This window comes from Onychomys torridus, chromosome 17, assembly GCF_903995425.1.
Source record: "Onychomys torridus chromosome 17, mOncTor1.1, whole genome shotgun sequence".
Classification (NCBI taxonomy): Eukaryota; Metazoa; Chordata; class Mammalia; order Rodentia; family Cricetidae; genus Onychomys; species Onychomys torridus.
The window spans coordinates 3,383,801-3,455,889 of record NC_050459.1 but is presented as its reverse complement, the minus strand read 5'-3'; positions in this window follow the sequence as shown (position 1 = coordinate 3,455,889).

Here is a 72,089-nt window from a genome sequence, read left to right as displayed (position 1 = left end):
ATCTTGTTTCTGATGGATACTCTCTTATCCTGCTTATCATGATTATTCTTTGCTACATTTTATAAATAAAACTAAATACAAGCAATATAATAAAAATGGCAATCACAGATGGTAGTATGCAAACACAAGGTAGGCAGAGATAGGAAACAGACCTTACTCCGGTGCCAGATGTTCTAGACTTTCTGTCTTCACCATGCAGCTCTGATAAATTCAAAATGTTTAAGGAATAAATACTAAAACAATTCAGTGTTTCTCAAAAAATTATTACATTAAGAATGCAATATTCCAAAATGTATTTGGCATTTAAAACTATAATTCAATTCACAACAACAATATGCTACAGCCTAAACACTTGACATTTCAGGAAATTATTGTCAATTTATCACCAAGCCTTGCAGCAAAATAATCTTCCACTTTCACTACTATGTCACTGGCCAAGAAAATGGTTCTATATTGTTACTCAAAAATAGCCAATGTGTTTTAGCTAGCAAGAAAACACAAAGTAATGTTAAAAGAAAACAACAAACATAATTTATAATAGCAGACTTTAGAAACCTCTTTTTGTCTCTGTAATTCCTTTTTACTGTAATGGGAGTAAAATGGTGTGGTAATAACATGCATTCAAAAAAAAAAATACTCAGTAATCTAAATTGTGCCAGATATGAAGAAACTCAATGTTAGTGGCAAAGGCAGACATTTAATCAGTACTCAATATGCAAAAGGAGACACTGCCTGAAGAGACTAGGTAGCTGGTAATTTCAGAAGCAGGGATATTAGAAAAAAAGTTTAAAATCAGAGTAATATAAATTATCTAAGAATTATGGGAGAAACTAATAGGTTGGTGGCCTATCACATAGATATACTAAATTGTGTTTTCAAAGAACTTTTACCTTTTAGTGAAATCATGATTAAATGTACTGTATCTCAGGAAAGGCAGGTTCCTGATACATGGAGACTTGTGTAGCAAAGTAAAATATTCCATAATGGTGTGGTAGGCAAACAGTGTTTCAAGGGTTTTAAATAGGTTCATAGTAATTTTAAGGGAAATTTGTGCAGAAGAACTTAGACACTGAAAACTGAAGCAAGACATTGGAGGGAAGTGTGGTATATTTCACACATTCTTGAATGCAGTGGAAACTGATGGACACTCAGATGAAGAACTAGGCAGATACCAGTGTTGAGATTGCTTAAGACTTTGGTGACCTTTAAGTTGGCCTAAAAACATTTTGCAAAATGATGTGGCCATGAGCTTATGGGGACCAAAGGAAGAATGTGGTTTGAATAAGCAGTGTTCCCCCATTACTGTGGATATCACTATGTATAAACACTGATTGGCCAGTAGCCCAGCAGGAAGTATAGGCAGGACTAACAGAGAGAATTGAGAAAACAGGAAGAGAGAAGGGGACACTGCCAGTGGCTGCCAGGACAAGGAAGATGTAAGATTCAAGTAAGCCACGAGCCACTTGGCAAAGAATAGATTAATAGAAATGGGCTGAATATAAGAGTAACAGCTAGACAATGGTAGGCCTGAGCTAATGGCCAAGTAGTTTAAATAATATAAGCATCTGTGTGTTTATTTTATAAGTGGACTGTCGACTAACAGGGCTTGGCGGGGGCTAGAGAGAAGGTCTCCAACTACAAATGGTGCCCAACGGCTCGAGTTTCCACCTTAAACCTGAAAATATTTAAAAACCAATTTAAAACAGAGCTAAAAACAGCTTCCTAGTTGTCTCTCTCAAGTTGGCGAGTTCCTGGCCTGTGTGTTTGACCACCAGTATGGCGGGAATGAGGTGTCTGCAAGTGAAGACACTCTGTCTAGAATTTATCTTCACCAGGTCATCTCAGATCATGTCTCAGCTGCAGTTCCTAAGGCCCTTCGGCAGACCTAGGTTGGCTCTCAGGAAGTATCTTATTTCTGATTTGGGCCAGCTGGCCCTCAAGCCTGTTAGGGTTGAGTCATTCAACAGGTCATACGTGTTCTAACATACTCAATGGGTTAATTTTATGATGAATTTCTCATGAGTGCTCATGGGAATGTTGTAAATGGCAAGAAGTAGGCTGTAATCAGAGGAAGTAGATCAGTGTGATCAGTGTAGATACATCATAGGAGCTCTCTCCTGACTTGGCACCTCTCTGTATTCTGTTCTCCTCTGTCTGCCATAATGTGAGCAAGTTACCATCTTTGTTTCAGTATGATTTTTATAAACATAGCAGAATAATATTAATGTCTTAGAAAACGCACACTAGAGTCAACCTTTTCACATTTCTCCTACCTAGAAGGTTCCATGTAGAAAACAGAGTCATGAAAATAGCCACAGAATCTTGAACTAAGAATAGCCATTGGAGACACAAGATGATCATACACTCTGTAGGGAAAAGAGTCTGGCTAAAGGAACCCATCCTGACCCTGGAACCCATAATTAGGGAAGGATGGCTCAGATAAGGCAAGTGAGAGAAACACAGTTTAGCTCAGATCTGAGCCATCTCTGCCCCTGTAAAATCAACCAATCACAGAGCAGGACAACAGAATCCTGGCCCAGGGAAAGAAACACAGTCTTTGTTTGGGACCTGAGCCAGAGAAATGAACACTTTATCCCCAAACCCAGAACCCAGAAAATATACCCTGACTCTGAAACTAGTACCAAAATAACAACACTCTTGGCCCCTAGAATCAGAGTCAGTGAAAGACATGTGCTCTGGTCTTAGAGGTAGTATCAAAAAGCCAAGAAAGGCCAGTGAAAGAAACACAGTTTGGCCCTGAAATCAGGGCCATCTCTGCCCCTTGCTCACAAAACTGGTCAAAACTGGTCAATCCCTTGGCAGAAAATAAACTAACCAATCACAGTTGACTCTGTCCCTTAGACATCCTATATAAACCACCCTGCCCGTCAGTTGTGAGCTGTTCTCTCCACCCTGGTAGAGGCAGCTACTCTCCTGGACTCCTCCTTCTCAAATAAACCTCTTTCTCAAAAGAGTTTTGGGTGAAGACCCTCATTCACTGGTGCACAGAAGAACCTTGCTGGGATGTCCCATAGTAGACTGAGCAAGAGAGAGCTGGTAACACTGAGCCAGATATTGTAGCTTTCCAGGAGAGGAGCAGGATTGCTGTGTCCTGCAGGGAGACCATCCCCCATCATGCCAGGTATATCCTGACTTTCCTGAAGAGTGAGGATACCCTTCCTTGCTGAAGCAATTCCAGGCCTGACTCTCCCGAAAAGTCAGAGAAATTCCTTTCCAAGTTTGGGCTGTTTCTTTGCAGTCCCAGCAATCATAGCTATGCTAAACAGCTTCAGGTGTCTGGGACACAATCAGGGCAGAGCTCTTGTTCTGCATAGCTCCAGGTGTCTGGGATACATAGCCCTCTAGGACTGAACTGTCTCCTTGCAGTTTCAGCCATCAATTTACTAACATTTTGGTGCTGAAACCTGGGACACAAAACCCAGAGTTTTTGCAGTTTACTTACACACTCCAATTTGTGCTCTACCCCCATAATAATTGAATTAATCAGTGGTTTAGTTCAGAACAAGATGGCTAGACGTTATTTAGTAAAAAAAATCTCATAAATCTGAAATTAAAAGACATTTTTTTCCCACTTAAGTACCATATAACACAAACATGTCATAGGAGCCCACACAACTTTAGGGAACATGTGTGGCTAGTAGTAAGTAACATAAGTCACAGACCCAAATGTCTACACATGAGACAGGACTAAGCAGAGGGATTGGGCTGTGGACTGCCATGGCTGTGTATTGAGATGAGTCCTGGGCTTACTCAGATGAATAGAAATGCTTTTTGTTTTTCTCAATTAAGGCAATAATAGGTTCTGGAAAGAGCTTTGAAATACATCAAGGCCTTGTCAACCTATTAAGATAAGGACTGGCTTTGTTTCCTGCATTCACAGACAATTCAAATAAGTAAAGAAATACGTGAATCTGGCAACACAATTTATTTTCTTGGCAAATATAAGCAGCTTATTTGCCCTCCTATTTTTTAAACCAATAAATTTTGTAATCAGGAATTAATACATCAATTCACTTAATCTTATCTCATTAAAAGATTTTAATAGTACTATTTTTTACTCTAAATTGCTGTTGACATTTTACACTTGGCATTTAAAAATCCAAAAATAATATTTTAACCAGGTGTGAAAACAACTTGAAGTCTACATAGTTAAAGCTATCTGGAAACATGGAATTCACTGGCCCCATGTTACACTTTCCCTTATAACTGCAGCATATAATCTTGCCACTAAATGCTAGGCATCTTTTTCATTCTCATATTAAAGCTTTTGCAATGTTTCTGTGCAATACATTCTCATATTATAAAATCTAACTGTCTTAAAATATAAATACCAAAATGTTCCTTGCATAAATATTAGTTTGTTAATGATATTTAGTACAGACTACCAATTTGGCAGGATATAGAAATGCCCAAGGTAAATAAATTTCTGGGCACACCTGTTGGGGATTAACTTATTAGTTCAGTTTCTGGACATAGATTGGAAGGATTTTCTTGCTTTGCCTATTTGAAGCAAAGAGATTCATCTTAAATTCCATGGGTTTGGATCTTAGTTAGATAATATAAAAAGGGGGACTAGCTGAGCAGAAGTTTCTTGCTTCTTGCTTCTTTACAAATAATACAATGTGACCAAGATAAAGTTCCTGCTGCAATTAATTACCCACCTCTGTGTGTGACTTTACATCTTTGCATCTCTTAGACAAATCCTTTTGGAATCTATGCACTGGTTTCAGAACACAACAAACTACAGACAGATATAGTATCTGAGGCTTGTAGCACACATATCCCTGCTTTGCTGTAACCCACTAACCTAATGTTTCACACACACACACACACACACACACACACACACACACACACACACACATATATGAAGTTTTTAAAATTTTATTTTTTTATTTCACACCTCTGCCTCAGTTTCCCCTCCCTCCTCTCCTCCCAGTCCCTCTCCCCTTACCTCCTCTGTTCCAACCCCCCTGCAATCCATTATCCCTGTTTTAAGAAATATAGATAAATTTCTAAACAGTCTTATTAAATAAGAAACACAGAGTCAAATACAGAGTTAAAGCCAAAGAGATCAGAGCAAGCGCCGCCACCTAGCTTACCACCAGCAGTAGCTTTCCCTGAGAAAGACCCTCTAATGTCTAACATGTTTTTATTTCTTTCCTGTTCTGCTTCTCATTGGCTCTAAGCCCGGCCACATGACTTCCTCATCACCACCTGTCTATGCAGACCTCCTGGTCTCTATGGTTGGTACTAGGAATAAAGGTTTGTGTCATCATGCTTGGCTGTGTCCTTGACCACACAGAGACTCTGCCTACCATGTGTTCAGAATAAGGGCATGGACTACCACCGCCTGACTGCTGTCCCTGGCTCTATATGACCACTGATCTCCAGGAAAACTTTATTTATTAACATACAAACAAAATCACATTTCAGCACAATTAAAATATCACCACAAAGAAATGGCAGGTCTCCTATGAGTATCAACAAAACACGGCATATCAAGTTGCAGTATGAATAAGCACCTCCCTATGTATTAAGGCTGGACCCTGTATGAAGTATAGGGTCCCAAAAGCAAATAAGAGTCAGAGACAGCCTCTGTTCCCACTGGTAGGAGTCCTACAAGAAGACCAAGCAATACAACCTTAACAATATGCAAAGTGCCTAGGTGAGTCCCATGCAGGCTCCCTGGTTGGTAATTCAGTCTCTGTGAGCCCCAGTGAGCCCCGGCTAGTTGATTCTGTGAATAGTCATGTGGTGTTATTGACACCTTTGGCTCTTATAGCCCCTTCTCCCACTGGGCTGCAAGGTTTCCCAAGTACTGCCTAATGTTTGCCTCTGGGTCTGCATCTGCTTCTATTCCTGGCTGGATGAAGCCTTTCAAATGGCAACTGGGCTAGGCATCTATGTGTATAGCAGAATATCATTAGGTATTTGAAGTGTTTTGATTTATGACTTTCTTCCTTAACTATTATAAAAGTTTCATGAAACTAATACCACATTAGAAGATAGAATTTGAGAAAACTTGAATCTGTGTTTCCCAGCTATAGTCACTATATTTGGCTCCAGAATACATTTTATTTTATTTTTTTAATTTGCTTTCAGGAAAGAATTGTATTTTGCCTTTAACATTACAAGGAGTATATATGTACTCATTTTTCCTTGAGCATTCTAATAACCATATCTGATAATATATTTTAAGTAATAAATATCTGATACACAAAAAATTCTAAAGCTAAAATCAGGGTGTCTATAAGCTTTTATATATGTTTAAAACACACATGTTACAGTGCAGATTGAAAATACAACATTAAAGACATTTTGTCAAATTTTAGCAGAAATTCCATTCTACACATGTCAGAATAAACGATGACCTAATTTTATAAGGGCTGTCTGTCTGTATTATATGGATATTGATAGGCAAGTATGTAGCACGAATCTTAAATGGTCTTATTAATAAAATCAAACCTGAGGCCAGTTATTGGATGAATGCTGGAAGATCAGCAAAGCAGAACAAGCCACAGCTTCCTCACCTCTCCAATTCCTCAGCTGATCCTGTTTCTTCAGACTGGAAGCCTCTGAGTCCTCATCCAAATGGATCTCAGCTGAACTGCTGCTCAAAAGCCTGAGTACTTAACCAGCCAAATGCTTCTAGTTTCTGGTCTTCATGCCCTATATACCTTTTGGCTTTCTGCCCTCACTTTCTGGGATTAAAGGCTCACTTCTTGGGATTAATTAAAGGCATGTATCACCATGCCTGGCTATTTCCAATGTAGCCTTGAACTCACAGAGATCCAGACAGATTTCTGCCTCTAGAATGCTAGGATTAAAGGTGTGAGTGCCACCATTCTCTAGCCTCTGTATCTAGTGGCTGTTCTGTTCTCTGTCCCCAGATAAGTTTATTAGGGTGCAAAATATTTTGGGGAACATAATACCACCACACAAGTATTGTTGAAGACAAGTAACTAGATGAGAGGTCCACATGTGTATGTATCTAGATGACCTGTGATTTGAGGAGTGAATAAGTATTTTATAGATTCTCTGAATAATTGTCTACCTGGGTCTCTTTGTCTGATGCTAATTTTTCCACACCCCTCCCAGATTCTCTTCCTTAGGCTTTTCTCTTACATTTCTTCTGAATTCCTACATTCTTTGTTTAGATATGTTAATATATTTAATCCTGAAGAGTCAAATCTTGTTGACCCTCTAGGCATTTAATCTCTTTAAATTCAATTTGCTTCTTTACATGTTGATTTTACAGTTTAATCTTCTAGGGCAATTTCATTTCCCCTTTTCACTGATGCTTGGTGGATTCCTTGTGTCTAACTCTTGTGCCAACTGGAGCATGGAGGCATAAGAATGCATTGTGCTTTGAGCAATGGAGAAGAGCGAAGAGCCTCCTGAAATTACAAGACAGAGTGACACTGGGAAACAAGGCAGGATTTTAATGAGAAAGCAAGGACTGGTTCAGCCAACCAGTAGTGATCATTTGTAGTGAATACTTGGCATGAATAGATTCAGGCCTTGTCACTGCATGGCTCAGTTGTACTCATCAGTAAGAGCAGTGACCTTTTCTATTGTCAAGTGCCAACTTGCTCACAAATCCAGTTGCTTTGCTCTGACATTTATAAAGAGTCATGCAGAAGTGTATTGTTTGCTAAGTGTATTGTTGAGATTAGCTAAAAGTTGTCACATCATTGTAGAACTTGTTTCAAGACTGATCATGTATATGCATCTTTCTCTCCAGTCTTTACTTTTTTGTTCCGTAGAGATTTTCAACATTTCCCAATGACATTCCCTTGGAGACTCAGCTCTATGAGATTAAATCCCTTTATAGGAATAAAAGGATGTTCCACATGTTGACTTCTAGAATATAACTCACACTATGACCCAATGGATAGTTTTTAAATATGTTTCTACCAATCTATAAATGAAAAACCAAAGTAGCTCTGAAAAGCTAATGTTTCCTTAAAAATCAAGGTTGACTTTTTTATAGAGCATAACATGGGCATATGTTTGTTGGTAAAGAAAAGTTATCCTAGATAATTTTTCATGAATAAAAGGGTTGATATTAATTTTTTTCTGAACATTTGAACTTAAGTGTGTATAAAAAGAAAAAAAAAACTGCTTAAAGAGTATACAATAGACTGTTTTTGGATAAACTTTTTTTACACTGTACAGATGTGTCTTTGCCTAAGGTGCCTACTGATTGGATTAATAAAAAGCTGAACAGCCAATAGCTAGGCAGGAGAGGATTGGTTGGACTTCCAGGTAGAGAGAGGGAATGAGAGGAGGAATCTAGGTGAGGATTTCACCAGCAGACTCAGAGCAAGTTGGAATGCTGTACTGAATAAAGGTAAAGAGCCACATGGCAGAATGTAGATTTAAAATTATGGATTAATTAAGTTATAAGAGCTAGTTGGAAACAAGCCTAAGCTACAGGCCAAGATTTCATAATTAATAACAAGTCTCCATGTCATTATTTGTGAGCTGGCAGTCCGAACAAGAATACTACTACTACAATAGACAAAGTAAATTCATAGGTATTTCCAGTATGTAAGAAAAACATTATTATAACTGCTGAGTAAATGCCCTATATTTTTATTAATATTAACAACCTGCCAAGAAAATGTGAAAAAAATGATAAGTAACCAAAATAACATTGCTAAATTTATTTGCAAAAATCTACAAAGGATGGATGTGGAATGCAGACATCTCTGACTTTGAAAAAATAAAGAGTTTGGTGCTGGCACAGGTATATGCTATTAGTATTCAGCACATGCACCACACCAAAATTTGAAGGGAAACTCAGCAGGACATAAAGAATATCAGTATAAAATGAGAAAAAAAGGTGCTGTGAGGAACAGAAAGGCACTTTGAGGAAAAAGTGATTGTGAGGGTCTGTATTTATTCTTTCTCAATGATTTTTACAGAAATCTTTTACATTTATATAGGACAGGGTGTTTCCAATAGCAACTAACATTAGCACTGCCTTCTAGGACCTCAAGACTCAAGTTGTTTTTCTTGCCTCTCACATGAAGCCTGGTGATAAAGATCATAAGAAATGCTATATTGATGGTTTAGCTCACTATTGCAAGGAACTGTAGTATTCAACTCACTCCCTATAACTGTGTTGACTATTTAGTTCTAGCGACAGCAGAAACAAGTTGTCCCTGTGCAGAGCAAACAGACATGGTTTAAAATAACACCAATAGCTGATATATGAGAACAAAAGTACCAATTCCATATAATAACTTTTGCTCATAAAACTGTGCTTTAAGTCCATCTGACAAATTACATTTCTTGGTAATACAGAGCATCACTGAGCTCTAGTGAGCAGAATGAAAATAAAACTTCTGCCAAAGTACGTAGTTTGAAACTCGATTTCTCTGTGTTTTAAATGACTCAATGGATTAAAATGTAGTGACTTGAAAGCGGGAGAATGGGGAGCAAAAGAAGATATAGTTCTTCATAAGAAATAGCAAAAAATATTTTCTTAATAGCATCGTAGTGTCATCATTCATTTCATATTTTAATTACAAAATTTAGAATAAAAATAGGTATGTAGTGAGTATTAAGTGTACAAAGCATAAAAAGAAATTTAACCTTATTGCCAAAGTAAATGGGATGGGTTTCACAATCTCATTGAAGAACATTTTGACATAAAAAGGTATGAATTAATAAAATAGTTATTTTTGAAAAGCCATGAAAGTCATTGTACTTTGATTTATTATTTATTTTTAGAAACCCCTAATTTAAATCTATTTACTAAATGGACACACATAAAAGAGTAAACTATATAAATATCCCATTATAGAGTATATCTTAACTCATTATTAACCTATATGATTTTTGAATTTTATTTTTCATTCTTTGATTAGGTAATTTCTTTAGAGAACTGGGCATGTTTCTTTTATGCACTTTATTATATAAGTAATGACCTGTCTGAGTGAATTCAATATTATTTTCTAAGTCATAGTAACTTTAGGTATCAATCATGCTTAGATCTTAGCATAACACACAAGTATTACACCGACAGCTCCCTTTTGGACAACCAATAGTCCACTTCATAATTTTCACTATGTTTTCTTTTATTTTAATGAGATTTTCTAAACTAATGATTGCCATTATCTTCCAACCAGGGTGGATAGGGGCTCAGTGATTAAGCAATATTTAGGGAGCCTGTATGGGTTTGGCCTAGCACCTCTAAATATGTGTCATGAATGTGAAGGTTGGTGTTCTTGTGGGACTCCTAACGGTGCAAGCAGAGGCTGTCTCTTGACTCTTCTGCCTGCTGTGGGACCTTTATCCTCCTACTGAGTTGCCTCATCCAGACTTGATATAAGGGTGTGTGCCTGGTCTTACTGTAACTTAGTATGCCATGCTTGGTTGATATCCCCGGGAGCCCTGCTCTTTTCTGAAGGAAGGAGAAATGGATCTGGTGGTAGGGTGGAGGGAGTTGGATGAGAGTATAAGACAAAGCACTAAATGGTCTTACTAATAAAAAACCTGGAGCCAGATATTGGGGTGAAAACTGAGAGATCCGAGAAACAGAAAGTAGCCAGCCACATTCTTACCACTAGGAAATCCTCAGCCAAAGAGAGAGCTACTTCCTGTATATCCACGCCTATGTCCTTTCTGTCCCTGCCCTCTTACTTCCTCTCCCTGTCCAGCTACATCACTTTCCTCTTTCCACCCAGCTCTATCAATTCCTGCCTGTCTGTACAGACCTCCAGATCTCTGTGGTTAACAAGCACTGGGGTTAAAGGTGTGTGCCACCACACCTGGCTCTGTTCCCAGTGTGGCCCTGAACTCACCAAGATCCAAATGAATCTCTGCCTCTAAAATGCTAGGATTAAAGACACATGCTATTTTTTTTTTTCATTTTTTTTCCTGTAATATCATGAATTTTATTCAAAATCAGCTTATTTGCATTCAATTAAAATATTACTATGCAAATGCTGGGCATGTGGTTCATTCACTTGGAAGTGATTGAATGGCAGACACAAAGCCCCTGATTTGATTCCCAGTACCACATAAAAGTGGGGATGGTGGTGCAAAATTGTAATCTTAGTACTGTGGATTTTAGTCAGATAGATTATGAGTTAAGGCCACCAGAACGATTTCAAGACCAGCATAGAGTTCGTGAGATACTACCTCAAACACACACACACACACACACACACACACACACACACACACACACACACATACACACACACACACACACACACCTTGCTTTCTGTTTCATCACTCAGTCTTTAGCATATGCTTAACCTTTGTGTATAATCTTCAAGCTCTATCTCTGCCCATGATGTTTTCCTCTTAAGGAATTTAACCTAAAATAGAATCAGAAAAAGGGATTCAAGAACATAGTCTCTTGAGAGTTGAATGTTGTTTCAATCAAAAGAATATGGATTCATCTGTATTTGTAGGATCAGCTCAGTCTCTCTCTTATTGGGTCCTGAGTTACCAATATGTTTGTCAGTTCATGCAGCTCAGTCTGTCAGTATGAGAACATAGAATCTCTTCACTTTCAGCTGTTTGGTGCTTCTGAAGGTTATGCTCATATTGGTCTTCATTTTTATTCTTTAATATCAAGTGACAAGATAGCCACTCTCCAAAAGTTCTCATTCTTTGATATCATTAAATAATTTATACCAAATTTCACAAGGAAGATTTTATTGAGCTTGAATTCTCTTCTTTTAAAATGTCTAGAGCTATCCACATAGTTGCCCCTTATTAACACTGGAAAAGTTTCTTTCTATTCTCTCTTTTATATATTATTCTCTTATACTTGTTATTATTTACCTTACTAATATCCCCTGAAATGTTTCATCATATACATTTCATACACATGCAAGCTTTCTTAGTATACTATTTTAGTCCATGGGTAGCTTTCCTAAAATGAAATAATTTCAACAATTTATTGAATAAAATCTTATTTATTCAGGACTATGTTACCTACAAAAGAACAGCATTACATTCAAGGTTGTACTCTCACTTATATGTACTTATACGCAGGTATAGATACCCATTTATGTGTGTGCATGTATGAATACAGTGATGTCTGAATGTACAGTTTTAACTTTTCAAAATGAGTACCAAGATAACACAATGATATTTACAAAGATATTCAGTGAAATTTTAAAAAGTTTTAAGTTATAAGAAATTTGATTTAAGAAAATATATTTAGTAGACTTTATAAAAGGCCTGAAATGAAGTAAAATGGCAAATATTAGCAAATACATTTTAGATTAAGATGTGAAAAAACTAAAATAAATACTGATAGGAAATGGGAAAAGTTAGGTAGAGGACAAATATTATTAGAAAATATAGCTGGTTTACCCAATTTAAAATTTCAATTTTATAGAAGTTCCCTGCTCTGTGTAAATAAAGTTCTGATTGGCCAGTGGCCAGGCAGGAAGTATAGGCGGGACAAGAGAGAAGAGAATTCTGGGAAGTAGAAGGTTGGAGAGAGACACCACCAGCTGCCGCCATGAAAAGCAACATGGAAAGACACTGGTAAGCCACAAGCCATGTGGCAAAGTATAGACTAACAGAAATGGGTTAATTTAAGATAGAAGTAGATAACAAGAAGCCTGCCACAGCCATACTGTTTTGTAAGCAATATAAGTTTCTGTGTGTTTACTTGGTTGGGTCTGAGCGACTGTGAGACTGGTGGGTAAGAGAGATTTGTCCTGACTGGGCCAGGCAGGAAAACTCCAACTACAGTTCCCCCCTGCAAACCAGCCTGTAAGTGAATGTTTACATTGGTACAGAAAATCCCAAAGTCATCAATATCTAGGTTAAGTCTTGAGAAACATTTTGTACCTTGAGGACCATTTAACAAAAAGTTAAATGCGCAAAGTATTATTCATAAACTGACCAGTTTAAATTAATATTTCTAGAAAATGTAACAAATGGGTAATTGATTGTCTGATTGGGAATAGAGGATACATAGATATTTGACTGTAGTTTATTAGCTGAATATTTAAGAGTGTTTTGTTAATAGTTAATGACTCTCAGAAAATTCATCACCTTTAAATCTGTTAAAATTTCTTTAATATATGATAACATCTTCATGCACAGGTATAAACTGCTTAACAATCCTTTGTTATTTTAACTCACAAGGAACAAAGCCTATTGAGTGTGCTCACTGAATGAAACAAATGTAATCCATCAAAAGACACACATAGCATCTGCAAACATAGGGGAATACAAAGGATACAAGAACAAGTATCTCAAGGGCTCTGCTTGTTTAGGCTTGGCCTCTCTAAGATCTAGCCAGAGCCAGAGCCCTTGTCGGAGAGGTTTAGCTTAATGCACTGCCTAATGGCTTGGCTCTTCAAACCCGACACACTCCATTACAGCACATATGTTATACTGCCTGGGTACAGGCTATGAGACAGAACTGCATCAACAGTCACATCCTCAACCCAAACAAGCTGAAAAATTAATGCTGCAAGGGGAAGAGCTGTATTCTGAATCCACACAAACTACTTATTATCTGTTCCAAATAAAGGGTTATCAAAGGGTCAATGAGGAAGCATAGATGAGAAAAGATAAAAGCTTTTTTGGAATGGAATATAGCAATATAAGTTGTATGTTTTCTACCCTAAATGTGATTTTTCAGTAAGGTATGGGAAATCAGTTTTTTGTGTCCTCTATCACTCATTGACCACTTTTCCTGTTAGTGACCTTTACAAAATTGAAAGAAATTCTAGTCATAGTGAAATAGAAGCAGAGGGTAGGAAATAGTCCTTCGTGTCTGTTAATATGGAAGCTCATAAGGGAATCAGAACATGTCCTTACTATTAATAATGCAATATGAAACTCATTATGTAGGATTTCCTTAGAATAGAATCAATGTGCTATTTGAGCTTAGAGATGGGAAAACAGGGAACAAATCCAATTGTTCTCTCTGCTAACCTGGTAATGTCATATTGCACTCTACAACTTGGCTGTCAGCCCTCTGAGAGCTAAATTTATTCATACAGTGAATCTTATAGGGTAAATTGAGATGGTCAGGAGACATGCAACAGAAATGCCTCTAATAATAATTATGTGCTTGTTCCTTCTAAGAGTACACACTTTAGCCAGTAATTCTAATTACATGGTAGTGGAGGGAAAGTGCTGTTAATTGCAGCAGAAGACTTACTGTATTCCTGCCACTCATGAGGTTCTCAGTGAGAAAGCAGCCACCATAGGAGGAAGTGGTTGATACCAGGAACTAGTATCTGCAGAAGTGAGGCCTTCAGAATTTCCATAGGTTTTCCAGGCCTAATTGTTTAAGCACACTGCATCACCAATGCATAAACCATGTAATGCTAGCAGATCTGTGTGATTATATATAATCCTATACTGTTTAAGATACAGGAAAAAATATTCTCCTTAGTTTTAAATGAATTATCTTTGTGAGCTTTCTACTGGTAAGTAACCTTCCTCAGTGGAAGGCTCCATACCTATAAGTATGGTGGAAAGTACAAACTAGATTCAGATAAAAAAAAATAGAGAGATTATAAATTTGTGAGTTTGATGTATTAAAAGGGCCTGGGAGGGTTTGAGGAGCAGTAAGGTGTGTATATGCCCAAGATGCAATGTATACATGTTCGAAATTTAAAAAAAAAATAAGTTAAAATATTGCTCAAAGATCTAAATAAATATGTTTAAAAGGGACTTCATAAAATGTATTTTTCAACAATCCAGTTGATACTTAAAACCAGTTCAAGTCTATGTGCTCTTCAGTTCTTGTTATAGCCTGATAGGTATCATTGTATAGTAAAGATTACTAACTGATATTAAAGGAAGCTTATTGTTCATTACTGTGACAAATGAATTTCAGGAACTTCTCAACAGTATCTTCTCCTTTCATTTCAAAATATGAACTTTACCACACAGAAAGTGTGGCAATCTTATCATGATGCTTACACAAATAACTTTATTATTACATGTGGGAAATTCAGTATTCACATGGCAGTCCTCACAATTTATGCTCTCACAGTTATTTTAATTTGAGGCGAAACATGAAGTGGCATAAACAATTAAAGTCAGCTAATACACTTTTACTGAAGTTTAGGAAGCAGAAAACTCAGAGGGCAAAAGGCAGATTCCACTTATTGCATGTAATTAACCCAAGATTAAGAGAATTATTTTTCCTTTTGCACTGTGAAAGCTTAGTGATGCTTTAATTAATTCAGAGGCATGAGCTTAGAGAAAATTATAGGCTTTCAGGAAAACTAACTCTGTGAGACAATTTCATTAGTATAGATTTTCAGACACTAAACCTGAGACATAAAAACAAAATTGTATGGCCTGTAGTATGAATCTCTGCAGCTGAGAATTTCTATGCTATGTGTGAGTCCCTGCATACAAACTTCCATACCTCCAAAATACAGAAAATGAAAATAATATGATCATAAAACACAGGTAATTTTATCATCACTTTGCTATGGATTGCCACAGGACATAGATACTATTCCTTGCACGTTTATCTCATTTAAACAGTCAACAAACATTTCAGTATATTTACTCTTCACATTTGAAGGAGCTTTCTATAACCCAGTTTTTCAGAAGACTTAACAGAATGTTATGGAAAGAATATCACAGATGATGTTAATGAGGTGTAACAACCTAGGACAATGGAATCAATAAACTTATTTTAACATTTATACACAAATCAAAACAAGTAATTAAAAAATAAAGGTTAGCTGGTTGGTGGTGGTGAACACCTTTAATCCCAGCACTGGGGAGGCAGAGGCAGGTGGATCTCTGTGAATTTGAGCCAGCCTGGGCTACAGAGTTAGTTCTAGGAAAGGCACAAAGCTACACAGACAAACCCTGTCTCGAAAAACCAAAATAATAATAATAATAATAATAATAATAATAATAATGATGATAATAATAATATAAAAATAAAGATTATAGAAGATGACTGATCAGATAAATACATAAACACACCAATGCAAAGCATATGCAAATAAAATTGGAGGTAATGGAAAAACTTAAAAAATTTGTAATTTATCAGAAACATTGAAGACAAGAGACTGATACCAACCACAAGAGGAGGATAAAGTATATGGATTGACACTTGTCACTCCCCAATATCCACAAGTGAAAGATGAACTCACTAAAAAAAAGAAAAGAAAAAAGAATGAACTATCCTCTGTATGCTTTCTTCCTCAGGAGAGCATCTTTATGGATGAAAGACAGTTCATGAAACCCTGCTTAACCCTAATGTTGGTGAGCATCATTTGAATAAGCTGGGTAGCACCACACTTTCCTCCTCCAGAGTGAGGTAAATTTCTACTCAAAGGGCAGTGTTATGCAAGCTTTAGTGTAAATATTTTGAATAATTTGGATATTTACACTCCACAGTTCAGTATTAGAATTTGAGTTTTGAGTACATAAGTTATTTGTATTATGTCACTAACAACTTACCTTACACTATACCCATGTGTCACCTGAAGAGTTCCCTGAAAATATGGACTTCTCAGTCCTGATTTCTTGATTCAGTAAACAATGGTACTGTTCAGGAAAAATCATGTTCAGAGATTACAAGATCAATCACTAGAACAATAAAATGCATGTCTTAAATCTCATTCTCTAAATATGAAGCCAATACCTGCTAACCTCTGCAAAGAAGCAAGTAGTACTGGTACTGCATGGACTTTTCTCCTCCTGCAGCTGTTGTATCTTTTTGATGTTGTACCCACTAACCAAATTGAAACAAAATTCTGAAACATTGGTCTCTCTGGGTGTTTTGATTTTGTTTCTTCTACTCATTGTGATTAATTTGAGTGTGATCTGAAGTTTCATCACACCACTGAAGCAATCTCTGTTCAAGATTACTGCTGGCAGCTTCCCATAACATTGAAGGTATGTGATACCACTTTATACAACCTCTGTCAAGACTTTTGATACCTTTGACTCACCCTTCCAGAAATACATTTCCCTGTTTATTTTCAGTTTCCCTTCAATTTCCTCCCCTTAGGTTATTTCTTTCTCATCTCATTTTCCTGGTCCATTTCACTTTATCTACAAATGCTCCTGTCCTTTAGCTTTCTGTAATTTATGTTGTGACATTTACCTAGCTGAACTACAAGGTAAAGACAAAATCAATTCTATAGTGTGTAGCATAGAATCCAGAAATTCATTCAGTTGGCTTCTTACTAAGTGTAGTATTGGAAAGCTTAGGTGTGTTAATACTTTGAGTTCTATGATTTCAGTGTGTTTTCTTAAAAACTGGTAAATGGGATGGCTGCACTTGCAAAGGGGCTGATGGAGGGAGAATGCTGTCCTTTGACCTTCTGCTATTGTGAGGACACAATAGAAAGTTTTCTCAGCCCCCAAACCATGAGAAGTCAGTTCTTCTCTATTATAAATTTATTATCCTTTTTCACAAGTTCTGTGGCACAGCACAAATAAGACAACATCATCTCTTGAGAGATTTGGAGGGCTGCATATCTCTGTGATTCTTTATGTAAACACCAATTCTGGTGCAGAAGACATTGCTCAGTAGGTAAAGTATATTCATTCCAAGCATGAGGCCACAAGTGTGATTCTTAGAACCCAAGTAAAGAGAGCATTGCATGGCGACTTTTGCTTGTACTCTCAGTGCTGTGGTAAGGAGACAGGCATGTACAGGGGCCTCATTTAACTAGCTAGGGTCGCCACCTTGACAAGCTCCAGGCTAGTGAAAGAGTCTGTCACAAAACACATGAAGGTATAGGTTAATCAAATGTTGTGCTTTTGCCAGGGGAAGACTATTTCTCCCACTGTCAGCATTCCTCAGTGGCCAGAAGTTCTTTGTTTAAGGTTGAGCTCACCTGGGCTTTTCCAGAGTCTGCGTTCGCATGTCTTTTGCTGTTGTCCTTGTTTAGCTCATGCTTGGGCACTTAAGTTGGCTATAAAATTCCTAGGAGACACAAGCTCATAGCCAACTCCCTGATCCTTTGACTATATATATATGTGTATATATATATATAAGTATATGTGTGTGTGTATTATAATTAATTTCACATATCAGCCACAGATTCCCCCATCCTCCCTCCTCCCACCCCCCAGTGCTCCCCCCTAGTCCGCCCCCCCATTCCCATCTCCTCCAAGGCAAGGTCTCCCCTGGGCAGTCAGCCCAGCCTGGTAGACTCAGCTGAGGCAGGTCCAGTCCCCTCCTCCCCCAGTCTTCTGCAATAGTCCTTGAGCCTTAAGTGCTAAAGTTATTTTGCAGTTGTACCCCTTAGGACTGGACTTCCTGAAAATATACATACAAGTAACATTAAACAGACTTTGCAGATTGTATTTCTGTAATTAGGAATATACATATAAACCATATATATATATATACATCATACCCAACATATATTTAACAACAATTAATGAAAAAAAGAGACCATGAATTTGAAAGAGAACAAGGAAGGGTATATGGGAGAGTTTGGTGGGAGGAAAGAAAAGAAGAAATTGATATATTACAATCTCAAAAGGAAAATAATTAATAAAAATAAAAATAAGGATATAAAAAACAACTTCTGAGGTTATTTGACCTCCTAATGTGTGTAAATGTATGTATGTATGACCCTCAATATACATGAATAGACATAAAGAATAAATCAATAGACAAATCTGAATTCTTTTCATCTTTTAGACACTATGATATAATTGCTTGATGAGTTGTTATCTTCCTGAACATTCTAGAGAGAGTTCATGATGGATGAGATCTTCTGAATGAAGAAACTTTTGTAATGGAGAAAATGCTATTATTTATTCCAAGATACTGGATTTTATTAACACTTTCTCAATAGTCCATGTTACATAAATATAGAGTATTGTGACCTCTTTGAATTTCACTCTCATTATTTGAAATATGATGAACATTATAATAATTACTAAAATTTTGCAAAGAATTTAAATATCCAAGGAGCAAAAAAAAACCTACTATAACCCATGAATATAAAGATCTAACAAAAGAAATATTAATTAGTGACCATTATCCTCAGGTAGACCATGTGTCTTCTGAGGATAATAAAGAGTTTATTTCTACAGATCTGAGTAAAGAAGGAAATTAACAGTGATGAGTTCTTTCCATGATGTTTTGGACATGCCAGAGTCTGCTTTACTTTCACAAGGTGTTAATAGTCATGGGTTGGGGGTGTGAAAGAAATACTTAGATTTTTGGGTCAGTTATTATAAAACATTTCTCATTTGTTCTATGGTCTTAGACAAGATAATATATCTCTGTGCCTGAGTTTCTTTCTATAGGGATCACAGGCAGTAGTCATGATTTGCCAAAGACTAAAGTATTTAAATCATGCAAAGTGATTAATGTAGTGTCTGGTATTTGTGCAGCAAATGTGGGTAGTGTTATTTCTTCTCTTACAACTGTGTCAAGCCTGCCTGCTGTCTTCCTATCTAGACTGTCATTAATCCTTAATAAAGGTTGTTTATGGGAAAATAATATTTCCTACTTCAAGATGAGAAGAGTGAGAGATGACAGGGATGCCTGTATTTCTCAGGTACTTGAAGCAAGCAAATAACAGAGCTGGGATTTGTACTAAAGTTGCCATTATTCTATTCATGTGCTTCTAATAGCTCAAAGTAATTTGTTGTTTTATCAATCTCACTATCCACAGGCTTGAATAGGAACATTTTATTTTATAATCTTTGCAAATGTGTAATATTTTTGGCATTTACAAATATGTGTAACTACTCCTGAGGCTTGGAAAATACCACTGCAGCAGAGTTGTCTTTTGCTCTTCACAAATATAATACACCATAGTTCATGAAGTTAGTGTGGTGATTCTACTTCACAAGAAAGCAGACATTTCCATAATCAGAAAGTAGTAGTCAACTGAAAAATACAATGTTGATTGATGATCACAGTTTATTGCCATATTGTTGAGCATATTATAAATTCCCCTCCATTTCATACATAACAGAGGATGGGACCTGTGATACTGTGTTGTTGCTCACAATAACAGACCATATATGTGACAGAATCAAGACTGAGAGGTGAGTTTGCCAAATGTCAATGCCCCTGTTTTGGGTTTCTGATCCTGGTTCCTACTAAAGGCAATGAGTGAGTTCTCAGCTGAGAACTGAATAGTTCTGTAAACTGCCCCATAGACATAAAGTCTTACAGACAGGAATCAAATCATAACTTCTGGAGTCATAAAATTACTTCAGTGTGATCTCTGTACAACATCTGACTTAGACCACTGTTCTGTGTTAATGGACCTTCTAAGAAGAGCCACTTGTCTATGGCCTGCCAAGGCCTTAAATGAATTAACTTTCTGGGTGAAGGAGGAAATGGGGTGGAAAATGGTAATACTTAACCCTTGAACAGTAGCTGTCACGGTGATAGGATGCTCTCTTCCACAGCACTGTTTACAACATTTAGGTCTCAAAGATCAAGGAAAATAGTGCCACTTACTATTCCTTCAAAAGGAAAACAAAGGAGACAATTACGTTCGTGACTAAGGGAGAGAAAACAAACAGAAAAAAAGGGGAAAAAGAAAAATATTAAGCATACCAGAATAAATATTGGTTGAGAAGAGATTGTTCAAATTTAAGAAGGCTGGCATAGAAAACATGACTGTAATTTCAAGAGACTTTATCATAAATTTGATATTTCATCTTTTCTAATTGACTTTCTCATTCTTTAAAATTGATTTGATCTCATAAATTAACCAGCAACAAAAACCCATTGATGAGATTTTATTAGTTAAATGCTTTTGGTGTCTTAATTTACGGATTTTTTTATATAGACTAAAGTGAATGGGTTGTTCAAACAAACATCAAATGGAAAGTCTAGACCCCTTTTCAGAAAGCTTTTCCCTGATCGCTGTGTATCTCTTGCCTCTATATCTATTCAATCAAGTCTACTTCTAAAGTTGGTGCTTGCTAAAAGCACTCTGGGCAAGATCAACTTGTAAAATGAATAAAATTACTCATTACATTCAAGTGTAAGTACAAAGAGTATTGAAAGAATGTTCTAAATAAAGAGTGGAAAGTCAACATACACACAGCTAAGAGCATATCTTAACCTTAACTACAAAACCTTTATCTTCTTTGGAGATTGGGGCCAGAAGGGGACTATGTGTTTCTTCTCCATGCATAAAAACTGCACATGCATCCAACTTGACTTTAAATAAGTACAAGCCAATCTTGGATAATTCATCCTGAAGTGTTCTGCACAAACATATACACATTACATTGCTGTAAGTAAACAAACTCAAAGGCCAAAATGTTAAATGACAAAAGTAGAATTCAAAACTCAGGGAAGTGGCTTGTATGATATACATTCATTTCACTCTTCTATTTACTCTATAGAGATTGCCTGTCAAAACTAATTCTGAGCAATTACTTGGTTGGACTGGTAAGGCAGGACATTTGAATTAAGAACTTACAAACATATTATTGTGATCAAATTCTTTAAAAGAAGGCAAGAAATATCCTCCGTTGATTTCTCCCTTCTTAAGTTTTTATTCCATAGGTGCCTGGAGGATTCAGTGCCCCAAATGTGTCACCATTGTTTTCTGGGTTACAAAGATGTCATTGTTCTTGTATATGGAATTTTTTCTTTTTCATTCTTTTGGATGTGTATGGTGATAGAATACAGCATATACATGTGTTGTAAGAACTTGTTTGTTCAAGTGCACATAGTCAGAAATGCAGAAACCAGAGCAGGATGTAATGTATTCTACTCTGTCAATCTTCACCTTACTCAATTGAAAGAAGTCTCTTTTTGATCATGGAGTTATTCTAATGTCCAGGACATCCTGGTGTACTCCCATCTCCATCACTACAGCACCATTGTTACAGGTTTGCATGTGGCCATGTTTGACCAAGCTAAATTATAAAATGACTCTAAGACCATCTTTGGTATCCCTTAAGAAAATAAGGAAGAAAATTTATGTTCCAAAATGATTAGACGTTATCTGGGATGAGCCAAAACCTATATCTTCCATGCCTTTAGAACTGGAACTTTTATAGTGATATTTTATTTGTATTGAAATGTGATTTTATTTGTATGTCAATAAAGTTGCCTTGAGGTCAGAGCAAGCCAGAGCAGAAGCCGAGTAATAGTGGGGCACGCCTTTAATCCCAGCACTTGGGAGGCAGAGCTAGGCGGATCTCTGTGTGTTCAAGGACACAGCCAGCAGGGCAGACACACGCCTTTAATCTCAATACCAACCATAGACGACCTGGAGGTCTGTACAAACAGGCAGTGACAAGGAGGTGATGTGGCTGGGTTTACAACCAATGAGAAAACAGAACAGAAAGTCTTTAAATAGACAGGACGCACAGAAGTAGGTCTCTTGCGGAGAGGAAGAACCGCAGAAGCAGTGAAGGGTAAGGTTTTCCGCTTTTGCTCTGACCTCTTGGTTTTTAACTCTGCAATCGGTTCTGTGTTTCTTATTTAACAAGCCGGATACATCTACAATTGGTGCCCAACGTGGGACGAATTCATTAAAAAACCGCTTGCCTTGGCAGTGGGTCCGGCTTCCCGCCGGGGCGGCTCGGCTCCTTAGCTCAGGCTTAGCTCTGGCCTAACACTCGCCTAGCTAGCTTAGGACTCAGGCCCAACCTGCCTTAGCTACGAGCGGTTACAGCCGCAGCTGGAGTTACTTACTTAAAAAGCCGGTGCTACGAACCACTCAGGCCTGCAGGAGCTACCGCTAATTGCAGTAGCTACACGCAACTGCAGATAGGCTGCTTTTGGCTGAAACGCCAGTGCACGCGGTTGGTCCGAGCTTAAGGAAACCAGAGCCCAGGCTCGACTCGGCTCAGACCGTAACATTGAAGCGGTTGGATTCAAGCTTTTAGCCAGAACGTGGCTACGCTTTCTCTCTCTCTCTCTCTTTCTCTCCTTTTTTAAGATTTATTTATTATGTACACAGAAGAGAGTGCCAGATCTCATGCTGTGGTTATCGCTCTGTGTAAATAAAATTCTGATTGGCCAGTGGCCAGGCAGGAAGTATAGGCGAGACAAGAGAGAAGAGAATTCTGGGAAGTAGAAGGCTGGAGAGACACCGCCAGCCGCTGCCATGAGAAGCAACATGTAAAGACACTGGTAAGCCATAAGCCATGTGGCAAAGTATAGATAAGCAGAAATGGGTTAATTTAAGATAGAAAAAGTAGATAACAAGAAGCCTGCCACAGCCATACAGTTTGTAAACAATGTAAGTTTCTGTGTGCTTTCTTGGTTGGGTCTGAGCGACTGTGGGACTGGCGGGTAAGAGAGATTTGTCCTGACTGTGGGCCAGGCAGGAAAACTCTAACTACAAACTTTACATATCAAGTAGTTATTATTTTGTCATGCTTAATATTTAAACTCAGATTCTTTTGTTTGTACAGAAGTACTTTTAACCATTGGGCTTTCTTACTAGCCCCATATGTAAGAAAGGCTACATGCTAGATGTCAGGGCACACTTGTAATCTTTCTCAGATTGTCATCATTTCTACAAAGTTGGTGCCTTTATGGAAATAGTCTTAAATATATTAAAATTATTTAAAATACAATTTTTAGTTTATTAGTTAAGGAACTATTTATTGACACATAAAATGTTTGACTTATTCTTTTTACTTGGTCACTGGAATTTTGAACCACAATTCAGGTTAATAATATTATCTAAATCCTTGGCCTACAGATAAGAAGTTCAACTTCAAACATTAGTTGTGGTTACTGTGTGAATAACAGAGAAATCCTAGTGTCAGGATATCTAGTGTGGAATACATTCCATTTAAACATAGGGACAAGGTTTGGGTTCTCCATAAAATAGGCACACAAATGGAGAAATGTGTTCCTTCTAATCTGTGTCACTCTCCCACATCACAGCCAATACTACCTGGGTTTAATACAAAGTTAGCAAGTGTTTACATTCCCTTTCCTAAGCTGGGGTAAACTATAGTATCAATACTGGTGAGTAGGACACACAGTTCCCTCTATACATCACATTTGTTCCTCTCCAGTCTATCCATTATACAGAAATAGCATAAAGCTGGTTCTTAAACATCTTCCAACAAGATGGGCAGATTGTGCTACTACAAAGCCCACACATGAGAGGCAGAGGTCTGAGGCAGCCAACATTAGACAAAGATTTAAGGCAGCAAAAATATGTATTTTTGTTTACTGGTTGTACTGCTTAGCTTCAACTGTCAACCTGACTCACAGAATCCTCAGTTGAAGAGTCATCTAGATCTGATTAACCTAAGGGAATGTCTATAGAGCATTGCTTTTATTGTTAGTTGACTCAGTCCGTCCATTGAATACTGCGGTATTTCATGGGCTGGGCCCTGAACTGTGTGAATATAAAGAATGATAGCTGAGAAAGGTAGGCAAGCAAGGATGCATTTATTTTCTTTCTGCTTCTGACTGCAGATGAGATCTGACTGTTTTAAGTTCCTTTCTTTATGTTCCTTCAATCATGTAACCTGAATATGGAATCTAAAGTAAGATTATTCTCCCTTAGTTATTTTTGTCAAGGTATTTTATCACAACAGCAGGAATGGAACTAGAACACTGGTGGATATGTTCAATTTCATCATGATTAGATTTTTTTAAAAAAGAAATCTATGAGACTATTATTCTGATATGTACCAGCTGCTCAGTCTACAGTGTTTCATAGTCATGCAGGCACAGAGGGCATAGGGAATGGCAGTTTGCACAGAACATGGGGTCAATTTGGAAGGTCATTTCCCTTCCAGAGCTCCTTCACAGGCACACCCAAGATGGTCTGTGATACTGCTTTATAGCCTGGGGTCAATCCTGTGTCCATCCCTGCTAAAGCTGATCTCTGCAGTGAAAACATTTAATATAATCTTCATATCATACGTGTATGCTGTTATAACAGAATATTAGTGACTATATCCTTAAACAGCTGATTTTCCCAGAGATGCAAAGGAGTCCTAGGTCAAGGTGCTGGCTAATATCTAGTACACCTTCTAGTTGGTAAATAATCTTATTTTGTCCTTGCATGGTGTGGGATAATCATGTTTGAGCTGTGTATTCTTATAAGAAAGACATTCTACACAGGAGGCTCTGTCCTCTGATAAAATAGTCTCAAAGGTTTCTATTGGATTGTATTTGATGTACTGAATGCCAGGTAGAATTGTTGATGAACAAAAATACAGAAGAAATATCTAATCTGGATAAATGTCAGATAAACTATGAAGAAAGTACAGGAAAGAAATATATTTTTATGGAGAAAGTAAAATATAAATTTTTATATTATTTATATGTCACAGTGTTGTTCTCTTTCACCTTTCAGTTAGCTTTGACAAAAACAAAACAAAACAAAACAAAAAAACAAAAATGAAGTAAAGGTGATTCCATTATTTACAACTTTGTAATTAACTGTTTATCAACATAGATTTTTATAGTATTTAAATGTTATTTCAGAAATTTTGGATTGTATGTATTTATTTTTAAATATTATTTTTGTTATTTTATTTTATGAATATGAGTGTCTGTCTATCTGTTTGTGTAGGTGATTTGGGCAGATTGGTGTAAGTAATCATAGAGGCTACAATAGGATATTGCTTTCTCTGGAACTGGAGTTACAGTAGATTGTGAGCTGCCTTATGTAGGAACAGAACAGAGGTCCTTTTTGAGAGAAGTGCATGTTCTTAACTGATGAGCTATCTCTCCAGCCTAGTTTTGATATTCGATGATAATGAGAGCATCTACATGTCATCTCAATTCTTGAATGAAGTTTGGCAAATATATATATATTTACAGGTAAAATATATGTATTTTAAGTTACAAGGTAGCTCTGCTTATATTCACTGAATGATTTATTAGCTGGGCAGTTATCTTCATTTAAACCAAGGAGCTTGTTAGGCACAACCCTTGGAGAAGGGAAGATGCTGGTTAATAATTTTACTTTACATGTTGAGGAAGGAGAATAGGTGAAGAGTTCCCAAGGAGAGCCTTACACAAAATCTTCAAATTTAACAACTTAGAGAAACCAGTTGACAGAGAGAAAGGCAGGAAAACATCTCATCATTCCAAGTAAATCCAACAACTAGTAAACTTCAGGATATCTCATAACTTGTTATAATCCTAAAACACACACCCACAGATAAAGATTTAAAGTGCTAATGAAATACAATGCATGAATGTGTGTGCAAAACTAACTATATAGAGAAGACTGGATTTTTCATGGTTAATATTGTTTGCCAATTTAAAGGGACCTGAAACCACCAAAGAGATAAGTCACTGGGCACACTGTGTTGAATTGCCTTGGTGAAGGTAACTGAGATGGGAAGACCTGTAAGTGTATGTAGCACCGTTCTCTAGCCTAGGGTTCTGGACTGCATAACTTGAGAGCACCAACTGGACAGCACCATTCTTTGCTGTCTCCTGACTGGTGACTGCTGACCTCATACAGCATGTGCTTACAATGTGATCACACTCTCAAGCATCTACAGCTTTGACTTCCCTGCCATATTCTACCAAACCCTTGAACTTTGAGTCAAAATAAACACCTCCTTCCTGAAGTTACCTTCTCTAGGTATTTTGTTAAAGCAAGGTGAAAAGTAATACAGAGTATATGGGGTACAGCATGTTATGTGCAGTCACCAAGAAAACTGCCTTGTGTCATAAAAGTCCCCATCCTTTGTTCAGCTTAGACACTTAAGTTACTGAACTTTCTCTTTGCTCTGTTCTCCTTCCTTCCTTCCAAGTCTTTCTTTTACTAATAAACCGCCCCTGAGTTTGCTGTAGTTGTTGGTCTCTGTCAATTCTGTGCTCTGGAACACATGAACTAAGAAATGCTATTCTTGAGTTGCTGCTGTATCCATATCACTAATATCATTGTGTTGTTACATAAACCTTAACTTCACTACAAGGATTCTTATACAACAAGCGGTTCTTAAAAAGTTTGTATTGCCCTCTACTAACAAGATATAGGGTTAAATTTTGTCCTAGTACACATTCAAAGATTACCATTTCCAAATAAGATTTTATATGTTTTCAAGACATTAAACATTGTAATAATTTCTACTCAATGATCTCACGTTGTCTCCTTACTCAATTCTGATTTTATTTTGAAAGATTTAGAGGTTAAATCCTAGACTTTGGTAGCTTTAACTGGCTACTCTCTTCTACCCTCCATAATATATCAACTAAGGGGACACATGATTTATTCAGTGTTGCCATTGGGAGGAAGAAAAATAATGAAGCACACTGATACCCAAGTTCATCTTCATGGGTGTTTGCAGGGTGTTGGTGTTTGGGCTTAAATAGATGCAAGAAGTATAGGAAGGTAAGGGGGCCTAATGAAGGTGTAGTTCCACCCTCTCCAGTCTGTGCTTCTAGGAAGGCTGTCAAATTGTCAACATGATGTGAGATTTCTTCTTGGGAGCAAGTGCTGTCTCTGCTGGCACCAGAACTGCAGGTTTTCCTTTCCCCAGATGAGATTGCTGGAGGAATTCCAAATCTTTGAATATTGTTTCAGTAGGCTCACACTCAAAAGGACAGGCATAAGTGTCTCCATTGAAAGGTCACAATTCTTAAATAAAACAGCTTGGCTCAAATACCTTCAGAACAAACACCAGACAACTAGTTAGATAAACCATGTCCACTCTCCAGAAAAACTGAACTCATTCACTTCTGATTAAATAACTAGAACATAGAGATAAATGTAGACTGATCCATAAATTATTTTTGTATAAAATACACACACAAGACTTTCCAGAACTAACTTCCTAAAAACACTTTAAAAGCCTGATAATAGCATGGTTCCTAACTATTTCTTGTATTACATAAAATAGACTCAATTTTCTGTTTTTAGAGATACCTTCTGTATTTTGACCCTTCCATGCTTGCACAGAAATTTAAAATATATACAAAACCCAGTGAAATGTTTTCTTATGTTCAAAGGGCCTCAATATTAACTGTTAAAAGTTTATGTCAGAGAGTCTCTGAGATAGAGGGCCCTTCTCAGTACATTTATTTGATTTTTTGTCTTGTGAACCCACCAAATAATAGTGCTAACTTATGGCACAGCAAGGAAGTAGAATAGTGCTTTACACCTCAAAACATACTCATACAAGTTTAAGAGGTCTTTTTTTCTGTTATTTAGTAACTTGAGAGTCTAAGAGTTCAAGTATTCCTGAGTATACACTGTTCATTATAGTCCTACTTCCTCTTTCTGGAAGAGTTTTGGTAAATATTCAAACACATTTTAAGATATGATTCAGGAGTAACAACTTATGTTTGCCCTAACATTCATTGTTTATATATCCTGAGAAATGCTTACAATAGAGTTTATTACTTATGAAATTTAATATTGAATGCATATTTTATGAAATTTATATTATCATGAAATGCATATTTTTAGGATTTTATGTTATCAAATGATTTTGTATTAGAAAATGACCATGAAAAACTATTGAACACAACTCCAAAATTTTACTCTTTTGGAAAATTATATCTTTTTTTTTTTTGTGTATGAATGTTTTGCCTGATTGCTATGAGTTTGTGCCATATATGTGCTTGGTCCTTCTGGAGATCAAAAGAGGTTGCTTGTTTCTCTAGTTGAGGAGTTTCTGGCTACTGTGAACCACTCTGTGGGTGCTGGGAATTGAACCTGGGTCTTCTCTAAGAATTGCCAGTGCTCTGATGACCCACCTTTCTAGCACACAGATTCCAAATTTTACTTTTTAGAGTTGAAGTGAATTTAATTCTTCAGTCTAGCTAGTGAAAGACTTTATATAACAGGAAATAACATATAACAGGACAGATATTTAAAACTATGGCATGAATGAATGAAGGACCTTCATGTTCCTGACAATAGTACAATAGTTCTCCATATGCACCCATATCTCTCTCTCTCTCTCTCTCTCTCTCTCTCTCTCTCTCTCTCTATATATATATATATATATATATATATATATATATATGTGTGTGTGTGTGTGTGTGTGTGTGTGTCTGTCTGTCTGTCTGTCTGTCTGTCTGTCTGTCTGTGTCTGTGTGTGTATTATAGCATGTATAGATATGAATGACTGTTTCATGTTTCAGTCCATATGAACATCAGAAACCCATTGGTACCTGTAACAGTGGTTTCAGAACAGCCCTTATCAGCGACAGAATCTCAGAATGTTCAAGCCCCTCCTGATGAAACTTCAATGTCTGCATATAATCATTATACAATTTAATTAATCTCTTGGTTACTTACAATATATCTTACAGTATAAACACTTATTATACTGTGTTTTCTCCAATATAGTGATAAGAAATGGTCTTTTAAACACACTTTTCTTTTTCTGAATATTTTACATCTATGGTTGGTTGAATTCATAAAAATAAAACAGAGAGATATATTCAGAGCATATTTCCATTGCATACTTCATTCTACTTTAAAAATAATTTACTGTATTTTTACTTTGTGTGTGTTTGTGTTTATAAATCTGAGTGAATATACATGCAAAGGCCACAACATGGTGTTGGATTCCATATAGAATCATTTATAGTGGTTTTAAGCCACCAGATAAGATACTGGAAATTGAATTCCAAGCAACAAATTTTTGTAACTGCTCTGCTATCTATCTAGACCCTGAAAAACATCATTAGCAGAATTAACATTAAAATGTAAATTTTTTATATTTAAGTAACAGTACTAATTCATTATAATTGTAAGGATTCTTTTAAAATATATTATATTTTTTAATAAAAACTTGTTAGAATGCATTAGAAAAGTTAACGCTTGTAGTAGGTGCCTTACTTATTGGTGATCAATGTGGAAACTTTTATTTAAAGTTATTTCTTAAAATACTTTAGCTTTTAGTTGTGTTAAAGTTATAACAAGGGGTTATTTTTAAATCATATATGTGTTTTAAATTGTGTACCAATTATTTGCATATTTGATGATTTTTGACATTAAGAGTGCATTGAAAAAAGGAAAAATGATGTATTTTGGAAGAATATGAACTTACACAGTAAATTGTTGAATGGTCCATCATTTACATTATTCATTATTTTAAAGGGTTTTTTTTTTTTTGACAATGAAAGATCAGAGAAAAGCTGTCAAACATGACTTTTCTAACACAGTCACTACTGCTACGATTGGTATCCTGATTATAACATCATACTTGAAATCTTTCTAAGCAATGTTTTAATATCATAGTATACTGCTTAACATATAATAATTAATTCAATCATCACAAATGTTTTTTTCTCACATAAACACAAGCAAGTTTGATGTTAAGAGTTGAGAAATGTGACAGAAATGTTGTCTGAAGGGAGGACTGACAAGGAGCACTATGCTGATATCAAACAAGAATCCACATGTGCTCAAGGGACCTCGACATTCACTACTCAGGGCTGCCTCAGTTCTCTGCATTTCTCAAAGTCATACATGCTTTCCTTAGATATACTCATGGGTCTCCATGTAACAGAAATGCCATTCAGCAATTTGGAAATCTCAAAGGATGCCTTAGAGAACTGTTAAGGGGGTATTTCAGAGTTCTTACTAGGACAATATTCTGTGAAGCCATGGGGATATACAACACCCCAAGAGCACAGGCAATCAAGTCACAATTATGTGATTCTAGCCTAGGAGACAATAGGCAATAGACATAGGACCCAGGCACACAACCACTGAAGAATCACCACCTTTGCCAAAAAACAACAACAAAAATGCCTCAGGTTAAAGCCTCATAAAGCCAAAAAGGTAGTGTAACCATCCTACTGAACTGCTCCATGTCAGTCCAGAGGTCCAGAGCTGTGATCTCCACCCCAGCGAGTCTAGACAAGCTGCCTTATGCACCTACAGCATGCTTTCCTGGGCAAAATAGACTACATCCCTTAAAACGGTAAACTACAATGAACCTTTCCTCCCCTAAGTTCCTTTTTATCTGATATCTGAGCACAGAAATAAGAAAGGTAACTAATATCAACCTTGTTTCTCATCCATATGTCATTTTGATTATACTTAGATGAAATTTTATACTTTACACTCTTAAATTTATGCTTAATGAGGTAAGAATTTTTGGAGTATAAGTACAAAATGAATGAATTCTGCAAGTGAGTAGGTTATGATGATTGGGATGAGAAACATTGGAATGCTATGACCTGAACATTTTTACCCCAAATTCATACATTGCAATCCTGACCCTCTAGTGGATTTAATGTCCTTACAGAAGAGATATCAAATAGTTGCCTTATACCTTCTATATGACATCAGATTTTAATGTCCTCATCTATAACCAGGAAATGAGCCTTTTACAGTCTGTTGGCACAAGGATTTTCAACTTTCTAGTTTCTGGATATGTGAGAAAGAAATCATTATTACATATAAACCTCTCAGTTTATGCCCTGAAAGACTCCAAATGGACTAAGAATCCACACATACATATGTGTGAGCCTTGATTTTCTACATAGGTTTTATTGGTAACTAACATTATTTATTTATCTCATCTCATAGACAGTACAGTTGTATAGTCTGAAAATATCAGTACTGGTGTGATAGGGACAGGGGTCAAGATTTAGAGACCAACCTGGATTATAGGTGAAACCCAGTCTTAAATAATGAATCAAATAAGCAAACAAAATGAGCAAAAAAAAAATAATTCCTTTAATGTAAATTCTTTCTCTATGAAAAAAAGATAGCTTATGTTCTATTCAAAGTTCTGTTTGACTATCCAGGTAGTTTTCAGCAATAATTATTTATGTGCATATTTGTATAATAGTAAACAATATAAAAAGAACACTAATAAATTTGTCTTTTGGCTTTTTAAGCAGAAATCAATCCACAAATTGGATTTCTCAAATTTATGTGGTGTCATTTTTTCATCTGCCTTGCGAAATCACTCTGGATATGGAATGTATAGGCTAATTACTTAATTATTTCATAAATATCAATAAAAATACATAACATTTCTTTATATTTTTGTTCCATATTCATTATTGTTTTAGAGAAAATTTCTTTCACTAACTCTTGCTGTAAAAAAAAAAAAAAAAAAAAAAACAACAATTTACATATCACCTTCCTACTTTTAAAACTATTGACATGTGCTTTTGAAAGTTTCCCGTAAATCCTAATTGTGTAAATACATTCAGTTTCTCTAATTCACTTCTTGAAACTCCAGCTTTGGTGTAATCCATATCCTACTTGATGAGCTCACCACATGCAGATAGTAGAGTTAAACCTCACAGTTGCTTAAATATGGAGTTCTGAATACTGATTTTAGTTGACATAAGAGTTAGATCTTTAGTTACTTTGACCTTCCTGATAGCTACTCTTGGAGCACAGAGATCCATAAAGATCATTTCAGCCCAGTATCCAGTTATGTTTCTGTCTTCTGATCATAAGGACATAAATATCTGGAAATCATTTCCTCTGCATTGCAACAGCATCTATATTTCTTGGCTTTGAAGAACCACTCAATGTTAATTTGCTTAGTTAAACCTTAACCGGATTGTTGAAGTGGAGAAGGATAATTGGGCTGATGGCAAATCTAATAGACTCACATAACTTCTAAACCTGCTGAACTTCTGAACATATGAATATACTTCCAACTAAGTTTCATGTATTAATTAAATTTAACAATGATGATTTATTGTTTCTTTAATATCTATGGGATTATTTGTTTTATAAAAATGTATTTTCCAGATATTACATGTACATTTAATAAGGGAAAACTATATATATTCTGTACATGTGTGTGAACAAAATTTGGGATATGTTTATCCATCCCCCAATACAAACTTAATGGGACAAAGTGTTCTATAAAACAAAGGTAATGTTTCTCTCAAGCATGTTGTTACTTTAAAATCTAACCATGTTTAAAAACACAAGAATTAATATATTTATTTACATAAGAAAAGCAAATATTTCCAAATATTATATGTTAATCTTTAATTTGTATCAGCTCTGTAATATATCCAATCAGGTTGCTAATCTATTAAGTGAATTAGAAGCAAAGAAAATGTATTATATTTATATATTTCATAGATGTAAATGCATGTGGAGTTACTTCCTTTACATTGGGCTCTAAATATTTCTTTATGATACTTCAAAATAAATATTTCAAGGTAAATCTTTCAGGGGCTGAAGAGATGACACAGTAGTTAAGAATGTATACTGTCAACTGAACGTCTTTAATCCCAGCACTTAAAGCAGAGGCAGGCTGGTCTCTGAGTTTAAGGCAAGCCTGGCAGAGCTAGTTTTAGGGCTACACAGAGAAACCTTGTCACAAAAAATCAGAAGAGAGATGAATACATAGATGATAGATAGATAGATAGATAGATAGATAGATAGATAGATAGATAAAAAAAACAGCTACAAGAGGAATCCCCTTCTGTCTTCTGGCTTCCATGGTCACCTACACTAATACACACACACACACACACACACACACACACCACTAAAACTGAAATGTAAAGAAACAGGAAACATTTCTGTGCTTTAAACATTTTAATTTATTCTCAGGTAGAAGTTTTCAATTCATCTAATATAAAAGTGCTTTGCAGATAATAGTACCCACCATGTTTTCTGTTTATTGCAACACAAATACCTAGAGTACCTACAAATACTGAGAATGCTTTGCTGCTGCTTTTCTAGCTAAGCAAAATGCAAAACAGTGAGTAGACTGCTCACCAAAATAACTCTAAGCCTGATGCCAGCTGACATCATGGAAATTCATTCTATCTATGTACTTGCTATTTCCAGTTTCTAGCCTCCATTGATTTTATAGCTGCCATAGAAGAATAACAAGGCCACAGTTTTTGGACTCAATATTAGCATTATATTCCCTCAATCCAGTAGAAGTCAAAAGTAATGATTCCTGCTCAGATGCAAAGAAATAGAAGCCTTGATATGCAGAGAATGGCCACAGAGTATTAGATCCTTTTGCCAACTCTGGAGAGAAAAATCAAATCAGAATTTGGACAGTCTTGCCTGGTATTTTCCCAGGAACCTAATAAATTATGATAGAGAATGGTGCAGGCCTATGGTGTACATGACTGAATCAGTTTCACTTAAGCCAGTGCATTAATGCACCCCTTTCTCCTTAACTGAATGAGTCTTCCAGCATAATGGCCAAAGCAGGATTCTCACGGCAACCCTGTGTGCATTTTAGATGCCATCTGCAGGGCAGCTGAGAAGTGGCTGAGCTCCTTTGTTCTCACTTTATGATGTTACCCCTTAGTTAATAACTGAGAATTCAGGTTAAAAGGAAGGATGAATCCCTCTGATGTCCTGTTCCTCATTGTGCCTCAGACAGTGAGTTCCACCCCCTACCAGGCTTTCCTGGCCCGACCTGTGTTTACCTTCTGTCTCTGCCACTTCCCACTGGGTTATTGATGCACTTCTCTGCCCAGGAAACCCAACCTCTGTGCAAAGTGTTAAACTGACACCACCAGCACACATTGGCTTTTGTTGTACTGTATGCAGAGAAGAATATCCATAGATGGGTCACTGGCTATCTTGGTCAAACTGAAGCTGAAGAAAGAGGCAAACATTACATATTCTTTTCATGCACAGGCTACCTGAAAGCTTTTTCTGTTCCCAGGAAGGACAAAGGTTGCGCTGATCCACAGTCTTATTTGCATAATCTGAGAGGAGGGCCCTGAGGACTAATGGTACAAACTAGCTGACAGGATTATGCTTTCTGGAATCCTGAATCTTGGGTGTTTTCTGTTGCACACACACACACACACACACACACACACACACACACACACACACACAGATATCTTTTATATCTGTTGATATTTAAATGGTTTTTATCCAGTTTGCATAAACCACTGACCATCTTTTGTTGCTTCTTATAGGGAGAGAGAAAAAGGGTAAATAGTGTAGAAATGACGACGTAGCCTAGTAAAGTAGCATTATTATCTGGCTGCATGAAAATGTTTTGCTCTGAAATATGAGCACTTCTTTTTGTAACTTTCATTATTTTCCAATCCTACCACAAAAAGACTTGGAAATTATGACAGAATATATGTAAAATGAAGTACCCAAGTTATTCTAAAAATTTCATCAAAAATTCATTTTGTACTATTTTAAGATTTGAGGAGATTTATTAATGATATGTGTCACAATGTGAAATTAAAATAGAGCATAAAAGATCATAAAATTTGCAATTACACATCATATAGAAGAATTACCAATATTTGTAAATGTTTGATTATGAGACTAAGTTCTGTAACCACTAACAATTATGTAACCATTAACCTTCCAAAGTTCAAATTCCTGGACTTTTAAATAATTGCATTTAACTATAACAATTCTAATACTTTCTGGGTTCTAAACTATGTAAGTACAAGAAAGAGAGTATTTATAATTCAAGAAAGAATGAATTAAAGCTTTTATTAAATATTTGGTCAAAGTTAATCTTTTCTTTTGTAAGCGCTTCATTCTTTACATGCCCTGTTCTGGATAAACCATAATCTCCTTACTTGGAGTCGCACAGTACAGGATTTCACATGAAAGAGTTAATGTCCACATAGTTTCTGGGCTTTATTGAAAATACTTTGAAATATCTTCAGGAGTGGGCAGATTGAATTCTGAAGCTTGTGTTTGTATGTCAGTGTTTAGCTAAAGGGCTACAAATGCTAAGTTGAGACTAGAGTTCCTCCCTTTTTGTAATTCTCCTGCCTCCTTTTTTTATCACATGCTACTAGCGTGAGCCGCTGGATCCTCCTTTGTATAAAATGATTTAGTCATGGAATTCACAGTCCTATCAGAAACTGTGATTCACCAGTTCCTGCTCATTTCAATCTCTAAGTGCTAACAAGCAGGGAAGAATACTTCTCAATTAAATAGTGTAGGGTTCAGTGGAAGATTTTGCTGAATGAAAATTTGGAAAACACTGAGGGAAGATCACATAGTATTGTTTAATTCCTAAAGAGTTGTAACAAGATTGTTGCTGATAGTAGTTATATGCTGAAAATATTCCATAATTTTATAATGTATATACTTAGATGAAAATTAGGAGAGTATCATTGGTAAAAGCAATAACTTTAATGATATAGTTTATATTAAAAATCATACCAATATTATTTTTTGGTTTCAAAACAGAAACAATGATTATTGGTACAGTGAAGAATATTTAACCCAAAGTATTTTATTAAATACATATAGAATATTTATTAATTATATTGAAACATTAATTGAAAGTGAAGCTACATATTTGGGGGTGGATATTACCAGTGTAGACTATAGATAGAATTTGTAGTCTTTGAAATATGAACTTTAAGATTTACCACTATTAAAGGTAAATTTTCTCTCCATTTGAACTTTTGGAAAAAGTTTGATATTGTACTGATCATCAGGCTTGATATACAAATCTGTTTGAATGTAAATAGCTCATCCATATGGTTCATTTCTATCTTTATACTTTTCACTGAGAAACTTCACTGTAAAATTGTCTCTATTATCTTGGAGCTTGATGTCAATTATTAAGCTAGTATTCTGAATTTTTGTCTCAGAAAACTTTTACCACTTTGTCAAAACTTTGTTGTGTCTAATGTAGAATTTTCTCAGAAAACCGAAAGTAAGAAATGGATAATATCAAATTGAGACTTCAGGTAAAGCAGTTTTTCAAACTATAGGCACAAACATCAATTGTCCACATTAGTTGGGAGAAATAAATTCTTTCCTTTAATATATCTAAATCCACTTTCTGGCTTCTCTAATTTTTGTGAACGATGACTCTGGCTAGATGGGATTGGGAGTTTTTTTCTCTAGTGAATTTAGGGAGTTGTTACATGTATCACCCTGAAACTGTTGAAATCTGCTTTGTCACTGGCAAATTATTGCTAAGATTAAAAATATTAAACAAGAAATATACACTTGGTAACGTGATCAAAACTGGCCTATTTGTCAGTATTTTGTACCTAATTTTGATTCATGGTATTATTTATAAATAATATATTCTAATTCAATGCATTATATCCATTTAGAAAATTTAATTAGAGGAATAAACATATTAATATATTGTTCCTCTCAAATATTTTCTATTCTAAAACTACATTATCTAATTTTCATCATGATCATTTTTCTAAAGGAACAAAAAATTAAACTTATAATATAATTAAATATCAATAAATTATACAATCTCAAAAATTTTTTTAAAATTTTTTCAAGCATGGTGCACCTATAATACTGAACATTGAAAATATTTATATATGCAGATGTCAATACCTCATGACATATCTGTATGTCATAGTATGTATGTTAAATTTATTTATAGGACTACTTTGCTAGTTATGCTACAGCACAGTATACATTTGTGAAACTACAGTAAAACTACAGCAAAGTAATTTTTTTCCTGAAAAATAATTTGACCTATGGAATAATAAGAAAAATTGTTCCTTGAAGATATTTTCTAAAAGAGGAAAAATAAAATCCATGTCTTTCCTTTCCAAAAGGGCGCAATCCATTTGTAAATGCAGTGATTCAGATAGCATTTCCGACAGACTTCAAATTCCTATAGCCGTGACCTATTGATAATCATCTCATTATCTTTCAGCCTATATGAACATTCACCTATGTAGAATCAAAAAGGCTCAAATATACCACAACTTACAGAGAAATTTCTGAAGCATGAGCATGATGGATGGTAAGACTAATTTACAGCATTTCCATTTGAAAGAAAATGACTAATAATTGATTGGCCTGGATCCAAAGTCACAGTGGGGTACAGAAAGCTGGGAAGTGCCCTCATAAAAATAGAAGCTGTATCAACCAATTGAATTTAATTATATATGAAGGTGATGATGGAACTAAACTGCCTGTAATTGGACTCCAATTATTCAGCTGGTCTTCCATCAAATTAATTCATCTGAAAGTTTGCCATTGTCCTGTGCTCCATGCCTGATGCTGGCTTAATTACTTAACACTGAGGGAATCTTGAAACAGTAAATTATTTTGTCTTTATTGCCAATTATTGGTTAAGGAAAATAGTATATAAAATATTAACATCTGCTTCAGGGACACTTAGGAAAGGGCAGAATGAAAATATCCTTTTTTCCCCCACTGCACTTAGAGAGACACCTAATGAGAGGAGAGAGATTCTTCCTTTGTGTAATTTATAGAAGCAGTGTTGGAACTGATAAGCTGCCGGATGTGCTGCCAGGGCCTATGATTTTCCACAACCAATGTCTTTACAAAGAGGCAGCTGAGGGTTCTTATGATATGTTTGTGTGGGTAAAACACTAAGTTCAACAAAAAAGAAAAAAATCCATATGTAGGACAGTCCTAAAGAAATTCCTACTCAACCTTTAACGACTCTGAATATCATTTAGGACCATTTTAAAATGATAGTTGCTGACGCCTGAGGCTTGTGAAATAACCTACATTGGTTTTCTCAATTATGTGAGCTGTACAATATAGGTCAGTCACTGAAGAATTCAAGCATCTGTAAAAATAAGATCTAAAAGCTCAAATATCCAAGCATAATTATCATTTGTTTTAATATAATAAAAGGGAGTATATTACCAGTGCTACTGAAATTGCTGATACCATTTCAAACCATCTCTTATCAATGTCGTGTGGAGATGGCTCATTTCTCTTTAATTGGCTTCATCATATTGCACTTTAATTTAAAAAGAATTGCCACTCACAAATTTTATTCTTTGATTCCATGCTCAGTAAACACTTCAACATGAAACATCAGTGGCACGATTTAAAAACAAAATGTTAACTGCAAGCAGTTTATTCATTTATGAGAATAATTACTATTATTTGATGAAAAATAAAATAATTTCTAAGAGTCATAGTGGAGTAAATATTACAGTAATCTTCAAAATATTACTACATACATATGCAAAATTACACTGCATGAATTTTTAGTTATAGATTCATATATTGGAGACTATGTGAGTAAATCTTTAGATATTCAAAACTTGTGTCTTGCAAAGCATATAGAAGCATTAATGCAAGATAAGATTGTTATTAACTATAACATTATCATTTTGAGTAATAAGGGAAATGTGAACAATGTTTCTATGGCTTGTTTCAGTAGATGTGTCTCTTCAGATTTTTAACAATAGCAACAAATAAATCTCTCCCCATAGAGAACAATTAATGTGAAGATTAACATTATATTTGCTATAATTCTTTCAAAAACAGCACTCCAAGAACCAAGTTCCACTTAAAATCTTGTATGCAGTCCAATGTGTCAAGATAAAACCTTACTTCTGCAGGAACACTGAAGTGAAAAACTTTTCAGAGAAATGTTCTCTGACTCAGAAGAAGCACTACACAAAATGACCTAGAAAATATTGTATCCTACAACATCCCCCCCAAACTTTTAAAATACATGTTTTGCTTAACATATGAACAATTAGAAGCTAGGTTAGCTAGGTCTGATCAGCTTGATAGACTGTTGGAAATTTTTACATTTTCTTCTTATTTAATTCTATGCTATTTCAATTTACGTAGTGGTTTGTGACACGACAGCCTCCTGATTTGTAAGAAACTATTAATTTGGTTAACAAATCTGAGCACACTTGCAAATGTTTTGAGATCATGTATCAGAGAATATCATTTATAAGCTGTTGAACAAATAGGCTCCCCAAAACAAAGATGACAGAGATTATTTCAATGAAACTACAAAGTGCTCGATATTATTAAAATATTTGTTTTAAAACATCTCCAAATAAAGGAAGGTTGAAAAGAATCTTAATTTTTTTATTTTTGTTGCCTCAATAATTTCAGGAAGATCTTTACACTATGTGGCAGCATCACCAAATGGGAGAAAACAATAAAACAATATCAAAGCTTCCCTGTTGGGCACAGTGGTGGGGCGCTGGGGGTTGGTGCGGAGATGCTGGCTTTTTAGTTAGGATGATAAGTGATCTCAATTAGACAAAAGAACCTACTCCATGCAAAATGTGTAGATTTTCCCAGTTTACAAAATTAGTATGTTGAATGAGAAATAACCCATTCTTTCTCATTCTGCCTAACAACACTAATGGACTAATACTTTGCAGCTTTTCTCAATGCCAGGCTATTTTACTATTCACTTCAAACAAATGTAAAAGATTTTTATTTATTTACTTATCTTATTAAACAATTATCAAAAAAGAAATTGCCTCCATGCTTCAAGGAAGGACCTATTATCCATGGTTCTAAATAATGATTTACTTTACATCCCACATAGTTAAACTCTAAACAAGGAATAATATTTCTGTTAGTCACACATATTTCTTTGGCACATAAGCATTTACTGACATACAAAGGAAAAAGAAAAATCCAACCATAAGAGAAAGTTTGTCTTAACCAGTTTTTCTCCAGCTGAGAACTCTCATCTTATTGTCTTTATTTTTAGTCCCCTGAGTCCCCTGGACCTACAAAATTAGGATTACCTTGAGACACCGGAACATATGTTCATTTTCTTTAATTCCAGCACTTGGAACATAGGGGTAAATGCATCATGATCTCAAAGTCATCCTTGGTTGCAGAGAAATTGTGAGACCAGCCTAGGATGGGATTCTTAAGGCTATATCTCAAAAAATTAAATTAAATTAAAAACAAAATGATCAAAGTGATAGATAGGAAACCTGCCTACGATAAAAGTGGTAGCTGTTAATAATAAAGTAGACTTTGCCTTCATCTACCACCTGAGCAATCCTCGGGATCTAAGAATGAAAAGTCAGGAAGCTGATCTGTTTGCTCAAAGGCCTCAACACTCTTGGTGCACCATACAGCCCATGTCTCCTGACCTTACATTCAGAGTCAGTTCTTGAAATATGCTGACTCGCTCCTGTGTCAACCACTGCTGAGGCCTGTCCACCTCCTTCAGTCTTGTTTATCATGTTGGCTTGTGTAGGTTTAAAGTTCTTGTTGGCCAACTTAGTAATGCTAAAATTCAAGAGCACAGCAGCACACCCTTCGCTGTGATAACAGAACATCTGAGCATAATAGCATCAGCTCAGAGATACCTCAACCATTAAGGTGAAAATGTGAATCCTTCATAAGCTTAAGTGTTAGCTTAAAAATAAAAGAAGTCCTGCATCTGGACTGCATTCCTGGCTGGTGGTACTCTTGTTAGTCAGTGACTATAAAATGTAACTTTGATCAAGAGAATAAGGTAACAGCAGTATATTTTCTACCCAATAATATTGGGGATACCAAAAAACCCTAGAAAATTCTGAGTGCTTTGATAAAGGACAAAAGGAACATAGTCAATTCTTTTTGCCATAGTTCTAAATCATATTGCAAAATAAAATGGGGGAAATGTAGGCTCTGTTCTGACAGGCCCTCAATACTGAACAGTGGGATTCTTTTTCACATCACATCCAAAGTAGCATAAGACATGACCATGCTGTGTACCAAATTGGAAGAATCTTGACTATAGAAAGCACAAGCTGGAAACTGAATCATCGACATAGCAGTGGCCAGTTTCTGGGCTCTTGAAATAAATTTTCTTGGTCCTGCAGGAATGTCTCAGCAAATTGTTTTATTATTGTTGGTGACGGTTTGCAGCAAAAGTCATATTCATCCTCCCCTCTTACAGCTCAGAGCATGCTATTTTCTGATACTATTACAGAGATGATTTATTCCTAATGAAAATATACAAACAGAATCTCTGAAATGCTCACTTGCAAAGAAAGTTTACTATATGAAAGTTTAAGTTACTTAAACAGAGCCCATTTTTCCCAGTGGTCAGCTTGCCCAGGAACTAGGCAATGATCAAGAAACTGACTTATGAATGGCATTAATATCTAAAATTATAAGCATTACCAACAAATAAAAGTGGCTGGTTTCCCTAAGTCATTCATTCTTTAATACTATGATTTTTTATTTTATTTGACAGCAGTTTATTGAGCACCCACTGGGTGGCTCATGAGACAGTTAGCAGTTAGTTAGAGAGTATTATGAAGAAATTATATGTAATGTGTGAGTACCTAGACTCCAAAACACATTCCATAAATACTAATGACCTGTTACACTGATGACATTTTTGTGTCTTGTAATACAATACTCTACAACACAAAACAATCCTTTATAGAGTTTATGTTTATCTATAGTTGATAAGTATCTAATTAATCTAATAAATAAATCTATTACATGCTTCATAAAAATGATTATTGTCAAGAAATAAGAAAATAAAATGAAGCAGTTTGATTCTGGGATGAGTTAGTACAATATAAATAGTTTGGCTAAGGTAAACCTGTTAGAAGAAAAAAATATGACCATTTCTTTTTATTTTTGATATTGTAATTTTAATTATGATGTTGTGCCTTCCATTTCCTCCCATAAACCTCACCTTACTCTCTTTCACACTCGTGGCCAGGAGTATCTCTTTCTCACAACCTCTAATAGCTACATTAATTGGAAATTTAAAACTAGCAATTAGTGGGTTAAAATTCACCTTCAAATCTATCAAAAATATACATATATGATATATGTATATTTTTTTCATTATTATTATATTTGTGTTTTAATTTTACACATCAGCCATGGGTTCCCCTGTCCTCCCCCCTCCCATTCCCACCCCCATCTTCTCCCCATCCCCTCCCCTCTATTCCCATCTCCTCCAGGGCCAAGACACCCCTGGGGATTCATTTAAACCTGGTAGATTCAGTAAAGGCAGGTCCAGTCCCCTTCTTCCAGGCTGAGCAAAGTTTTTAAAGACATAAAATGAGCATTACTAGTAGCTTTTCTGTTGCTATGATTAAATGATTCACAGTACAGCTGTTCATTAAGAGTAACTGTTTATTCTAAGTTCTGGAGGTCGGGCGATCACAGTCAAGGGAGCCTGTCTGGCAACAGCTTTCTTGCTGGTGGGATCAACAGAGTGTGAAGGAGCCATAGGACATCACACAATAAGGGAGGCTCAAGCAGGCGTGAATCAGAAGCTTACTTATGCTCCATGCCCAGTGTCCACATGGCCTAGAGTTCATGTATCCATGATGCTATGCATGGATTAACCCATTTACAGGGCAAATTTTTTGAGGCTTACATCTCTTTAAGGTCCCCCCAAGTCTCACCCCTCATAGTTCACAATGATGATAACACTCCAACATGAGCTTTGGTGTAGATGTCTAAAGCCTCAGAATTTTCATTTTCATGTGCTAGACACAGAAAACACTGAGAAGTGATGACAGTGTGAACATTGTTGGCAAACAATGATCACCACTCTAACACACACACATGTACACATGCATACATGCACACACACTCACACTGTAGCTAAAGCCAGAACAAGAACATGAGCAAACTTAAGAGATCAGGAGAGGGAGATACAGAGACAGAGACAGAAGTAGAGAGACACACATACAGAGAGAGAGAGAGAGAGAGAGAGAGAACTGTTATTATTTTAGTATATGAAAGGAGAGATCTGGAAGGAGACGTTATGGTAAGCATATTTTAGTAACTTCAAAAGGACCCGTGATATGTCAATCTAATACTTGTTCCTCGTAGTGACAGTGCTATAGAAACTGCACTGATAGTGAATACCGCTAGTGCACAGACACTGTGTAAAGGTTCCCCAAATTACTTGAGGATGTCAAAGAGGGCCATAATGCTCCTGTTTGGATCTGACCCATGCAGAAGCACACACTGAGGTCAGGGCACCTTAGTGTGCAAGGCTTCTAATATCAGCTGAATTTAGAAAAGGAAAACCATGGGTCGGGGATTTAGCTCAGTGGTAGAGCACTCGCCTTGCAAGCACAAGGCCCTGGGCTCAATCCTCAGCTCAAAAAAAAAAAAAAGGAAAACCAGAAGACCGTGTTAGAAGCAAAGGAATAAGAAGATATGTAATGATTACTACAGTATATACTGCTAAATATCTGTGACATTGGATAATCATAAAATATAATAGCATAAGAAAAATGTCAATTGCCTTAGAATTTGAAGATATATAAAGATTAGTAATAATAAAGAATTCAAAATTTAATCAATATGAACTTGTTTTAATGAAGAAGCATGTTAAGTTAGTTTTTATAGTCATTGTTTCTCTATCTGCAAATTTCCAACACTGACTATGAACTACTTTAACTGTTAATAAATATATTCAGAAATGTATTGTTTGAATAATGCTACAACACATAATTTGTTAACAAATGTTATTCTTAATTTGATGGTTAACTGTTCACACAACTGACAATTAAAAACTTGCATCTATCCTGAAAGAAGCAGATTTTAACTTATTTTCTATAAACAAGCCCCCATGGATGTATTAGTTAAGGCAGAAAGATTCTACTCACATAGCATTCAATTCTGCATTTTACTTAGTTGAATAGTGAACAACAGATAATATAGTTAAATTAGAAGAATCTAAGAAAAGGAAAGAATAACAGAGACTCAATTCTTGGCCTCGTCATAGACAAGCTATCCACTGACCACAGCAACTCTTCTGCTCTGTACTCGGGCTTCTCCAGAAATACGTCCCCAAATACAATTTCTTATTATGGGAGTGCTTACATTCCCCTTTGCAATCTGGCCCTCATCTATGTGGTTTAAGTCATCAGTCAGCTGATTGTAACTTTGATGACACTTCTTTACCTTTGCTGACTGCTGTTTCCCAATGGGCAGCTTGTTCCCCTTCCCTCAAGATGCCACAACTATCCATTGAGTATTTTTCGATGTGGTTTACAAAATAAAGTAATGTAATGCCATGGTGCTGCACTGGTCAAGGTGAACTGAATACATCTGTTATATAATATTTGACCTGGCATAATTTAATACCAATGGAGAACTGCTGTGTTTTACCCTGTCAATGAAATAGCGAATTCTAAAGGGAGTATTGGGATGTATTACCCACTAGTACTCCATATGACAGACCCATGCTGGTGTGTATTAGTGATTCCTATCTCATCGAGTCCTGAGCACTGCTTAATCCCTCCCTCTCAATGTCAGGCAAACTGAAATTTGTTTCCAAAGGAATCTGATGTTGCTGGTGCGTGTACCTCTCCCAATCAAATGAAAGTGTTGAAGAGTTGTCCTTCTGAGGAGACCTTGTATTACATAAAACAGTTAAGACCATAAAGAAAGACTTTCTTACTGGCCTCTACATTGCCACCTGTCATAACCCAAAGTGTCCATGTAGAGTATCACATGGCAGGACACCACAAGAACACAGTCTCTAAGAGCTGAGGGCTTCAGTCCCATTATTGCATCAAAGAACTGTAAAGCAACTACGGTTTGAAAGAAAACCTCAAGGGTCTCATAAAAGCAATATATGCTCAGCACCAGGACCAATGGCTTTTGAGTAGAGCATGCATGTAAGCTGTATGTATACACACTTATCATCACAAAAAAACTGAGGCCAGAAAAGTACATACTTCCAAGCAACAACAATTTAAGAAAACTCACAGAAATAAGAAATCAGAGATCTCATCATTACTACTTTGTTGATTTGTTTTATAATACAAAGAACAACTTCAGCTACTGGGCTCCTGAGCTGTCTGTCTGGGTTCTCATGGCAGCCCTACTGATATGAAGTCACAACATGCCCACACGGTTGTGCTTGCCCGGCAGACCACCTAGTTATTTCCAGTTCAATATAGCCATTACCGGGCCAGAACATCTCATGTGACTAGGACTTTTCCTTTGCATGGTTGTGTAAAGTGCATGCAGCCATGTAATCTACGTGCATACGTGGAGTAGCCACACAAGTTCCTGTACACATGCTCGGCCCACCCTTTATAAAGCCGGCACCATCTTGCATGAGTCTCTCTTGTCCTCTTAATCATGTGTGTTTCACACAGGCCTGTCACATCTTCTATCCTCTTTCAATAAAAACTCTTCTGTGGTCTTGTCGTGTTCAGGACGTTTTCTCGCAGGGTAAGAGAGCCAAATAACTAATACCTACCACAGATGCCCCTTTCCTTCCTGAAGTCCTCTTCAATCCACTTGCTCTTTTCTATGGATGCTTTGTTTTGTATAATATTTAAGGGTCCAGCCTTAAATTTATACAAATCCAGGGACCCAGGAGAGACACTACCAACGGCATGGGTGTGTCGTGGATATCACTCTGTATAAATAAAGTGCTGATTGGCTAGTAGCCAGGCAGAAAGGATAGGTTAGGCAGGACAAGGAAGAGGAGAAGGCTGGGAACAGGAATGCTGGGAGGAAACACTGCCAGCCGCTGCCATGAGAAGCAACATGTAAAGACACCGGTAAGCCACAAGCCATGTGTCAAAGTATAGACTAACAGAAATGGGTTAAATATAAGAGTAAGAGCTAGACAGTGGTAGGCCTGAGCTAATGGCCAACCAGTTTAAATAATATGTGTCTATATGATTATTTTATACGTGGGTTGTGGGACCGTGGGGGCTTGGTGAAACCTGGAGAGAAGCTCTCCAACTACATGGGTGGGAATGAATCCAGTTCCATGGAGGTCTTCAGTTCAAGTGCTTATTCTTCAGTCACCATCATTCAGTCACCAGTTCAACTCTCTCAGATCTCTTTATTTCCTTAGTTCCCTTCTTCTTATTCCCTCAATTCTAATTCCCTCTAATCTTCAATTCCTCAGTTCCCCAATCCTCCAATCTTCAACTCCTAGTTCCCTCAATTCTTCAATCCTTCCATTACTTATTCCTTCAGTTCATTCCCTCAATTCTCTGTTCCCCCCAATCCTAGTTCTCTCCCATCTTCAATCCCTCAATCCTCCATCCTTCAGTCCTTTCTCCCCATCCTTCAGTCCTTCTCTGTCTCCCTTCTCCAGGGACTGGTCTATATCCTACCCCAAACAATAACACCTTATGTTTTGTTTATGGGACAAGATTGTAGGGGTCCCTGCTAGAGTCTTCCTGGCAATTTTATTTGCAACCCAAAAGGGGAGAGATGCTGTGGATATCACTCTGAGTAAATAAAGTTCTGATTGGCCAGTGGCCAGGCAGGAAGTATAGGTGGGACAAGAGAGTAGAGAATGCTAGGAAATAGAAGACTGGAGGGAGACACCGCCAGCCGCCGCCATGAAAAGCAACATGTAAAGACACTGGTAAGCCACAAGCCATGTGGCAAAGTATAGACTAACAGAAATGGGTTAATTTAAGATAGAAGAAGTAGATAACAAGAAGCCTCCGCCATACAGTTTCTAAACAATGTAAGTTTCTGTGTGCTTTCATGGTTGGGTCTGAGCGACTGTGGGACTGGCTGGTAAGAGAGATTTGTCCTGACTGGGCCAGGCAGGAAAACTCTAACTGCAGAGAGATGAGAGTGGAGTCAGTTAGCAGATGGGATAAATCAGAAAAGGAATTTATGTGCTAGAAATATATCCTTATTATGGTTAGATGAAGGCATTACGAGTCTATCAACTATTGACTTGCAGGTGATAGGGTAAGAAAAGTCTGCAGGTCACTAAAAGTTAAAACTGTCACTTCATTCTCTGCTGCCAGTTTCCTGACAGGGTGGGGGAAGAGTTCTGATAGCCAGTCAATCTGCACCACAGCTTGAAGCACCTGCCAAGGGGGAACTCCTTTTGATCTAAGAGGTTCTCTGGGGTTGTGAGAGAGAGAGGGGAGGCCTTGATTTGCACAAGAAACAAAGCTTGTTCATCTAGTTGATAGGCATTTGGCCTTTGAAATGGATAGTCTCAGAAAAGACAGTTTGTCTAAGTTGGGGGTGGGGTTTTAGGCATCTAACAGAAAGCCTGGTAGTTGTCTGTTCCTTACTTGTCTTTTAAGGCTTTGTTTGGGGTTGACTATCTTAGGAAGTAGCTCAAGGAGGGTATTTGCAAATGGCAGCTACCCAAAACCAAATGCTAAAGAGGGGGCCTGAAACTCAGAGACAGAAGGTTCTGTCTGGTTGACTATCCAGGTGCTTTGAAATGGACACCCACACACACATACACACTTTAGGAGAATTATGAGCACAAGGAATTCATATTACGACACAAATGAATATTAAGCCACATAGCTCCAATAGACCTTGCTGATTGGCTTTTCACTTGACTGACCCTTGGCCTCATCCACGTCACTTATAATATACAGCTGGACTTCTATTTCATACTCCTGTGGCTCGCCACAGCTTTGCAGCTGTAGTGTGCACTTTCAAGCTAAGATCAGAGTAGTATTGAATAGACACATCCCTACAATGGATTACAGACACCCAAAGACATTTGGCCATAGTTATACAAAATAGTTTTCTTAACTTGGGTTAAGTGCTTTTTCTATTTTTTTAAAGCAATGTGAATCCATGCCTGAATAATCAGTTTAAATTATGAATGATCATTCATTAAATCTTAGATCTATCATAACAGAGTTCCATGTTTATTACTATTTTATAGTGCCTCAAATAGAGGCTACCATAAAACAGAGAATGGGTGTATTCATATTAGGTATTCTGGATAACTGTTCTGTTGGTTGGAAATTATTAAAACCTTCTGATTTCACAAAAATAAATTATGTTAAAATATGAGAGATCTACCTAATGGCCTTTGTTTTGTTGACACTGAACCACTAAGTCACTCTTATTGTGTCTGAGGCTCCTTTTGAGAAATGAGTGAAGGAGAACTCAAAGTTAGAGTGTTAGATTACCTCCAAAGAGGAGAGCTTTGGCTTACAACACAGCCACATACCTGGGGGTCCATCAAGATCCATCCTCTACCCATTCCTCCTACAGGTTATCCTCCCCACAGAAGTTTCAGTGACAACCTAGCACTCTCAGAAGACTGACAGAAAAAAAAAAGTGAACCTAAAGATGAGAATATTCCTCCCAAGGATACAGCATAGATATCACAGAAGTAAAAAGGAAGTACATTTCTCAATGGCAAAGTAATCAATAGTTTAGCATCTACCTTCAGCATATCACCATATTTTTCATACTGAAAATTGTCTACATACTTCTTCCTTATATCCAAAAATTTTTTTCTAAAATACTAAGCTTCCTGAAAATGGCTCACCTTTTATATCTATGCATATTTCTGCAGAAATGGAAGCCAAAAAAATGTCTAGAGATTCATGCAGTAAGATAAAGCCAGAAATAAAATATAACAGGGAAATGAAGATAGTCCCTGCATTCTTGGCTCTGTGCCTGCACACCCTGCTAACTCTATAATGTTGAGGGCATGAAATGTATGCTGTCAATGAATGCATAGCACATCCCTATGGAAGCAGGACAGCTACCCCATTTTACAGCCTTTCATCCTCAGATCACTGCTGAGAATCAGTCTGTCCTAGGCTTTCTGGGAGTAAATTGAGGCTAAATGTGAATCTCTCTGGGGATGAGATGGTCACAATTTTTCTCACATTGTATATGATTGTGTATTATTTGTTCTCCTTAAAATTATGTGTAATAGAAAACCTTTTAGTTATACAGACCACTGCAGGGTTTTCAGAGGGAAAATGTAGACGAGCTAGATGATAAAAGCACAGATAATCAAATAGCAGGAACTTGTCTCCTGTCCTTTTAACACAGACAAAGGCACAGTGCTTAGGGATGTGTGAAACTACCAATTTTCACCTTCCAAGCATTCACTTGAAAACTTAGCTTTTGCAATTATTTCAAAATTTAATCCAAGTTATTATATATCAACCAGTAGAAAGATTAAGCAATGAACATAGTTCCATGCTTTTTTGAGCATACTAATGTGACTTATGGGATGTGCTAAAATAGCACATGATACTTGCTCCAATGAGTTATTTGAAAATGGAATTGTATTTCAAATGCAATTAAGATAGAGTTACTAAATTACATTAACTGTCCATTTTAAAGTGACTAATTGATTCAAGATTTTTCAACATTGTCACTTGCCATGCACATTTGTCTTGTTGGGAATATTGCTTCTTGCGTTCTCCATCTCCACACAATTGTCTTTTGTTTCCGTTGTGACTGTAAAGAGGGGATGAGCCTCTCATATGCATATCTTTTATAATGTGGTAGACTTCAGATCCAACACACACACACTTTCCCTTGAGAGTTAATATAAAACCCATATCCATATCTTTAGGGACAAATCCGAAAAGTATAATCTCTTTCAGTTCCTGCACACACCCCTGCATAACTATTTGGTTTCTCATGGAATACTTGCGACCTTGAAAGACTGTTCTTTTGGTAGATCACAGACTTTCTGTTTAATTGTGATGAGATAAGAAGGGAGAAAAGGAGGTAGAGGGAACACTTGATTAGTCTTTCAGTTAAAATGTCAGCATTAATCTTTCAGTGTTTGACTAATTAATCAGGTGTGTGTGTGTGTGTGTGTGTGTGTGTGTGTGTGTGTGTGTGTAAAGTAGTAATGCTTGTGGTGATTTATTGTATACCAAAGTTACTTTTCTTAAGGATTGTCTAGACAGTTTTATGTTTTCCCAGTGCTCATGGAGACTGTTCCTGTGATTGGACAGATTTTCATTTGGCTAACTTATTTAGGATCATCAGGTAAGGTGCAGCAGGATGCTGAGCCGGCTATCTCAGTTTAGGATTTTCTGTTCTGCAGTTGGTTATTTATATGTACTTTTTACAGTGTTCTCTCACCATGTCTGTGGAAATTAAATGCGTATCACTGCAGAGCTTTTCTGACTTCATCAGGTTGAATCTTTATAAAGAATTTTGTTGCTCTATTCCTAAATACATAAATATACTGCTCAGTCTGTATAGTGTTATTTGTATGTAAATTTGGGGGGCTGCTCATTTGGCATTAGACAGCCACTTGGTATGTTTTTTTCTCAGGAAGACATCTTTTCCAGCTCTCAAGATTCAGTGGTTGTTTGTAGTTCTTTGTGGGGAGTTGAACTACTTTGGCTTCACTACCCCTCTGCCTACTTAGCATGTAACATCTGTTGTTGTTGGCATTTTATTTCTTGCAGTCTGTCTGCTATGTTCCCACAATGGTCATGGCAATGTCATCATAGCACTATATGATACTCTGGACCGAGTACTGATTAAATCATGCAGCTCAGACAATAAGTTTTTTGGATAAATTCCATAGGTAACTTTGAAGTATATATTGCTAAATGATATTTAAGAGTTTTCCCTAAAGTACCTTATTGCTTCCTTATTTATATTAAGCACTAGTAAAAGTGTCATCAGTAAAGATAGTTACTATCTTTGTGTGTGTATATATATATATCTGCTATTTGGATATTAAAATCATATATCATTTAAATCCATATAATGTTTAAAATAAAATCTTATATTTCCATTAGAAAAGTATTTATATATCATCTACATATGCATTCTTACATATGAGCCTATTAAAAATCAACTTTTGCACACAAGAAGCAAAATTGAAAAGAATTCTCTTTTAAGCCATGTTACTTACAATGTGCCATTAACTTGTTCAACAAAAGGTGGCTATCTTCTCCAAGCTCATGAAATGCTATTTCTGCCATTTGTGACACCAGTTGCCTTAGGTCTTATCCTGAACTTTTCAACTCATGTGTACATCTTGCCCAAGATTAAGGCTTTAGGGAAATCTATTCTGCCCAGATGAGCCAAAGCAGGAAGAAATTATCTAAAGAATAGGCAAATGGTTGCCAATATTAAAGACATTTATAAAGAATTTGTAGAGTGCTGTCCTAGAGCTTGCTTTGGGATAAGATTTGTTATGTAGAGTGATCTCTTTAGATGAACATAGTAGCAGATTAATATATTTTTTTCATATTTGAGACATTATTAAGTTAATTGAAATTTTGGCAAATATCCAAAGAAAGCATGTTTAAGGATCGTTAACAAAATTCAAACACATTAACATAACATATAAGATCTATTATTTTTCTTAACTATGTATACTCTCCAGTGTTTGTAATTTGGCCTGTTTAATATTGCTACTCCATTGAAACTTTAGGATTAAAATGAACAAGATTAGGTAAATACTGGAGAGTGGAAAATATAGCTACTGATTGATGAATGTCACTGCTTTAATATTTATGATATGTTTATGTATACAACACCATTTTTATAAACTTGTAAGATATTCTTAGTGGTACTTAAGATGCTATCTGCTTAAATATTCTGAGGTGTAACATTATAAAATAAAAAAAAAATCTTCTGTGCTTTCTGGATGATTTACTGAATAAACCTAATACCTCAGTCTTATTAATCTATCATCCTGTAGAGTCCAGGAATGGTAACACATGCCCATAATCCTGACACTCAAGAGTCAGGAGTTTTTTGTGTTTGAGGACAGCCTGAAAAGTCTAGAAGATTCTGATATAAAGGTAGGAAGAAAGTAGAGAAGTTAGGAAAGAAGGGAAGAAAGATGGAAGGATGGGAGGAGGGAAGGAAGGGAGAGAGAGAGAGGGAGGGAGGAAGGAGGGAAGGAAAGAAGAGAATAAAAAGAGGGAAGAGTGCAGAATATGGCTTCCAGCAAAGAAGACAGAAATTTATTTAACGAGGATTGGCAATAAGAAAGAATTCCAACAGAGGGAAAAGGACAAAGGATAATCTAAGTGAGTTTTTATAATCGTTGACTAAGAAGATACTCCTGGGTAGAAGAGGGAAGTCAGGACCTGAAGGTTTGGGGGAAATGCACTTGTCAGACTTAAAGTAACTGATGATCTTAGGAGAGCAAGTGTTTATTCTAAGTTTATGGGAGGTTTGGAACAGTTAATGATGGAGGGGCCTGTGGTATGATGATTAAAATGTGTGTATATAGAATGATGAAAGTTGTGTTTCGCACAAATTATTATATGCATAGAAATAGAACATGGAAATATTGCTTGTTCTAGCAAAAGAAAAAAAAAAAAGCTTTCATTAACCAGAATGCACTTTCACATCCAGCTTCTTGTCCTTGTTACAGTATAGAATTCTACCAGTTTCACATCCTCTTCATGACAATTTGCTGGTGCTAATGATCACACTCTCTCATTTCTCATAAAGTGTATTACTACTTAATATTTAAACACAAAAGTTTGTAAGCCTTAAAGTCTTTACCACAATGCACGTGTGTGTGTGTGTGTGTGTGTGTGTGTGAAGATTTATTTGTGTAGCACTGGCTGTTGTGCTGGAACTCTCTCTGAACACAAGGCTGACCTTAAATTTAGAGATCCGCCTACTTCTACCTCCCTAATGCTGGAATTAAAGGCATGTGCCACCATGCCTAGCTCATAATGGATTTTTTAATACAAATATTAACTACATTTATGAATTTACCACTGATATGGTATCCCTATTATCATATTAAACATAGGATAAAAATATAACAATAAAATATGAATATGTAAGTATATACAATTTTTAGTAAGAGATGCTTTTTTTTTTCTTCTAATGTCTAGATAACATCAAGATACTGAGAACATTGAACTAGTTGGATTATTGTTTTAAAGTATTCTGATGACTTAGTATCAAATTTTAACATCATCATTTGGCTTAATATAGTAAATTTCTATAAGATGTAGAAGACAAAAGGGGATTCCTATTTCTGATGTTTAATAGTTGATCGACTTCTAAAATGCCACATAACTCAAGTAGGCATTACTCATTGTTTATTTAATAACATTTTTACTTTTAATTGTATGTGTATGATGCATATGTGTTTGTTTGTGAGTGTGCATGTGAGTGCAGATATTCACACATGACAGAGGCATCAGAGCCCCAATGGAGCTGGAATTACAGGTGGTTTGTAAGACAACCAGTATGGGTTCTGGGAACTAAACTTAAGCCCTCTGCAAGAGCAGTGCTTGCTCTTAACAGCTTACCCACAGATCTATGCCCTTATCTCTGCCCCTCCCCCCCAAAAAACATATTTCACCAAGTGGTGGTGGCACACGCCTTTAATCCCAGTACTCAGGAGGCAGAGCCAGGCAGATCTCTTTGAGTTTGAGGCCAACCTGGTCTACAGAGCAAGATCCAGGACAGGCTCCAAAACTACACAAAGAAACCTTGTCTCGAAAAACACAAACAAACAAACAAATAAACAAACAAACAAAAAACAATATTTCTATATGAGTCAACATGTTTGGAATCTGGCATTATCATCTCCTATCAATTTGAGATATTCCACAATATTTCCAGAATTATCTATCAACAATAGGGTTGCCTACACAGACCTGTAAAGACCACACCAGGCAACATGGATGAAAGAAAACTTTACAGGGCCCCACTTTCAGATGAAGAGCTGTAGTAGTCAATGGCTGTGGAGGAAGTCAGAACTGCTGCTTTGTCTTTATTTTAGAGGAAATACCTCAATCCCCAGGGTGTTTTCTAATGCACTCCTTCATAGACTTGTCTTCTAACAATTAATTTAAGCCATATGGTTTTTTAAGATTTTATTTATTTTATGTGTATGAATAAACATACTGTGATAAACTACATGTACATACATTATACGCATGAGTGCAGTGGGAAGGGCAGAACGTGGCATTGAATCCCCTTGAGTAGATGTTAGAAAGAACTAACAGCCACCATGCGGATTCTGGGAATAAACCCGGGGTCCTCTGCAAGAGCAGCAAATGCTCTTGACCACTGAGGTACCTCCATACCCCTCTTTGTAAAAGTTTTATAATTACTCCATAGTGAACACAGTTTTTGTTTGTTTGTTTGTTTGTTTTTTTCTTTCAAGACAAGGTTTCTCTGTGTAGTTTTGGTGCCTGTCCTGGATGTTGTGTTGTAGATCTGGCTGGCCTCAAACTCACAGACCTCTACCTGTCTTTGCCCTCCGAGTACTGTGATTAAAGGCATGCACCACCACTGCTGCCGAATGTGCAGACAATTTTTAATGTTATGATACTCTAAAGAAATGCAAAAACTTTAAAAAAACTCATTTCATTCATTCTGATCGAATTAATGATTCCATTTTCTATTGCCTATATTACCTGTGCTCACTTAATTTTTAAGATGCAAATAACACATATAAATTTAAGCCACTGAATAAGTTCTGATAATTAATATTGAGAACTCAAACTTAGAATAAGGATTATTGTGATGACTTGCTTATCAGTATTTTTTATTAATTGTTTTACAATTTTTGTTTTTTATTTTTAAAAATATGCTAATTTTTTGATAGTATATGTTTCTCTTTTTTCTTGATATCTACAGATTATTTTCTTGATAATTTCATGCATGTGTACACTCCAATATCTACTTCCAATGCTTCTTGAACTGCCCCTTTCCATGTTTATTTCCCAATGTAATGCTTTCTTTTGGTGTTTTTAATGGTTATGTTATTTCAAATACAGACATAGCATAATTAATTGTTAAATTCTATTTCGTTATATATTATATGAATTACTACTTCTGTGTTTTATCAATTCATTTCTTAAATTATCTATGAAAATATCATGTTTGTATCACAAACATCAAATACTGATTACTTGCAAAAGAAAATTAATAATAAATCTCTGGGCTGCTGTGTATACCCACTAAAGTGGAAATAGTGCATCAATATATGAAAGGTGAAACTTCTACTGGCTAACATGGAGTTCAATATTGGACAATGTGAAGTCATTGAGAACCAAGTCCAAACAGAGACTTGAGCTGTCTATCAAAGTACTTCATCCACATTGACCGTTCAATTTTGTTTATTCATTTAAAATTTGTTATAATGGTAATCTCTATGTATCATTGATTCACTTGAATTTTAGTTAATAAACTATTTACCCTGAGGAGTTCTCTGCCTAATAAATATAAAACAAACAATCCATTATTATGTGAGACCTAGAATACACAAAAGAAGAAATTATTGGGACTGAAAATATTGTAGAGAGCTCAAAGAGGGTGAGACACAGATGTGTTTAAAGGAAAAAATAATACTGTAATTAAGCCTTGTCATAAAAATTATTAAGCCTTGTCAAACTGTCAACTCAATAGAAAACCCCCTAAAAAGACATACTCTTGAGTTTTGTAGTGGCCAAAGGATAGGCCCTGAAAGTGACCAGTGTCATGAGGCAGCCATCTTGGTGTGCAGAGAATGGTAGGGATGGCAAGTAGTTAGTGTCAGAAGCAAAAGGATCCTGATGTGTGCAGTGATGAAGCATTATCAGTGTGTGAACATATAAGTTTTCACATCAATTTGAATGTTATAAATCAACACACTTTACTTAATTGTAAAATGGTAATTTCTCTGTGAGAAGATAATCATTCCTCTTGTAAAAATAATACTCTTTTTTTTCTTTGTCATAATCAGCATCAGAAGGTAACCATATCCCCAGATCATGATAAACAGAGTATACAAAGTGGAGAAATTTGGAATAAAGTTCCAACTACACCATGTACTAACCAGGAATTGCCAAACTTGGACTCCAAAGTTTATGCTTAAAATAAAATTCATATGGGATATGTCACCTGGCTACAGCTGGAACCATCTTGAAGAATCACCACAGTTGCTGCTTAGTAACTCTGGTCAATTCTCCATACATCCTCAAGTGTACTATAAACACCTAGAACCAGCATGGTAGTGTGTGAAACTTCATGCCAGAAACCTGGCACAGCAGCCCAGTGCCAGGAATGTGTCTCTGTCTCTGATGCCTTAACTTGAAATGAAACAGGTACATTCCATCTTGGATGAGAACACTTTTGTCTTGATCATAACACATCAAACATCCACCTTGTTTGACCTCTGCTGCAATCTGCCTGGTCTTGTTGCCATGCAAAAGTATTTTCTCAGAGAAGTCTTCTTCACCATAGTGTACTGAATCTTTTCTTTTGTCCTAAGGGACTTTCACTACAGTTTTAATAACCTGAGACAGTCTCCCAGAACAATGACAGAATGAAAATAATGTCTGTCCCTAGATATGTTGGTAGTAAAAAACTGTTGAAAACCCTGGGAAGAGCAATAATACATCAGATAGGGGGTTCCAAAGAGTGTATGGATTGTGCCTGTCTCAACAAGAAAATCTTTAACTTTTTTAAAAATACAAAAAAAACCTAAAATATAAATATGAAGATAATGATATATAAATTCAGAATAATTATAAATTTTAAAGTGTACTGAGTTTCTTTTGTAACTGCATTTTCATACATTTTTATATTTATTGTTTATCTGTATGAGCGTTATCTGCATGTATGGATGTGCACCACACTCAGGCCTGCTATACAGAGGTAAAAAGAAAACGTTGTATCCTCTAGGACTGAAGTTAGAGATCGTTGTGAGCCACCATATGGATGGATGCCAGGAGATGGATCCTGATTATCTATCACAGTAACAGATTTTTTAGCATCTATACTTAAATCTCTATTTTATTATGTAAGTATATTACCTTACCTTTCACCTTTACTATGTGTGTATGTGTGTGTGTGTGTGTGTGTGTGTGTGTGTGTGTGTGTATTATGCATGTGTGACAAATGTCCCTGTGAGTGTGAACTTGTACTTGTGGAGCCCAGAGGTCAACACTGGGTATCCTGATGACATCATTCACTGAACATTCACTGCACAGATTCAACTAGACCCACCAGCCTGTGAGCTCCATCAGTCTTCCTGTCTTACTCCCCAGTACTGGCCCAGAGGTCCTGCCTCTGCACCTAGACTTTGGATGAGTTCTGGGAGTCAGAACTTAGGGCTTTGACCATGTTGATAACTACATTACTTACTAAGCTGCCTCCTTAGCTCCTTACATTTTCCGCTTAATTTTTATATATTTTTGAGATTCATGAGTTCTGTGTACACAGATAATTTACCTACACTTTATAAACATTATTATCACATATGTAGATAACATCTAATATGATGATGTAATTCTATCAATTTTATGTACTTTGTGCTTCTTGTGACCTCTTTATAGAAAAACCTTTTCTTTTCTTTTTTTTATTATTATGTGTTTTAATTTTATACATCAGTTCCCCTGTCCTCCCTCCTCCCGCACCCACGCCCACCTTCCTCCCAGTCCCTCCCCTCCATTCCCATGTCCTCCATGACCAAGACATCCCCTGGGGATTCATTTAAACCTGGTGGATTCAGTACAGGCAGGTCCTGTCCCCTCCTTCCAGGCTGAGCATGTGTCCCTGTGTAAGCCCAGGGTTCCAGACAGCCAGCTTATACACTAAGGACAGGTCCTGGTCCCACAGCCTGGGTGCCTCCCAAACAGATAAAGCCATTCAATTGTGTATCTTATCCAGAGGGCCTGATCTAGCTGGGGGCTCCACAGCCGTTGGCTCATAATTCATGTGCTTTCTTTTGATTGGCTATTTGTCCCTGTGCTTTTTGCAATCTTGGATTCAACAATTCACACTCTTGCAGACCCTCCTCTTTCTCGACAGTTGGACACCTCAAGCTCCACCTGGGGCCTGGCTGAGGATCTCTGCATCCACTTCCATTATTGGATGAGAGTTCCAAGACAACTGTCAGGGTGTTTAGTCATCTGATCACCAGACTAGGTCAGATCAGGCTTTCTCTCAATCATTGCCAGCAGTCTACAGAAGATATATCATTGTGGATTTCTGGGGACCTCTTGAGCACTCTGCCTATTCCTGTTCTCATGGGGTCTTCATTTATCATAGTCTGTTATTTCTGTACTTGATCCAGCTGGGATCTACTATTCCCCTAAGCTTTCCTTCCTTCAAATCTTGCCCTTCATTACTCCCACTGTCGTCCAGGTTGTTCATGTAGGTCTCATCCATTTCTCTGTCATTGGGTGATCCCTGGGTCTTTCCTAGGGTCCTGTTTTCTAGGAAGCCTCCCTGGAGTAGTGTAGCAGTCTGGTCATCTTTGTTTTATATCTAATATCCTCCTATGAGTGAGTACATACCATGTTTGTCCTTCTGAGTCTGGGTTACTTCACTCAGGATGATTTTTTCTAGATCCATCCATTTGCCTGCAAACCTCATGATGTCATTGTTTTTCTCTTCTGAGTAGTACTCCATTGTGTATCATTGTGTATCATGTACTGTACATGTATTATGTACTGTATTTTCTTTATCCATTCTTCAGTTGAAGGGCATCTAGGTTGTTTCCAGGTTCTGGCAATTAAAAACAAAACTCAGGATAGCCAAAAGAATCCTGTACAATAAAACAACCTCTGGAGGCATCACAATCCCCAACCTCAAGCTCTACTATGGAGCTACAGTAATAAAAACAGTTTGGTACTGGCATAAAAACCGACATGTGGACCAATGGAATCAAATTGAAGACCCTGACTTTAACCTGCACACCTATGAATATATAATTTTTGACAAAGAAGCCAAAAATGTACAATGGAAAAAAGAAAGCATCTTCAACATAACTGGATGTAAATGTGTAGAAGGCTGCAAATAGATCCATATCTGTCACCATGCACAAAATTTAAGTCCAAGTGGATCAAAGACCTCAACATAAATCCAGTGACTCTGAACCTGATAGAAGAGAAAGTAGGAAGTACTCTTGAACACATTGGCACTGGAGATCACTTTATAAATTTAACACCAGTAGCACAGACACTGAGAGAACAATCAATCAATGGGACCTGTTGAAACTGAGAAGCTTTTGTAGAGCAAAGGACATGGTCCACAAGACAAAGCGACAGCTTACAGAATGGGAAAAGGTCTTCACCAACCCCACATCTGACAGAGGGCTGATATCCAGAATACATAAAGAACTTAAGAAATGAGACATCAAAATGCCCAACAGCCCAATTAAGAAATGGGCTATAGAACTAAACAGAGAAAACCTTTTCTTACCTAAAGGTCAAGATATGTGTTCTTATAGTTTCTTCTACGAAAGCAATTAAAAATAAATCCCCAAACATGCATGACTATCAGTGGTATTACCTTAAACAACTAAAACCAGGTTCAAAAAGTATATATATTTAACCCTGCTTGTTTGTATACACAATATGTATGTTGATCTCTAGCATGGATCTGTTCATAGGCTGTTATTCCAGGAGAAGAAAAAACCAATCTGTGTTTCATGGGTAACTTATATGCCACCAGTGGGAAACCTAAGGATGAGAGGCTCAAAGCTCCCTTTCTGTGGGAGTCAGCTTCCAAATCTTCCTTGGATTGTGCTTCCAAAGGGACTTTCAGATACCAGATGTTAACATTTGGTTATATGTAAATCAAAACACAATATAAAAATGTAAAGTTTGAGAGAATTGTTAATGGTGTGGTTCAGTCCCATTATTTAAGCATTGTTAATACAATACGCCTGACCAAAAAAAAAAAAAACAAATTTCAACAGAGGAAGATATTCATATATGTAACATCATGCTTTCATCTTGGGAAAGAATAAGTATATCTTTTTTGATTGATTTCTTCCTTAGGTTCTAATGCAACATTTTACTTTTTTAATTTAAACACAATATAGGAAATAAACCAAGGCAGTGTATACTATGTCATTATGTTAGAACAAAGAAAAATAAGGAACAAAAAACATATTATTTAGTATTCTGCTGCATCCAGTCTACAGTGTATAATTTAAAACTAATAGGATTTACATACTATAAAGCATTTTTATTGGTAAATATGAGCTTGATATATTGGATAGAATTATTTTTGTCTTATAACTTTTATTCCACTTTGTTCCACTCAGGCCAAATGGTTTGATAAATGCCATAATAACCACATTAGCTTATGTCAAAATATCTAGCCTATTTAAAATAGGTCAACTAAGAAAGTAAAGAACAAAGCCTGGTGGTGATGACACACTCCTTTAATCCCAACACTGGGAGGCAGAGGCAGGCAGAGGCAGGCAGATCTTTGTGAGTTCGAGGCCAGCCTGGTCTACAGAGAGAGATCCAGGAAAGGCACAAAGCTACACAGAGAAACTCTGTCTGGAAAAACTGAAAAAAAAAAAAAAAAAAGAAAGTAAAGAATGTATGTCCATAGTTGTGTTTATATTACTGAAATGACTTAGATGGGATGTTTTTCTCCCCCATTTACTCATTCAATCTCTACTAAAGTCATTGCCACAAACTTGCTTAACTTTTCCCTTTTCAAAAATCCTAGAGTTATCTTTTGAATATTTGTATATGTGGACTGTGTATTTCTCTTTCTTCCTGCATAATTTCATTCATAAAATTCATAAAAGCTCACAGAAAACCCTTGTGACCGCTTCCTTCATAGAGCAGATGAACTGATCCTTTTCCCTCAAAGACCAACCAATGCTGATGCCCAGCAAGAGAAATAACAGCAACACCTACAAAGAGCAGTAGGACCAGAGAGTGCAGATGTTTCTGCTTAAACCTGGTAGCATAGTTGTTATTGCCCAACTGCAGATTATGATGGACTCTCTCATGGTGGTTTCTTACTAAATCATAAATCTTTTTTTTTTTTTTAAATCTGGGATTTCATCATCCAAACAGTATAACAAAACAATGTAGATACAAACCTTGTAGCAGATGGGAGGAAGTTCAAATACAGGTCAGCACACAGCCTAACTGAGCTAAGAGTTCTGCATCTTTTGCCTAAATTAGACAAGCATTAAAATCCATGCACTGTGATGAGAAATGACAGTTCTGAGCCTTGTACACAAACAGCGTGCTGATCATGGACAGGGTGTTACCTCACAGATATGATGTCTTCTGAAAGCTCTGACAAAAACTTGCAAAAATAAAACATGAAGAGTTCAAGGCTTTCACCCCTTGCCCCAAAGCATCAGATGAGCTAAGTGGATAGGAAAGTGTCCTTACAGTGAACTCATTATAGGCTATAAAATTTATACAGTTTGTAAAAAAATATTTTATGTGATACCTTTTCTGATAAGGACTCAGGGAGACAGTGTGGTGGAGTATTTAAGAGACACAGAAGCAGGAATGTTCAGTGATTCAGATGGCTCTGAAGCTGAGTTTACCTATTTATTTTGTGCATGATACCATGTTATTTACAGTGGTCATTTTCATCAAGTATTAGTAGTTTTGTTTTATATTGCATTAACACTAACCATTAGATAAAAATCAGTCTCCCTAACCCAAATTATACATGAATCCACAGTTGGAATATTTCTTTGTAAGCTTTCATTAGGTACCATATTGAATTTCCTCTGTAGCAAGCAGCAGTAATTGAGGACGAGAGAATGAAACTGAGGGTAAATGTTGAATTGCAGTGTGAACTGAATGTCCATTACAGTACTCAAGATCTGTATTAAAGTAATTAAAACACCACTAAGTATTTCATTATGTATTGTGACTTCAGAAAGTGGACATAGACATTGTGGTCTTCTATGCCAATCCCATGCTTGTCTTCAGGATGCTTGCAGCTGCTTCTCCCTTTGATAACTGAACAGCAAAACACAAGCCCACAGTTATTACACCATGAGTTATTCAGTATGTCATAGCTGTAGAACATTAAACAAACTTTTTATTTGAGTGAATTAAAGCTAAATCTAAACAAAGCTTATCTTAATGTCTCTTACTGAAATATAGTGTAATTATCTTGTGTTTGGTTTATTTTATTTTAATCCTAGACTTTAGAGCTTCAGAACATCAGTTTTCAACCTGTGGGTTGTGACCACTTTGGGGGTTAGATGACCTTTACATAAGGATTTCACATCCTGCCTATCAGATATTTATATTATGATTAATAACAGTAGCAAAATTAAAGTTATGAAGAAGAAATGAAAATAATTTTATTGTTGGAAGTCACCACAACATGAGGAATTGTAGTAAAGGGTCACAGCATTAGGAAAGTTGTGAACCTCTGTTTTAGATATATGATGAAAAAATAGTTTTTTAAAGGGGTGCATATAAAAACTTCTTTTAAACTCCCGCGGTATTGGATTGAAAAGATTTGAATTGGAAAATCTTTCTTAAACTACTTGTTTTGAAATTAACACTATTTCTAACTTATCAAAGGTTAAGTTAGTTTCCTAACGCAGTGAGGCTTCTTACCACTCAGAAATAGACTAAAACTAGGAAAGGATACCAAGTAATTTAAGTGTATTCTTAACAATAGTAAATTCACATATTATTTCTTTTGTATTTTTCATTAATTAAAAGACTAACTAAGGTATCTACACCTCACAGGAGTTCCTCTCAATTTTAGGAAAAACTGATGTGTTTTATTGAAAAGATCATGATGGAATTGATGGAGAGAATTTAACTCCAATGAATCTTCATGCTACAGTGGCACCAGGAGACATTTCTATATTTTACAAAGAGCCCAGACAGCACATATGCTGAGAGAGTTCATCATTTAGTTTGGGGCAGTTGATTGTGTGTGTGCTGTGTAAATGTGCATATAATCTTGTGTATATATAAACATGAATAATCTTAACAGTTTTATATTACATAAAGTAAAGCAAGGTGAGCCTGCAAAATCCAAGATGCTTTCTAACAGGATATTCATGTAGTCAGTGTAACAGAGAGAGAGAGAGGGAGAGAGACAGAGACAGAGAGAGACAGAGAGACAGAGAGATGAGATGAAGTGAGATGAGTACCACCTCAGATGCTTGGGATGCTCTGAGAAATAGTTCTAGATTTCTTAATCACTATTTACATGGAAATGCAGGGACTCTGGAATGTTGAGTATTTGGGATTCAGTAACTCAGTGATTTTTCTTCTTTTTTTTTTTTCCCCCTGAGACAAAGTTTCTCTGTGTTGCTTTGGCTGTCCTGGAACTAGCTCTGTAGATCATGCTGGCCTTGAACACACAGAGATGCAGAATGCTAGGATACAAGCCATGAGATAATCCAATCATTATCTGTTTTTCCCTGGAGAGGTTAGGCATCTGAAAGGCCTTGCTCAGCCCCTTATGAAATGTATGTTCCTTTAGGTGTGGGGGTGTTACCTGTCTGCCAGCTGTGAATAAAACCCCCAGCCCACTAAGGGCCCATACTTGCCAGCTTGTATTAGAAATGACCCAGCTTTTCTCCCTCTTTCCTTCTTGCTTCTATTTATTTTTGCTGGTGTTCATAACAGATCCACAAGGAAAACAAGGACTGTGTGAATGAGGAATTCAACAAGAAAAAAGCAGTTACAAAGTTTGTGAAACACATCCAAAGGAAGTATCCCAGAAGCATAACCATCCCTCTCAATCTAACATGACCATATCAAGAACGAGGAAGAACCTATAGTTAATGGCATTGTTTCAGAAGGGGATAATGTTATATTTTTATCTAAGGAATGCCAAATATATACACATCTTCAATTTCCTTTTGTTCATATTGGTTTTTTATCATAATTTAAAAACAGTCCAAAGCGTTCACAAGCAGCAAGACAAAATAAACTGTGCTTTCTCATTATACCAGAGAGCCTCTAAGTAGCAGAAGATTTTGATTTAGATTCAGGCATTAAAATTAAATCACACATCCTAAGGAAAATGATCTGTAATAATGAGAGCTGCACACATGGGATATGAAAGTGCTATTGAATAAGGAAACAAATGCTGTTGGGGAGTGGGGCCAGTGTGATTTAATGAAGAGTGCTTTTGAAAACAAATTTCTTCTTCACTGTTGTCTATCGATTGCTGGCATTGTTAGCAAACAAATTACTGGAAGAGATGAATATCATAAATTAGAGAGAAATTATTTCTCTTCCATTGAAGTAGTTTCATTTACAGAGACATTGTTGAGCCCAGTAGTGCAAAGACTCTGACTACAATTTGGGAGCAACAAGATCAGGTTATTAGAGTTTCCCTTGTGGAACTGTCACTTCTGTACCCTGACCAGCCAGTAGATACTATGATGCTGCTCTACTCCTGGCTTTGTTTCATTACCTGTGCTCCTTGGCTGGCTTCCTAGAGTCCCACTCAACTCGGTGACCTGGGTCAAACATTTTCAGCATTCATCATAAGAGTCTTTGAAAAATGCTGAGATTCAATCTTTTTCTTTTGTTTTTTTTCTCTCTCTTTTAAATCAACATCTTTATCTCATTGGACCCATTTTAAGATTTTGTGATTAAAATGTCTATTAGTCATCATTTAACCCGGTTACAGAGTTTTATGACATCTTTTTAAAAGATACATTTTTTCCTACTGAGTGATAAAGATCATTTAGTAAATACTTTTTATTAGCAGATTGTACAGATGAGGAATGGAATCTAATGAATTCATGAGAAAGGCTTTATCTACCCATCTCATTTTCTTGTTAGCGAATTTTATGTCACTAATGTTTTGGGAAAACACTGAGTTACCTTCAATAGCTTTGATTTTGATCACAAAGGAATGCATTTATGTTTTTCAGCTAGCTCTTCTAAACTGTAAGTTTCTTAGACCGGGCAGAAAGACTGCCATCCAGCTATGGTGAAAATGCTGTTTGGACTTACATTATACAATGTTGTATGAATTAGCTCTTTTTTTTTTTTTCTTAGAGCTGAGGGTTCCAGACCCAGGGCAAGCACTCTACCACTGAGCTAAATCCCCAGCCCAAGAATTAGTTCTTTAATATTTGACCTCTAATAAATTTAAAGAAAGTAACACAGAAGTGCATTGCATGAATAATAATTATCCTTTGAAATTAAGAAGGAAATCATTTTAATACTACTTACAATAATAAAGCAAAGAAGGAAAGGTCAGGAGACTGGAACACGGAGGAAGGAAAGAAAGCACAGAGGATGGCTGGTTTTATATGATCCTAATATTTTCTCTCTTTAGAAGATGGACTTCAGGGGCCAGAGAGATGCCTCAGACGTTAAGAGCATTAACTGATCTTCCAGAAGTCCTGAGTTCAATTCCCAGTAACTACATGGAGGCTCACAACCATCTGTAATGAGATCTGGCATACATGCAGACAGAACACTGTATACATAATAAATAAATGCATTTTTTTAAAAAAGGAGATGGACTTCATATCCTGTCCATATTCCAGATTTGGTCATTATTATCTAATCTTCATGCACTGGTGCTGGGTGAGAGGTCCTCAGCTTTTAGCTGTCCTTGGGAAATGCCAGTAATTCTTTCAGTTAGGGGAAGCTTTAGTATGACAGCATCACAGCCCAACCTCAGTCTCCTCAGTCCTGTGCCCTTCAGCATAAAAGTGTTTCCAGAGAACTTGCTATCCACTACTGCATGCAAATATCCACTTCAAAAACTGCTAATAATTCAACTCAACTATTTCTCCTAGTATAATCATCTGATTCATCCTCTCAACTGCATGTAGTCTGCTTTAAAAAATATCATTGTTTAATTGTTCTTGTTAGTAAATTAATTTAGTTTGAATTCATATTAAGCTCCAAGATGTCTTATATTGTACTTGATATTAGAACAAATAGAAAAAAATATTATAGTTTCTACCATAAATGCTGTTGTAGATAGAGGATATCAATAGTGTGTATAGAAGAAATGAACTTAAGAACTACTTTAATGATGCTTTGATCATGTCACTGCCTGTGGTATGAGATAGACTTAGCACCAGAAGATGATGTAGGTAGTTCTCCACTTCATGTAAAGGTAAAAATTAACTGTATTTATTAGTCATGTTCTGATTGCAGCTGATGCAAAGTCAAGAAGAAATGGCCCTGTTATGTAAATTTGAGGGTCAATAATGAGTGAACATGTCTAAGAAGTGGGTTTTATAACTCATGTATGTTCAAGAAATATAAAGGATAAATGCTTTAGCAAGAATAGAACTTGCCATAAAAGTTTTATTTTATCTTTTTAAAAAAATATTTTTGTGTATATGTGTCCCAGTGAGTATATGTTTGTGCTGGTGTGAGTATGCAAATGCATGGAGGCCAGAAGAGAGCTCTAGGTATCCTTATCTATCACCCTCAGCCTACTCCTTTCAGACAAGGCTTCTTCTAAGCTGGAATTCTATAAACCTCAGCTGTGATGCTGTATCTACCTGCCCTTGGAGTTGTAGTTACTAGCATTTGTGGGGACGGGGAGCAAGTTAGCTGGGTCCTAAGATATGAACTCTAATCCTCATGGTTGCAAAGTGAACACCCTTAACCTTTAAGGTATCTCTCCAGCTCCCTAGAAATAAAAGGTGTTACAGTTCAAATTGCACTGGATGTTTTCATAAACAGAGGAAAGGGCCTTCCATGGCAATGTATTTTATAGTTTTTCTTCTTTTCTTTCTTAGTTGAAATTAGAGTCTTCCCTGATAAAATCCATCCAGACCATAGTTTCCTTTCCCTGCACACCTCCCAGCTCCCCACCTCCCAGCTCCCCACCTCCCAGCTCTCCATCTCCAGGCTTCCTCCACATCCCAGCTTCTCCCCAGATCCATCCCCCCTAAGTGGGGGAGGGAGAGAAAAGACTGTAAGAGTCAGATGGGAGGACACTGTGTTTTGTTTTCTGTAGGAAAAAAGACAATATCATTTGGGAGCAAATACCTTCAGTCTGTAGGTAGCATTGATGGACCAATTTGAAGCCTGACACTGATTACCCAGAGGAACTGATGGGCGACCATAATGGACATAGCATCGGCATTTTCTTCTGTTTGATATAATTTACTTTACAGGTCATAGTGGTTTGCATAGGAATGCGGAAGTGAAAACAATATGAACTGACATGTTTTATTTCTATAGTGGATTGAATGAGAGTGGTCCCCAGAGATGCACATGTTGAACACATGGTTTCTAATTGGTAGTGCTACTTGGGGTGGTTGTGTAAACTTTGGTAGGTGATGCCTTTTTTTTTTTTTTTTTTTTTTTTTTTTTTTGGTTTTTCGAGACAGGGTTTCTCTGTGTAGCTTTGCACCTTTCCTGGAACTCACTTGGTAGCCCAGGCTGGCCTCAAACTCACAGAGATCCGCCTGCCTCTGCCTCCCTAGCGCTGGGATTACAGGTGTGCGCCATCACCGCCTGGCGGGAGGTGATGTCTTATTGGAACAACTGTATCATTGTGATAATCTGTGCGTGTGTATGATCTCACACCCTGACTTTGCTTCAAGCCTGTTTTGAAGACATGCGTCCTCCACTTCCTGTTCCTGTGTCCCTGCCTGCTGCATGCCACAATGCTTCCCTCGGTGACGAACTCTTACCCTCTGGAACTGCAAGCCCAAATAAACTCCTTTAGTACGTTACTTTTGGTTATGGTGATTTGTTGTTGCAACAGAAAACAACAATATAATGTAATTCTCTTCATAAAATAAAGGTTGTACATAAGAGAAAGACATGGGAACTCATAGCCAGAGAAGACTACGAGTTTTCTAGAAATAGTCTTACACAATAACAAAACATCATCTTCTCAGAGTTTAAATATGTCTACTTCACTATCAGATTTGTGTATAGTGCTTTCAGCTTTTTTAAGTTTAAACTTGTGTAGGGAGTCACCATTCTAAGATGGCGCCTACTTCCTGACAGCTTTGCTATAAACAACTCCATATTTGGCTGTGCTTGCTGGGCTGTGCGCCTCGAGGTTTGTGCATGCGCGTATATGGTAATTTGGCCTTATGTCCTCAGCCTATCCCGTGGCTCCCCGTGCTTGCATTCTGGTGGGATCCAATCACAGACTGACCCGTTCGCTTGGTTCCCTATATAAGCAGCTGCCTTTTGGTTCTTGGGGCCCCTCACCTCCTGCTCTCCCTCAATCAAGAGGTGCTCCAATAAAGTGTGATCTGAGAAGAATACTCGAATGGTGGTCGTTCTTCCTCGCTGGTCGAGGAGCTCGCCGCAAACTTGTTCTTAAAATGGCAGTTGTTAGAAAAATCTGTTAAATTAAAATATATAAACATGTATATATGTGATGTTTGTGTGCCTTTCCTCATTTTGGTGTAGGTGCCTATGCTCAAAGTGGACCCCTGTTTGTGATCTATGATGGGAATGGGCATGGTCACTTCTGCCTAGCCATTTCCGGGTCAAAACGTCTCACATGACCAGGGCCCTGTGGCTTTGCGTAGTTGGGTAAAGTGCATGCATGAAGTAGCCACATGGGCCTATGTGAGCAGGCGTGGCCCAGCCTTTATAAGCCGGCGCCATGTTTCCAACTCCATCTTTTCACAGGCCTGAGCACATCTGTCTCTTTCCTTTATCTTAATAAAACTCGTTAGTGGATGCTGTCGTGTTTCGTGACATTTCCTCACAGGGTAAGAGCGCCGCCAAATAACTAAAATCTGGTGAAACTCTGTCTCACTTCTTGGAGTGCCTCACCAAGGCTCTACTTCAGCTCACTAGCTTAGACCCAGAGAGCCCTGAGGTCAGGCAGCTCCTAATGACCCACTTTGTCTCACAGAGCTTCCCCAACATTAGGGATAAACTTAAACGTTTAGAGAATGGCCCTCTGACCCAACAGGCAGATGTGCTGGCAATAGCATTTAAGATGTACCATGGGAGAGATGAGAAGGCCCCAAAAAGAAGCTGCCACATGCTGGCAAACACTATCAGACCAGCTCTCCAAAAGCCGTTTGGTCCCTGTTTCAAGTGTGTGAAAGAAGGCTATAGGGCCTGGGCTTGCACCATCACCCCACAAAGGGCCTTGTCCAAAATGTTGCCAAAAGGGTCACTGGTCAGCTGACTGTCCTAATGTCACAAACAACATAGGAATGCCAGACGAAGACCACCCCCTGCTGACTTTCTAGGCTTGGCCTACAGCGACTGATGCTGCCTGGTTTCTGCCCTGGCCACTCCCATTTCACACAGGGAACCTAGGGTAATGATAAAAGTAAATCGGTGCCCCATCTCATTCTTTTTGGACACTGGAGCTACCTACTCAATCCTGAGAGAGTTTTGGGGGCCTACCTCTCCTTTTCGTCTCCCTATTGTCGGGGTTGGGGGGACAGCCTTACCTACCTCATCAGACACCACCACTTAATTGCATTTTCAGAGGCATCCCTCTCTCACACACACATTCTTAGTGGTGCCAAGCTGCCCTGTACCTTTAATGGGAAGGGAACTTCTAGCTAAGGTAGGAGCATCTATTTTTTTCACTTCATACATTCGCCTCATCCCAGATGCGCCAGCAGCTCCTCTTCTCCTTCTCCTAACCACTCACTCTATTGATTCTAACAATTCTTTTCCCTTGCCAGCCTCTCTGGTAGACCCCAAAGTCTGGGATACTCAGAACCCTTCTATTGCTAGGCACCATCAGCCTATCACTATCCAGCTACAGGACCCTATCAGATACATCACCCAAGCTCAGTACCCTCTCTCACTCCAGAGCCTAAGAGGACTTAAACCCATCATTTCTGATCTTCTCAGGAAAAAGCTGTTCTGCCCAACCTCTTCACCTTTTAACAATCGCCTCCTCTGATCTTATGTTACTAAAACAAAAATTTACAGACAACTATAAAGAAGGTCTGCAAAATCAATGTTAGCATTCTAAGCTTCAGCTTTAAGCCAGAAGTAAGGCTAAAATTGCCAAATCATTGTTTCCTTCTGTATTGCACATAGAAAATTTTTATTATAAGACATTTGTCTACAGTTATCCATCATTTATCTGCTCATTAGAAGTGTTACTATCTATTTATTAGAAGTAATAATCATTAATATTCTATGGAATTTGTTCTGGAGAATGTTTAAGTGACACAAATTTGTATTAGAAAAATCCTGATGGAGTTATATAACCGTAATCTTCTTTTATTATATTAAGACATTTTCATTTCAACAAAGATTGAAATTAAAATGTAACCATATCTGCACTGTTCAGCTACTTTAAACCCCTTACTACACTGATTTACTCAATGTATAAAAATATGTCTGTGAGTTCACAAAAATGTCCACTATAAATACTATGAACAAATCCATGAACCCTGCAAATATTGCAGACTGAATCAATTCTCTAAGTCAGGAAGCCCAATTTAAAATAACAACAACAACAAAATCCCTTTTTTTGTAGATAAAGTCTGTGAGTACAGTATGATGCCATGATTAACACACTGAATTGATATTTATTCATCAAAATAAAATTCCCATTAAAACTGACTTACATGTCTTGTCAGAAGAAACATTCAGAATGTCATAGGAATGAATCCTGTGTGTTATTTGACCACATCTGGACTCATAAGTTGGTATTTGGCTTTATACACTAATTTGTTCCCTCTTAGCTTACTTATTCAGAAGTACGTTTCCCTTACCTCTGTCTGTCTGTCTCTGTCTGTCTCTGTCTCTGTCTCTCTCTGTCTTTCTGTCTCTCTGTCTCTCCATCCCTTACTATGTCCCCCCTTCCCTTTCTTGGCCTTTGATGTAGTATCTGCAGCATACTTTTCATGTAAAATTGACCTTCATTGTCAAATCCAGGAATAAATAATTGATACCCAAAGGCTCATCTGACCAAAAGAAAAAAAATCACCATACTTTATTTGGTCCCATTCAATTTAGGGGAAATTAACTAAATGTCTGTTGTAGAAGTAACATGAACTAATTTTGTAGGGCATTTAGGTCCAGGCAAAAGGGAAAAAAGTTTTTTTTCTTTAAAAATGGAGAGTAAAGATCATTAAAATAGAATGGGTTTTACTGTTTTGCAAGGCCCTACCAAGACAAGACTGAAAGTATCTAGGTGAAAGTATGCAACTTGAGTTCATCCTTGACAGTGGGGCCTGATTTTTGACATGTAAAATCATATTGCTGTCTTTAAAAGTGTTGGAAAGGAACTCAAGAGAGATGGAGCTTTGTTTCATTTCTGTATTTGTTCTGTTTCAACACCTCTCACTTTCTCAAGAGTATATGACAACAAAGTACAATTATCTCTCTAGCTCTCAACTCCAATGTTGCCATTCAGAGTGAGTTCTTGGTGTATCTATACTTGTGGCATTGATGTGAAAATAAAATCCAAGGCCAGGGGTATAATGCTGTTGATAGAATGCCTGCTTACTTAGTATTAAGACAAGGATTTGATCTCCCACATGGCATAATCTAGGTGTAGTGATATGCACCTGTAATCCTGCCACTGGAGAGACAAAATGGGAAGATCAAAAGCTGATGCCACAGCCTGGGTTATATGAGACTCTCTCATATATAAAATTAAACTCTAAAAATTGTATTTAGTTGTCAAATATGTAGAAACACCTTCTGGGTAAACTACATCCTGCAGAAAAACCTCTCAGCACATAATCCTGTGGTTTTGCTACTGAGGATTTCCTGGATGTGGTCCATAAATGGTGGTAAATCAGTCCACCTGTCAGGACTGAGAGTTTGCTGAAAACATAGTATTTCAAGGGCAAAATCTGGGAAATTATTAAGCAATATGAGAAAAGTTAGTTACTCAAAGATTCCCCCTACAAATTCACTATCAAGCATAGATGGTTAGTAATGAACTGCCCATCCATGTCCATGATTCCTCAATTTGGTGTCTTCGCAAATAGTAAGGTATGGCTATTCTGAAAAATTAAAGTTAACTTACCTGTAAAGAGTGAAGTTCAGTGAATTTATGAATCTGGTACAAATTCTGTGAAGAGAAAAATTGGTAATTATATACAATGATCAATTTATGTATTAATTATCACTTTCACAGTGGTTAAAATTCTTGCAATATTAAAATGTCACGCAACAGTCGGTATTGTAGCTCAGA